Below are 71,681 nucleotides of genomic sequence, written 5' to 3'. Positions count from 1 at the left end.
TTGAAATCGAAAAGGAGGCGGCTACCTTATTGATTTGGTGGGGTCTGCCCTCTTTTGACAATTACTTGTTCATGTCCCTTGGCTTAAAGTAGATGAAGCTTCCATGAAATGGACACGCTATAATCACGTGGTGATGAAACAAATACACCAATAGAGCTCTTGAGCTAAAGAAATAAAAAAGAAGAAAATGAAAAGAATGGAAGCTCACGAATATATAGTTGTCTTTAACTTAGAACCAATCAATTGGATTACAAATTTGTTCAGATTAAGCGCTGTTAAGTTATACCTTTTTGATTGTTAGATTAAAGAAGTCCCACATTGGCAATTCCATGTAATGTAGAGCAATTAATTTATCCAAATCAGTTAATAACTCGTTAGCTTAAGCTTTTTAGCGAACTTAGATCTAACTAGATATGTTGAGCGCTTTTTTCCCTTCAAAAATTTGAAACAAGATTTAGCCATGGGAGGAATTAGAGGAGTTGCTATCATATACTATTAACATCATAAATGCACAAAATATTGGATTGAAATTCTTTGTCTTATTACTTACGTGTACTATCATTAGCGTCAATTTGTAGCACATTTAAGATATAGGAAATATTACAACGGGAGTCCAAATTCTTTTTCACAATAATGACCCATGTACTTGACTTCTAAAACTTTCTTTTGCTCATTTCAATCCTGAAACTTGCAACATTCATGCATTTAAATCCTTTAATGTGTTCCTTTAGTTTGAGGACGATGGAACATTTACATCACATTTTCTTTATTGATTTTTCATTTTCTTTTAGGTACATGGCATAGATGTGACGTCAAGTGGATGCCACATCAAAAAAAGACCAAAAGGTTAGGGTTGGTGCACAAACACAAAGAAATAGAGAGTAAAAGCGAAAAAGAAAAATCAAAATTCAAGATTTATCCTCATTCAGCCTTAAATGAGGGCTACAACCAGTAAATGATTCCACTATGATTAGCACTTCAAATCTCTTTGTTACGTCCTTCAATTACAAGAAAAATAGATTATATATAGGCAGCAATAGCTAACTAGCTATTTATGGGCTCAAACCCAAACTACCAATAAAATATGAGTCCAAACTATAAAAGCTCTCTAAGTTCACATGGGCGCTGCCCCCTACAACCCCCGTCGAGGCAGCCCCCCAAACTCCCGCACTTTGTTATTGATGGAGAGTATGAACCACACTCCAACACAAAAGTTAAAAAAAAATTAAAAACCAGAAGAGATGGAGAGTGATTGACAGAGGAGGGATGATCGATATGGGAAAAGGACAGCCCTAAGAGCAGCAGGGTGAAGGTTGGCGGGCCTTGCTGGGGGGTTAATGAACCATAACCGAGCCAAGAGAAGGGCCTCGCCACAAGTAGAGCAAGCAAGGGGCCTGCTGGCCCTCGCCTGTGCAATGATTATGTCTCACTCCCCACATCGAGAGGCGGTGGTCGCCGTCGCCTATATTTTGTCTGAATCTAACTTCACAATTCACTATCTTGATTTGGATTTAGGTTCATCCAATGTTATATATAATATTTTTCCTACAATAGATAAAATATAAGAAATGTAGGGAGTTTTTTAATCCCATATTAACCTATCTTTTCCTGATCATTGTCTTGTCGACCAAACGCAATCTTAATATATCTATGGAGTATAAGTAGAATTGGCATAATTATTTTCGGCTTGAAAAAGGGGCAGGAAGGACGACTAATGATGGCAACTTCACCTGGGCATTAACATAGGACTTTCACACTCGCAACGGAATATTTATTTAAGCCACATGGAATTCCACTGTTGTGCAAGCTCATTATCGTAGCCTCACTACTGAACAAGTTAAGTAAATTACATTGACTCATCGTAGTTTTTCAAATAATTATATTAGTGGCGTAGGAAAACATGTAGTTTTTCAAGCCTATCAACATGGCCAGCTAAAACTGTCCACGAACGATCAGGAGGAGTACATTGCGTAAATTGGTTCACAAATTGAATCATTTATATAAACGGTTTCACGGGTATCATGAATATCAATCCATCACCTTTTATCAATGACATTTGCACTGAATATGGATCAAAATTAGCTGAATATAAATCTTCATATACAAATGATGATCCCACAATCTATGAATTTGCTTTTATTACAACTGATATAAACTGAGGAAAACAGAATGCTTCTGAGAAGCGCACAAGAGATGAAAAAGACTAAACATCTAATCCAATTAGTCTGTCTGAGCAAGACCCATTTTCACTTGCTATTAGAGTGCAAGGAGAGGCTTCATCTAATCCTATACAGCTTGTGTGTAGATTCTTGACGAGATCCTCAATATTCATGCAGAAGTCAACGTCCATCTGCAAGGAAAAAAGGTTATGTTAATGAAAACGAACGATATTAAAGGTTTTCAGACAGAATTGCTGATTCGACATTTTAAACCGAAGTTCCACACTAATTTGAAAATTTCCCTTCCACTTCATCTAGACAAAGATCTCAAATTAATTTAATTGAAACTTTGAACATAGAGTAATTTCCTAATTATGTTGAAATATATGTTTGTATTAGTTTGTAAGTATGTGTTACTTTTGAAAACTTAACCAAAAGTACAAGCTTTCTTGTTTGTAACTCTTAAAAAGAAAAAGGGGGTAGTGACCCAGGTACTTGGATTTACCCGAGCTACGATTGTCATATCTATTATGGAACTCCCAAACGATAATACAATGCTATTGAGAATTGATAGATTCAACTTCTCTATTTCTCTCAGTATCTCAGTCATGCATCCCTTTCGTTTCTCGTAATGGATTCGGAAAAGAACATGTTTATCCAAGACTCTCACTTCGATCTCAGGGAGTTGTTGATCAAATTGGATGAAGGAGTTCTGTTCTAATGAGAACGTGTCATCGTCTGCTTACAATCACAAGTGATTCCATGGTCCTGATTGCAAGCTCTTCCTCAAGTTTCTTGACGCAATGTTGAAGCTGTTTCACGTACTTGATTGCATCACCGAGGATCGATGCTTTGTCCATCTGAAGAAAGACAACACACAAGAAAATTGATTTGAGTATATCATTGTCTGACAGCTACGCCTTTCAAATATGTCAATTTTGATGAACTTGAAACCATTATTCAATTTTGTTGATGATTTATCAAAGGTAAACAAACCTTGTTCATGCTAACTTTAATTTTTTCCTATGGGAGTGAAATGCCTGGTCATAAACCAAAAGATTCGCTCGGAGTGTGACATTGAAGTATAAGCTATTGTAAGCAGGTCAATAATGCATGTAGATTCACATCATTTTAACTTTAATCCTTACTGTAGGAAAGTGAGACTGCTAGCTAACACCTCTTTCCAGTGTAATGAATTGCGATTGGATGAGATGATCTTATGCATGAAATGAAGTGCTGTGCTATTGACTATTTCATTAGCTATGGGGAAAATTGTGTTGTATGATTAGAACTCTTAAATATGATTGTTGCAAATCAGACTTTAGGAAATTCACAACAATCACCGACATTGATATCTCGGACCAAACAATAAGTCACTGTGTGTAATGTCATCTCTATTTCCACAGTGCGATCGTCAGACTTCCTAAGATTGGCACATCTACATTCGATAATGCGACATGTACTCAATGTCAATATGCTTTTGTTTTGACAACTCTAACAGGATGACAAAGATATATATTATTAATAATAGGAGATATTTCCGAGGAAAAACAAAAAGTTTCTCGAAGATTCACCTTTTTAAGGCCAGGAATGATGGCAGAGAGAGCAATGAAGCTCTGGCTAAGCTTCTCACGCCTCTTCCACTCCGAAATCAGGTGTTCTTGTGTATGTATAGTTTGCCTACTCATTGCGCCAACTCTCTTCGTCTCCTTTCGACAATCTTGGATCTCATAAGCGCCTTCACAAATTAATTAAAAGAAAACTCTTACTATCACCATCATAAAGCATAATACCTCAGATCTTATTCTATTAACCTAAACATGTAACAACTTTCAAAGTAAGTACCATAAAACTGTTGCGATTCAGTCGGGAAAGAATCCAAGCCACCAAAAGATATCAACTGGGAACTAGACGATGGTGAGGATATCACCGTTGTCGGGGCTTTGTATATTTCTAGCGAGCAAGAGTTGCTCCATCTCTTGGTCTTTGGCTTCTTCATTGGCCTCTCCATGATTGTCGGAGCAACTTCGACCGGCAGAATCACGAGACCTCGCGTTGTTTCCGGAGCAAATTGTGCACAAGTGGAGTACATTTCTGAAGAGAAAAGGTTGAAGTCGAAATCGTCGAGAGGGAAATCGATGGTGTTCATTATTTGATGATGTTCGTACATATGATGAAGTGGATCTTCTGTTACCTGTGAAATAAAGTAAAAATTGTATCTTTACAAATGCATCCGGCCGACATAAGAACCGATGGGGCTTAAGGAAAATTGAATGCTTACTATCTCAGCGAACAACTCGGGTGATAAGATCTCCATTGAAGCACACTCTGGGGTTCCTAAAAAGTATGTTATTTTTCCTTCTTTTCTTTTTGGAAAATTTTCAATTTGAGGCCTAAAGTGAGCCCATTTTCTCAAAATGGGGTCCCAAGTGCAATCAGTCTCAAAATGGGGTCTCAAGTGCCCAATCAGTCTCAATTTGGTACCTGGATTCGCCGGCCGGCCAAATAGTCACCGGCGGCGAGTTTTTTTACTGTTCCGGTGGCCGGAACAGTAATTTTTTACTTTTTAATTTTTTTTTTGCTTTTTTTTTCTCTTCCCTCCGCCGGCCCCGGCTATGGCCGGCGGAGGCTGCCCTCGCCAGCGTCGGGGAGGGCCGCCCCGGCGAGGGCCGCCCAGCCTTCCCCGACGGCCCTCGCCCGACGCCGCAGGCGAGGGCCACCCTTGCCTCGGCTGGGCCGGCGAGGGCCGACCCTCGCCTGCCCAAGCGACGGTTGCCCTCGCCGACGTTGGGGAAGGCTGGGCGGCCCTCGCCCGACGCCGGCGAGGGCGACCCTCGCTAGATCCGGCGAGGGCACCGCGTCGGCCACACGATCGACACTAGTTAGAGCATGCCTGAGAACCCCGTCCCCAAGCCCGGCTCGGGCAGCTTCGTGGAGAGGTACGGCGAGCTGAGGCGAAAGGTGAGGAAAGAGAGGGAACTGGAGAGGGAGAGGAGGAGGTGGGAAGACAACGGGGCCGCGGCGCCCACGCTAGCGAAGCCGAGGTCAGCTCTGGAGGAGGAGCCGAGGAGGCCGAGTGGGATCTCGGCGAGGGTCGCCCTCGCGGCGTCGGGCGAGGGCCGCCCGCCTCTTCCCGACGTCCGGCGAGGGCAAGGGTCGCCCTCGCCCGCCCAGCCCGAGGCGAGGGCGGCCCTCGCCCGACGCCGGCGAGGGTCGCCCTTGCCCGCGCCAGGCGAGGGTTACCCTCGCCGGCGTCGAGCGAGGGTTACCCTCGCCAGCGTCGGGCGAGGGCCGCCCAGCCTTCCCCGACGTCGGCGAGGGCAACCCTCGCCTGCGGCGTCGGGCGAGGGTCGTCGGGGAAGGCTGGGCGGCCCTCGCCGGGGCGGCCATCCCCGACGCTGGCAAGGGCAGCCTCCGCCGGCCATAGCCGGGGCCGGCGGAGGGAAGAGAAAAAAAAAGCAAAAGAAAAAAGCAAAAAAAAAAAATTAAAAAGTAAAAAATTACTGTTCCGGCCACCGGAACGGTAAAAAAACTCGCTGCCGATGACTATTTGGCCGGCCGGCGAACCCAGGTACCAAATTGAGACTGATTGGGCACTTGGGACCCCATTTTGAGAAAATGAGCTCACTTTGAGCCCCAAATTGAAAATTTCCCTTTCTTTTTATATGATAGGGTTGATGCAAAACCTCAGGAATATGGTTCAAAAAGTCCTAAACTTATTATATTTTTGCTAATTCAGTCATAAACCTTTTAATTTTGTCAATTGAGTCCTAAACATTTTGCATTTGAGCCAATTCAGTCCATCCGGCCAATTTTGGCTAGCCGGCGCTGATGTGGACGTCCAGTGTCGATCATCTAACTAACGTCGACGTGGTTATTTTTTAATATTTTAATTTTTTTCCGAATTTTTTTAATTTTTTTCTGCCCTTCTTCCCTCTAGCCGGCCAGAGGTGAGGACCGGCGATCACCCTCGCCAACCACTAGTGAGGGTGAGCCTCGCCCACCTAAGGTGAGGTCGGCCTTGCCACTGGTCGGCGGGGGCGAACGACAAAAAAGAAAAAGAAAAAGAAAAAGAAAAAGAAAGAAAGAAATATAAAAAATTTAGAAAAAAATGAAAACATTAAACAATTCCCATGTCAGTGTCGGCCAGTATCCACGTCAGCGCCGGCCTGTCAAAACTAGCCGGATGGACTGAATTGGCATTAATACAAAAGGTTTAGGACTGAATTGATAAAATTGAAAGGTTTAGGACTGAATTGGCAACAATGCAATAGGTTTAGGATTTTTAGACAATTTTCCTGCAAAACCTCACACGTGATTTAGAACCCTAGACAGAATGCAAAAACTTCATCAGGAAGATAAGGTTGATTTATCACATATGAAAAACAATTCACGGAAACTTCTTTTTTTGTGCTTTTTTGTCCTTTTCGTTGTTGATGAACAATGAATTCAAACATGTCTGAAGAATCAAAGACCGAAGGGACATGAGAAGAAACATAAGTCAGAATTGTCACCTTGAGCATAGGAATACATGAGGTCTTTGCCTTTCCAATACGTGATCAGGCGTGCTATCCTCTCTCTCTCTCTCTCTTTCGAATTTAATATATTGCTATAATCCTCGGATGGTAGACCCTTATTAACATTCCGAGGAAAACAACAAAAAATATAAAGGAAAAGAAACCCTTATATAACGTCTAATTGGTGCGTTGATGTCATGTTTGCTTTACCACCTTTAAAACTATTATGCAAAGAAAATTTCCTCACTTGCTAGTGTCGTATTCGAGACATTCATTTACCTTTTTTTTTGGCGTAAAACATAATTTCAAAGAGCTTCAACCGGTTTCTTGGGCCGGGAAAGAGACACTCTTTTGACTTGGGACCACTATCTCAAGAAATTACAAGTTATTAATCTTCGACTATTTAAAAGGGGTTTATATTTAAATATATTGTACTAAAGAAAGACAAGTGGACCAGCTAGTCCAATACCATTAAGACAATAATTGGAGTGTCGCTCGATCTTCGAAATGACCTGTCCGAACATTAGGGTATTGCTAAAAAAACAGGCAGCTTGTCATATGGATAGGAGATGTAACATTACATGTATCAACTGTCACGCCTATCTTTATGTTCCACGTCTTGGACCTTTTAGTTTTAGGGGATATCGAGTTTTTTTTTTCCTTGAATATTCTTAATTATATTACAAATATTGGGGAAATTACCAAAAAATTCCTCAACCTATTGCACTTATGCTAATTTAGTCTTAAATTTTTTAATTTGGCCAATTTAGTCCTAAACCTTTTGACAATTTGCTAATTGAGTGTTTCCGATCAATTTTAGTTGGAAATCGCTGACGTGTACGCCGGTCATCGTACGTGGCACAGCCGGTGCTGACGTGGATAATTTTTATAATCTTTTAAAAAATTAAATTTATTCTAATTTTTTTTTAATTTTTTTTCTTTTGTTATTTCTCTTTGCTTTCTTTTTATTGTGCTGGCAAGGCCGCGAAAGCCCTCTCCAGATCCGAGCAAAGGCCGCCTAGCCTACGACTGGTGTGGCAACAAAGGCCCTCGCCCATATTGTGGCTGCAGGTGAGGGCCTTCGCGGCCCTGTCAATCGTGGGTGAGCACAATGCAAACAATAAAAGCAAAGAAAATCAAAAATCAAAAATCAAAAAATCAATTTTCTTAGAAAATTTATAAAAATTATTCACATTAGGACTAACCGTGCCACGTTGGACAATCGACATCTGCATCAGCGATTTATGCCCAAAATTGGCAAGAATGACTTAATTAGCAAATTGTTAAAGGATTTAGGATTATATTGGCCAAATGGAAAGGTTAACGACTGAATTGGTACAAGTGCAATTTATGACATTTTTGGTAATTTTTCCCACGAATATTGTCCATAGAAACATGAGTAAGTAAATTATTATATTTTATCTATCACATATTTTAATATTAAAAATCGATACTTTCTATCTTAAAAAAACATTAGCAAAAATATTCAAATCATGAAATATATTTCTCTTTCCATGTATATTTATCTAAATTCTATGTATCATTTTATGAAACAATTTTTTCCATTATTTAGTTATTAGGATGTTTCGTAAAAAAAAGTGATTTTGCTCAATTTTCAAATGTCAATTTCTTGTGTGGACGCAACACTTGGGTACATTTACTAATATAGCAAAGAGGACCTCATATTTTTAAAGGATCTCATTCATTTTTTCCTTTATATCCTCAATTACTTAACATACAAATATATATTTACACAATTTCATTGTATTGTGTATCTTAATCATTCATTTCCATTAGGGATTGAATTCGGCCAATATCGACGAATTCAATCCCCAAAATTAAAAAATATGACAAAGTACCTTTTGAACAACAAACTCTGATGTCAATAGGTGCCACTTTCTGAAGGTATCTCAAAGAGGTTCACTTCTAAGATAAGTGATACATGAATCCATCCCAACAGTCTATCAAAGAAGTAGATGCTAATGTGGTAAATTTAGTCATGATTGAAATGCCATCATTTGCCAGACTGAACTTTGTCAATAATAGATTTAGGACTTGTTGTGTAATTTTTCTAATACGGAGATATCGACGATTGTGCAAAACTAGTGAGTTATCAATTTCTTATGATAGATATCGATTTTCATTAAAAGTGACGGCCTTGAAAAGGTCATGCTTACTTTATGAAACAAAATTTCTACCTCTATATATATGTTTTTTTTTTCCTTCACCTGGCTCTGATAAAGTTTTTTTCTGGTGCCCTCAACAGTTTTTTTTCTTTTAATGAGATATTTTAACTCGAGATGGATGCTTGAAATGGAAAAGCCAGCTGCCTACCTTGTTGATTTGATGGGCTCTACCCTCTTTTGACAATCAACAGGTTTGTGTACATTGACTTAAAGTAGATGAAGTTTCCATGGAATGGACGTCTGATAGGGACGTGGTCATGAAACAGGTGCACCCATAAAGGTTTTGAGCTAAAGAATCAAAAAGGAAAAATGAAAGCAATTGAAGCTTTGGAGCCAAAAAATTAAACACGTGCACCCATCAATTGGATTGCGAAACCGTTCAGAGCTTTATCTTAAAGTAGATGAAGCTTCTATGAAATAGATGCCTTATACTCGTGAGACAATATAAACACGAATAGTAATAGAGCTTAAAAAGGATTTGAAATGCCCTCATTTTATCAAATAAGAATCTGAAATGGTTATAACAATTTCAAATAAGAGCCTAGCCCCGCCGGTCGATCAAATTTTCCCGCCAATCAAGGGCATTTTCATCCAAAAATAATTTTAACAAAAATTTTAGTTCAGTTAGATTAACGGTTATAAAAATAAAATTTTTTTTAAAAAAGAAAAATACAAGCTCCCTCTTGCTTGTGGTTTCAGTTTTTACTAACTTTAGCTTTTTTTTCTTTTTTTATGGAAAGAAAAAAAAAGAAAAGGAAAAAAGATAGAAAAAAAGGAAAAAAATAAAAAAAAATATAAATAAAAAATTGCCCTTGACCCTGGTGAAGTCAGACCCTTCTTTGAAATTGACATGGCCATTTTAGACTGTTATTTGAAGCAAGATTCATTTCATAATATTATTTGAGAAAATGAGGGCACTTTAGGCCTTTATTTGAAATTTTTCCTAAAAAATATTAAAAGAGAAATTGAAAAGAATTTAAGCTTTTGAAAATATAGTTGTCTTTAACTTAGAAACAGTCAAATGGATTAGAAAACTGCACAAATTAAGCTCTGTCAAGGTGCTTGTATGCGGGTGTAAGACGAAATAAGTCTCGAATCAGGAATGTCTTGTTAAGTAGAGTAGTTTATACATCATAATTAATTCATAACTTATTTACTTAAATTCTTTTATTGAAGTTGGATTCAACAAGATATATTGATGAATTCGGACTTGAGCCTTAGTAATCTTCCCAGATTAAGGTATTGTACTTTAACCGCATGTCCTGACAAGCTCCAAATGCAGGAGACTTCAAATGAGGATTTTTGGCCCTGAAAGAAAATTTGAAATTAGATTCTGTCATGGGAGGAATCAGAGAAATTACTATCCTATACAATTAACATCATAAATGTGCAAAATATTGAATTGAAATTCTTTTTCTTGTTACTTACGTGTACTATATTATTCACTTTACTGCGTCAATTTGCACGGCATTTAAGAAATAGGGATGAATACGGCCGGGGTCCTACAACTTCTCATGATAATGTGCATGCAATGACTCCTAAAACTTTCATTTTGTTCATATGATTCCTAAAACTTGTAAAATTCACGTACTTAAGACATTCTATTTTTTCGTTAGTTTTAAGTGGATAGAACATTTACATGGCTATTGATTTTTCCTTTTTTTTTTTTTAGACACATGGCGTGACATGACATTAAGTGGACACTCACATCATAGAAAGACAACAAATGAAAAAAAAAAACAAAACAAAAGAGACTGAGAGAGTGAGAGGTCGAGAGAGATCATTGAGATAGGGGAAGAGGGTGGCAAGCAAGGGTTGTTGAGCCTTGCCCGGGCCATGGTGAGTGTCATCGAGCCTCGTCTAGGCCCAGGCATGGGCCTTGCCACGATTAGAGCAGGCGAGGGATGGTGCCTCGATCACCTAAAACAAGCGGTGGTGGCTAACCCTTGCCCTTGTCGGCAAAGAGTCGGGACCTCACCAATGCAATCACGTCAGTCGACCATCATAGCGGTGATTGTCATCGTCAGTGGTGACTACCGTCGCCGGGATGGCTTTGGTGGTTTTTCTTGAATGTTAAACTTTTCTTTCTTTCTTTTAAGAATTTGCTTACTTGATAATTTATTGTTTTTATTAAATCAAAACCTAACTTCACCGGACACTATCTTGAATTAAATATAGCTTCATCGATTGTTACGTCTGATATTTTTTCTTCAGAATATGACATATAAGAAATGTAGGGGAATATTTTAATCACAACTTAACCAATCTTTTCCTAAATGTCCTAGCGACCATATGCAGCTTTAGTATATCTATGGAGTATAATATAGAATTGGCATAATTCTTTTGGCTCAAAAAAGGAGCTGTAAGAGGTGACAAATGATGACAACTGCTCTTAGGCTTTAACATAGGAGTTTCTCACTTGCAATGGAATGTTGAATTTGTGCTACATAGGATTCCTCGGGCGCACAATGTCTAGCTGGCAAGGGCGTGCAACGTCCAGATGGCGAGCCCATCACCACAGCTTTACCACAATGCAAGTTAAATAAATTACACCAACCCATTGTAACATTAGTTCGATTTACAAATTTCAATAGTGTAGATATACTAGACCTCTTCATCTTATTTGGGGAATAGTCTATCTCGAAGGTAAAATTAGACGAAATATATACGAGATCTATTAAAATGATTATATGAATGGTGTACACAACACATAGTTTTTCAAGTCCATCAGCACGACATGCTCAATACTTTTTGACCCTTAAGATCCTTCCAGTCTTTCAAGTTCTTTCACTTAGCATCAAGGAAAGTTTCAATGGTGTTAAGTGATCGATAGTTACCTGAATATAAACAACATCACATCTATCAAACCATAAATTGCAAGAAATAGTTTTTTCCATTATTAAAGACATCGGAGGTTTTCTCAACAGCTTAAAAATTACATCATGTAGATAAGTACAATCGATCATTACATCTCATGTATTGTATATAGTTTAATTCTTATATAAAAAAAACCAAAAAAATTAGCTTTGCATCATTAAGTCATGTTTAGGTGTCCTAAAGTATAGGTTATTTATAAGAAGAAAACTCAAAAAAATAGTCTCATGTCATTAGAATTACATATGGGTTGCAATCAATATGATTATGACATAGCTTACATGTTACTAGATTTCAAGTTAGTTCACCAATGCATGTTAATTTAGAATTCATAGAGTCATAACATTTAGATTAAATCATGTCTATTTTATAAATAAGAAAAACCAAAAAAAGCTAATTGCCATTGCATTTAGAAACCATGTACAGGTCATTCATGCATTACATTGTCGTTTGCTTTTAGTTAACATTTTGCGGAACCTTTGTTGCATTGGACGATAACAAAGTTGCGCTTTGGATTTGCTTAGCCCATTAGGGTTCTTATTCCTTCAAATAATCTATTTTTTCTTTGATTTGTTGAGTGTTAAATTATTATTTGCGCACCCATATGCTCACTCATCACATGTTAGTGGTTTAAGATTAAAATTGATTAAAACTACTAACAAAATATTTTTGAAATATAGAGAAAACATACCGAAGGGCATTAGATTTATCTAACGTAATCAAATCCCTGTATCCATGAAAGTTTTTGTTTGTAGAAATAGAGTATTTTCCCATATTTTACTTGGGTTTCTAGTCAACCCGTAATAAATTAGTGGTGATTCCTAAATGAATTGAATTACATATTTCTAAATGATTAAATCGAAACCCTAGTTGTGATTGGTATGGGCTTAAAATAGTCCGCGCTAAGCGATGACACGTCTCTTTTATGAGTAATCATTCGTGCCGGCTTAGTAATTTATTAGCTTTCCATTGGTGGTCTACCTCTGGAATTGTCGCAACAACTACTCCACACCACGTCAATTATCCGATGTAAGATTTCTTTAACACACCTCACCTGTGAGCTTAGCATTAGGTCTATGCTTTCCCTTAATTCAAGTTTCCTTCTACACCAACATATCTAAACTTGAATCTCCATGAACATCCACCTTCAACCCTGGTCTCTTTTTCTCCGAAGCGAATCATGAAGTCATCGGAGCCTATGTTGCTATTCCATAATGCCCACCTTCAACCCCGGTCCCTTTCACTAGATTGAACCATGAAGGCTCCCCATGAAAACCGCGTTAGCAACAAGATTCTTTCCTTAAGATATTCACCAAACACTGAAATAGATGAAGGGTGGAGCACTAATCAATCATCAGCTTTGATACCATTTATTGAAAGCGCTAAGGAGTAGCCCGATATCTTCATCTATGATGCTTCATGGACAGTTTGAGCACGTCATGTTGATTGACATCTTGAGGAGTTTATTCATATTAAAACGGTTTCACGAGTATTGGGAATATCAATCCATCACACATTTTGTCAGTCACATTTGCACCGAATATGGATCAAAATCAGCTGAATTTAAACCTCCATATAGAACAAGAAGATGATCTCACAACCGTTCGATTTACTTTAATTACAACAAATATGAACTGATGAATACAGAATGTTTCTGAACAAGACTGAAAAAGACTGAACATCTAATCCAACCGGGAGAGAGAAAAGTTCCAATTCGTCTATCTGAGCCAGACCCCTTTCCACTTGCAATTAGAGTGCAAGGAAGAGGCTTCGTTGAAAAGTCAAACCTCTAAAAAAAAGAAGCTTACAAAAATATACTAAAAGTTTCCTACGCAGCTCGTGGGTAAGATTTCAACATGGCCAAACATGTCGACCATGGAAAAAAACAGAAGGAAAAAACCCACTAGCAAAAAAGAAACTCTTAGACAAAACAAGACATTTCGTGCCGCAAGCTGGAGGTCTGGTCAAGAGAGATTCAAAGGTTGTCCCTCACAAGGTCCGAAATCATTCTATTTGGGGGTAAAAAAGAGTAGCTAACTTCCGAATGACGAAAGGAAAAATTAGAAGAGGCTTTTGAAAACAAAAGAACGAAGATGATGTTGATTATTCAATATTGAGAAGAGACTGGCGTAGATTCCTGACGAGATCCTCAGCTTTCATACAGAATCCAACGTCCATCTGAAAGGAAAAAAAGGCTATGTTAATGAAAATCAACAATAAAAAAGGTTATGGAGAATGTTTCTGATTAACTGATTTTCAGACAGAATTGCTTATTCGACATTTTCCCATTGAACCGAAATTCCACACTAATTTGCAAATTCCCCTTCCACTTCTTCACCTAGACAAACACTAAATTGATTTAATTGAAACTTCTAACGTACAGTAATTTCGTTGATATTGGATACATATGTTTGTACTAGTTTCTAAGTATGTGCTAGTTTCTAACTTTACCCATAAAAGAAAAGGAGAGGAATGACGCAAGTACTTGAATTTACCTGAGCTACGATTGTCATATCTAGCATGGAACTTCCAAACGGTAATACACTACTGTTGAGAACAGATAGATTCATCTTCTCGATTTCGCTGAGTATCTCTGTCATATATCCCTTCCTTTTCTCATGATGGATTCGGAAAAGAACATATTTATCTGATACTCTCGCTTCGATCTCCGGGAGTTGTTGCTTGAAGTCATCCAACGACATATTATTGTCTGCCGAGACCTGAGACTTCTTTACAATCACAACTGATTCCTCATTCCTGACTGCCACCTCTTCCTCAAGTTTCTTGATGCGTTCTTGAAGCTGCTTCATGTACTTGATTGCATCTCCAAGGATCGATGCTTTGTCTATCTGGAAAAAACACAACACATGAGAAAATTGATTTGAGTATGTTGTTGTCCAGTAGCCACCCCGTTCAAATTTATCAATTTTGATGAACTTAAAGGAAAACAAGCATTCAATCTTTTTGATGATTTGTCAAAGGTAAGCAAATTCTTTTCAAGCTAACTTAAATTGTTTCCGATGGGAGTAAAATACCCGGTTTTGAACCAGAAGATTTGCCCGACAGTGTGACATGAAACTTTAAGCTATTGTAAGCAGGTCAATAATGCACGTAGATACATATGATTTCAATGTTAATCCATACTTTAGGAAAGTGAGACTTCTAGCCAACACCTCTTTCCAGTGTAAATTTGTGAAGTGTAATTGGATTAGATGATTTCATGTATGAAACAAACCGAACTTTACGAGATTCACAACAATCACCCATAGTGATTAATCGGAGCAAACAATAAGTTACCGTTTCTAATATCATCTCTATTTCCAGAGTGCAATCGTTGGGTATCCTACCATGGGCGTGTCAACATTTCGATCTCCAACATATACTCATTGTCGATATGCTTTTGTTTTGACAACTCTAATGTCAAGAGGAAGATATGTATTCTTAGCAATAGAGAATATTTCCAAAGAAAAATGCAAAGGAAAAAGGAAAAAAAGTTTGTTGAAGAAGATTTACCTTTTTAAGGCCAGGGATGATGGCAGAGAGAGCAATGAAGCTCTGGCTAAGCTTCTGGCGCCGCTTCCTCTCTGCAATCACGTGTTCTTGTGAATGTAAAGTTGGTCTACTCATTGCCCCAGCTCTCTTCATCTCTTTTTGACAATCTTGGATCTCATAAGAACCTTCACAAATTAATTAAAAGAAGACAGCTTTAAGCACCTTCACAAATTAATTAAAAGAGAGCTTTTCGTGTTAACATCATCAGCATACTATCTCAGATCTTAATCGTTAGTCTAAATAAACAAAAATGTCCGAAGTAGGTACCGTAAAACTGTTGCGATTCGGTTGGGGACAGATCCAAGCTCCCAAAAGATATCAACTGGGGACTACCTGATGGCGAGGTCGTCACTGTTCTTGAGGCTTTGTATGTTTCGGGTGAGCAAGTGTTGCTCCAGATCTCGGTCTTTGGCTTCTTCATTGGCCTCTCCATGATTGTCGAAGCAGCTTGGACCCGCGGATCCATGAGAGCTCGCATCGTTTCCGGATCCAACGGTGCACAAGGGGAGTGCATCTCTGAAGAGAAAAGGTTGAAGTCGAAATCGTCGAGAGGGCAATCGAAGGAGTTCATCATTTGATGATGGTGATACATATGATGAAGTGGATCTTCTGTTACCTGTGAAATCAAGTATACATTAGATCTTGAAAAATTCATCAAGTCAGACATGAAAATCGATAGGGGGCTTGCAAGGAAAATCAAATGCTTACTATCTCAGGGAACAATCTGGGTGATAAGATCTCCATTGAAGCACTCTCTGGGGTTTTTAAGAAGTATGAATGTTTTTTCCCTTCTTTTTCTTTAGATTTGGGTTGATACGAAACCTCACAAGTGTGATTTAGAACCCTAATAGAATGCAAACATTTTATCAGAAAAGTATGGTTGATTATGACAGATAAAAGTCAAACATGGAGAGTTCTCTCCTGTGCCCTTTTTCTTTTCCTCGTTGATGAACAATACATTCAAACATGTGTGGAGGAGCCAAGACCAGAGGGACATGAGAAGAAACACACAAGTCAGAAATCTCACCTGGGGAGAGGAGTGCTTGAGAAACTTTGCCTTTTCAAAGGTGTCCGTGAGGAAAAGTAATGCTGCCTTCATATTTATAGAGGAAGCAAACGCGGTCTCCACTCTGCCGTGTGAAGCAAAGCATTCGCACGTGCCGAGCGTGTCAGCCTCCCTCTCTCTCTGCCTCTCTTTGTTCAACCATCACTGCAATGCGCCTACGGCTTCTTCATCTTTTCCTTGGGTCAACTTTAGCCCTCTCTCTCTCTCTCTCTCTCTCTCTCTCTCTCTCTCTCTACAATTATAATATTTGGATATAATCCTTCAATGACACCCATTTCTACGTTCTCAGAAAAATAATAAAAGAAAACCTTATCTAACGTCTGAAAGGAGGGACATTCATGTCCCATTTGCTTGCTTTTTTCCACTAAAATATTATGCAAAAGAAAACTTCATCTTTACTACTGTCATATTCGAAACATTCATTTACTTGCGTAAAAATTTCAATTCAAAGCTCTTGAACCTTTTTTTTTTTGGACCGTGCAAGTGACTATTGTTAGAATTTTTAAAATTATTTCGACGAATTACGAATAATCAATTTTCGAGGATTTAAAAGGGGTTTATATCAAAAGAATTGTATTAAAAAAACAATGGAGCCAGCTTGTCCTAGATAATTGAGACAATAATTGGAGAGTGGATAACCTGTCGCTAGATCTTCGAAATGATCTGCCCGATCATTAGTTTTATGCTCAAAACACAAGCAACTTGTCATATAGCTAGGAGATGTAACATTTATATGGATATATGTATCTACTTTCTTGCCTATCTTTATGTCAACATCTATATTAGTTATTCTGTTGTATAAAATAAAGAGGACCTTCCATCTTTATGGGATAACTATTATAATTCTACAGGCCTTGAAAACAGGGTATTACCAAGTTTCCCAAATATTCTTAGTTACTTATTTTACAATTAATTTTTTCATAGCAAAATGCGTAAGTAAATTATTATATATTATCTTTCACATGTTTCTCTATTAAAATCGGATATTTTCTATCCTAAGACCAGATTCCTAACAAAATCAAATATCGAAATATCTTTCTTTTTCCAATTATATTTATAAAATTCCTATGTTTAATTTTTCAAATGTCAATTTTCTTGCATCGACCTAATGTTTGTTTACATTTACTAATATATATAAAGCAAAGATGACTTCATAATTTTAAAGGATCTCAATCTTTTTTTTTCCTAAATGTCCTCAATTACTTATCGTATGAATATATATTTTACACAATACTGTTGTATTATTGTGTTACTTTATGAATAATTTCTTTCCACTATTTGACAATTCAATTTTTTTTTTGAATAAAACGGTTTTGCTTAAATATCTAAAGTGCCAATTTTATGTGTGCATCGCGAGTACCCATCTGTTAGTACGTACCAATATATATTTTAAATATACATATGTTTGGTCAACTAATAATCCCTCCATATTTGGCCGGTGAAATTCCTTCAATGATTCTCTCGTTAGAAAGTGCTTCGCAAATCGAAAAGATTTGCACATGATGAAATGACGAAGGTTCTTGGAATGCGCCTCTAAACCCAACGTTTTTTCTATTTCCCTCCGTAATTATTAATTAATTGACTGAATATAATCCTGTCGAGAAATATATAATTAATAATGGATTAATTAATGATTTGAGCACGATGAAAATATGGACTCAAACCCCGAAGGTTCTGCTCCATCTCTTGTAGTTGGTTTGATTGGACTCGGACAGATGGAACAGGATGCATCTGCAGGCCACTGAGCCGTTCGTGGTCTCTGATCTCACGCTTACGTTGTCTTGCGCCACTGAAATATTTAACATTTAGATTAATCCTCAATCTACTAAAGATTCATAGGTGGTCGTACCAAAAAAATTGATTTATACTCGACACCCAATAGCCACGTGCTGGATCACTATGCATATCATTTTTATAGAAGAATTTATTATACCGACTTGTACGTATTATAGCGCGTTTGGTACGGTGGAATCAAATGAAATGATAATTTCAATTTTCTTTTATGGACAAGTGTGGGAACGGAGTGAAATGAAAATTTATGTGTTGGATTGTAAGAAAAGATTTGTTGGAATGGAATGGAATGGAATGGAATGAGATATTGCAATACATTTAATACTAGTAATATAAACATAAAACAATATATTGTTATTTTTTTAATAACCAACTTTTAAGTTAATTATTCATAAATAACTTAAGGGAAAATGACACAAATAGTCTCTGAACTTTGGCCCAATGTGCAATGTGGTCTCTGAATTTTTAATTTGTCAATGTGGTCTCTAAATTTAGCTCAATGTGCAATATAGTTCCTGAATTTTTAATTTTTTCAATATAGTCTCCGAACTTTTGATACATGCTCAATTTAGTCTATTGACTATATGAAAAAGTTCAATGTTGTCCCCGATATTAAATTAATGGAATGATTATATTGAACATTTTTATATAGTTCGAGGACTATATTGAACATTTTTATATAGTTCGAGGACTATATTGAACATGTATCAAAAGTCTAGGGACCACATTGAACAAATTAAAAGTTTACGGATTACATTGAACAATAAGCTAAAGTTCAAGGAGCACGTTAATAAATTAAAAGTTTAGAGATCACATTATACATTGGGCCAAAGTTCAAGGACTATTTGTGTCATTATCCCTTAACTTAATCAAGTATAAATAATAATGAATATTTTGTTAACTAAATAAGTTATTGTAGTTTGGGATTAATTAGCCTCCGTTCATTTGGCGGAAAATGTTTTCCAGGAAAATATTTTCTGGATTTTCCAGTGTTCGGGGGGCGGAAAATAACTTCCCACGGAAAATATTTTCCCTCCCATGGGCAATTTTGCCCCACCGCCCGTCGCCGGCCGCCGCCGCGGTCGCCGCCGCCGGTCGTCGGTCGCCGGTCCCCTTCGGTCGTCGGCTGCCGCCGGCCGTTGTTCGCCGGTCACCGCCACCGCTGTCCCCGGCCGCCGCCGGTCGTCGGTCGCTAGTCAACGTCGGTCATCGGTCGCCGCCGGCCGTCGGTCGTCGCCGGCCGTCGATCGCCGCCCGTCGCCACCAACCGCCGCCGGTTGCCAATTGCCGCCCGCCGCCGCCGACCGCCGCCGGTTGCCGGTCGCCGCCGCCGGTCGCCAGACACCGCCGGATCGGCGGTTGCCGATCGCCGCCGCCAGTCGCCAGACACCGCCGGATCGGCGGTCGCCGAACACCAGAAATTGTGTTTCAAGAAAATATTTTTCAGGAAAATGACTTCCGGGAAAATATTTTCCAAAAGGAGAATATTTTCCGCCAAACGAACAAAGCCTTAATATCCATAATTGATATAATTTATTATGTTATTTCATCTTTTTATCTATTTCACGAGAGATCAATGGGATAACATAGTTTTGTCGACGACCGATTAAATTTGTCATTTTGCATGTTTTGTGGTAATATGCAGTTTTCATTTATCTTATATAGCAACCATGGACTATTCATGAAACTTTTTGACGAAATTTTTATGTTGAATGTTGCCTTTGTATCTGCTTTATTCAATAGAGACATTTATTTTTCCAAATTGAGGAGTATTAAATTATACCTGAAGTTCAAGAGAGGTTTATGGAATAAACATGATTGTTCTGTCAACCAATGTGAATTACCATTACCTATTCTTGGCTAACAGTCAATATTTGTCTCATTAAAAGTATGGAATCTTTATGAAATTTTGTACGAAATTTAATATGTCACTTTTGAATTTACTTTATATTATAGAAATTGTTTCAATCGAAGCACGCTATTGAATGGGAATTGTGTCATTTCCATTTCGTTGCTTTCATTCTCCATCACCGAACGACGAAACCAATCGGAGATCTGAAAATATGAGATTAAATTGAAAAAGCACACTGTCTTATCATGTGTCAGCTGTTGGTCAACCAATAGAAAGAACATTCTGCCACGATGGGACACATGTCAGGCTCCATGTCAGAGCGCTAAAGGACCGACCAAGCATTACATGCATTCACAGGGCTCCATGCTTCTTTGAATACGTGTAGGTAAAAATAAAATAAAAGTGTTTTATTTTTTTCTAATAATTTGTTGCAGGATAACTACTAAAAGAACAGCATCGAAAATATGAATGCAAAGTTTCGTCAAAGCTTGTTTTAGTATAATAAAATACACACGAGACACGCACGCAGGTAAACCGTGAAGAAACAAATTGTGATCACAACTCTAACTAAAGATACTAGATACTTAGTACCATATCAATTATGACTTTGTTGAGTGGTGGCCGCCATGAGAGCTCGAGCTTCATGAGCTCCTCTAATGTCGGCAGTGGATGCAGAAGAAAATGTAGATCGGTAAGGATCAAAGAGAAAGGGGAGTGCTCACCAAGGACGGAGATTGGAGGATGGAATCGAAGAGTGAGAGGCAGGGGACAGGAGCAAAGGCAGGGTACAGGAGCAAAGATCATGGAAAATGTTTCATATTTGGAAAATATTTTCAAAGAAGTCATTTTCTAAAAAAATGATAATATTTACTTATGTTTGGCAGGTAATTTGAAAGGGAATCGCAAAATATATTCCATCATTTGTAAAGAAGAATCTTATTGATTTTTCTAAATACATATACACTATTCAAGCACTAGTGACTTGCGCACGAGTAGCCGGAGAACGAGAGACCAGTACCGAGATTCCGATTTTGATGGAACCCAACCTTGGCATGGTCACTTGGGTCCTAAGCAAAAGCATAAGCACCAGTCCCATGTCCATTAAGGTCGGAACCAAGAACTTGGTGCTAGTGTATGGCTTCCTAGCGCCTCGCCCTATGTCCACATAGGCCAAGCCCAAGGCCTAGGTGTCTGTGGCCGAATCCCCTATGCCCCGAGATAGGGTCCATTGAGGCTATGGCTTGGTTGCTTGTGCCTGGGTCTATTGAGGGTGGGGCACCGACCTCTATGCCCATGCTTAGGTCTCCAATGCCTGAGCTCAAGTCCATCGAGGCCGAGGCCCGAGACCTGGACTCCAGGAATTCAAGCATTGGAACTAAGGTCTCAACCCCCGCCTCAGTGGACCTGGGCACGGGCATTGTGGTCCCGGACCTTGGCCTCGATGGACGCGTTGTAGATCTGGGCATAGGCACTAGGGTCTCAAGCTCTTGTTGGGCACCCAAACACAAGCATCAGGGTCCTAGGCTTGGATTCGATGGACCAGGGCCTCAGGCTTAGTTACAAGGAATTCGAGCACGATCAATGGGGTACCAGACTTGGCCTCTATGGACCCTGGCCCAAGCATCGAGAACCCAGGCATAGACACTGAGGTCCCGGGCTTGGGTGTGGGAGATCCGAGCCCAAGTGCCAAGGACTAGGGCATGATCTTTGTGGGCCTGGGACCTGCTGCTAGGGCATGGGCACCGAGGCCTTGGGCTTCACTTCAATGGATGCGGACCTGAGTATTGGCACTTTAATCCCAAGCCCGACCTCAATGGACTAGGGCATGGACGCATGGGACTTGTCCTTGGCCCGACCTTGATGACCCGAGCATGGGCACTAGGGACCCGAGCACGGGTACTAAGGTCCCAGGCTAGCCTTGATGGACTAGGGCTTGAGCAACAAGGTCCCGGGAGTGTTATGGTTCCTGTGCTGAAGCGCATAGTTTTTGGTCCAAATACTCATATCTAGTCATATTTTGGAAAATATTTTTCGATTTTTTAAAGAGAAAATTATTTTTCTTGAATTTAAACATAGGTTTTCTATTGACTCATTTTCCTAAGCAATCAAAACGCTGAAAAGTGAGAAAAATGTTTTTCGCAAAACAAAATGAGCCCATAAATGAGGACTTTTTTCCCATGAAAAATTTGAAACTAGATTCAGTCATGGGAGGAACCGAAAAAATTACTATCTTACCCTATTAACCTTATAGATGTGCAAACTATTGGATTGAAATTCTTTTTCTTATTACTTACGACTGCTATTATTAGCTTTGGACTGCGTCAATTAGCACAACTTTAAGAAATAGGGATAATTACAGCCGAAGTCATAAATGTTTCACAATAATACACATGCACTTAAATCCTAAAACTTTCGTTATGTTCATTTAAATCCTAAAATTTACAAAATCTGTGCTCTTAAGTCCTTCTATCTGTTTTTTTAGTTTTAAGTGGATGGAACATTTACATGGCTTTTTTTGGTTGATTTTCCCTTTTTTTTAGACAGGTGGCACAATATGACGATGAGTGGATGCCACATCACAAAAAGGAGGAGGAGGTTTGACGTGCCTTGTCTGGGCAAGGCGAGGGCCTCACCACAGGTAGAGCAGGTGAGGGGCCTGCTTGCCCTAAATTTCGCAATGATGGTGCCTCGATAACCCAAAAAGAGCGGTGGTGTCTAACGCTCACCCTCGCTCAGATCGGCTGAGGGCAAGTAGTCCGGTAAGGGGCCGGGATCTCGCTACCACAATCACATCAGGCGACCAACATGGTGGTGATCATCGTTAACATTGGTGCTACTATGATCGGGATGGCTTTAGTGGTTATTCTTCAACCTTAGATTATGTTTTTCATTCATTCTTTCTTTCTCTTTATTTAAAGTTTGTTACTTGATAATTTGTTACTTTTATTAAATCAGTATCTAACTTCACCAAACACTATCTTGAATTGGATATAGCTTCATCCATTGAAACATGTGATATTTTTTCTACAAATATATAACATACAACAAAATATCACATACAAGTGACCAAAAAAGAATATCACATACAAGAAATGTAGGGTTTTTTTTTTATTCCTTCTTAACCTATCTTCTATAATAATTGTCCTAGCAACCAAACGCAACCTTAATATATCTATGGAGTATGTGTAGAATTGGCGTAATTCTTTTGGCTCGAAAAAGGAGCGGTAAGAGGCGACTAATGATGGCAACTCCTACTAGGCTTTAAATAGGAGTTTCCCACTTGTAACCTAATACTCAATTTATGCTGCATAGAATTCTCTGGCACGTAACATCAAGATGGCAAGCCTGTCACCGCAGCCTCACCACAGTGCAAGTTAAATAAATTACATCAACCAATCGTAACATTAGTTCGATTTACATATTTCAATTGTGCAGATACACTAGACCTCTTCGTCTTATTCAGGGAGTACTCTACCTCCAAGGTAAGATTCGACAAAAGATATACGAGACCTGTCAAAATAATCATATTAATGGCTTCCACAATGTGTAGTTTTTGAAGTCTATGGACATGACATGCTCATTGGCTGCGTTTGATTACCTAAATTTCTACCCAGGATAGGATAGGATATGAAATACAAGGAATTTGTTATATCCCATCCATTGTTCGGTGAATAATAATAAAATCGGATATTTTTATATTCCCATCATATCCACTGTTTGACATGAATGGTATATCAATGTAAATAAACTTGAAAATACACAAACGGAGATGATAAGAGTCTCTCACGATCCACTGTTAAAGAATTACAAATAAACTTGCGAAGATAACCTCTAGTAATAAATCCATGATTATTGTATGATATAAATCTTAAATAGTAAAAGAGGTCACTGTAGCATTCCAGAGCTATAGGTTTGACCGTGACAAGAAACGTAAATGGGCCACCGCAACATCAACGAGATAGATCAACTAGCGAATACTGAATCTAGTAAGAGAGAGAAAGGTTGATCTTTCACCTTCGTGATTCCGAAAAGTATAATGCTTAAATTTTCTGGCCTACTTCATTTTTGTTTACTTATTATTTTTTTATTTTTCCTTCTTTTTTATTTTTTATTCTTTTATTCCCTTCCATCATTCCTAAATATAAATTTATTAAATAATAAACTATACTAATATATCTAAAATATGTAAATGATATGAATATTAAACACAAGACATGACAAACTTACTCTTATCCTAAATTTTATCTTCTCTAGCAAACGTAGTCAAACTGTCCATGAAGGATCATGAGGAGATCACAACATAAATTGGTTCACAAATTCAACCATTCTTATGAAAATGGTTTCACGAGTATCATGAATATCAATCCATCACCTTTTGTCAATCACATTTGCATCGAATATGGATCAAAATCAATAAGAAGATGATCCCACAATCGTTCAACTTACTTTGATTACAGCAGATATAAACTGATGAATACATAATGCAACCTGGGGAGAGAGAAGTTCCAATTTGTTTCTCTGAGGAAGGCCCATTTCCACTTTCAATTAGAGTGCAAGGAAGAGCCTTCATTGAAAAGTCAAACCTCCAAAAGAAAGACCCTTAAAAAAAATATACTTAAAGTTTCCTATACAGCTTGTGGGTAAAATTTCAACATGGCCAAAAAAGCCGACCATGCAAAAAAGAAGAAGGAAAAAACCCACTAGCAAAATAGAAACTCTTAGTCAAAACAAGACAATTCGTGCGCAAAGTGGTGGTCTGGTCAAGAAAGACTCCAAGGTTTTCCCTCACAAGGTCCAAAAGACACTCTAAAGGGGGAAAGAATATAGCTAACTTTTGAATGACCAAAGGAAAAATTAGAAGAAACTTTTGAAACTAAAACGAACGAACATGATGTTGATTGATCATGCTATCTTGAGAAGAGCTTGGCGTAAATTCTTGACGAGATCCTCAACTTTCATGCAGAATCCAACGTTCATCTGAAAGGAAAAAAGGTTTCCGTTAATGAAAATGAAGATAATTTAGCCCGAACTTAATTCTCAAGGACAAAAGGTTATGTTAAAGTAAATGAACGACCATAAAGGAGATGCAGAGTTCTTTCAATTAACTAATTTGCAAAATTCCCCTTCTACTTCACCTAGACAAAGACTAGATTGATTTGAACTACTCCAACCAATTTAATTCGAACGAACAGTAATTTCGTTAATATGTTGAAAAATATGTTTGTATTAGCTTGTAAGTATATACTGTTTTTAAAACTTAACCAAAAGTGCAAGTTTATCTTTTTTGTAATTATACCCTTGAAAGAAAAAAGAGAGGAATGATGCAAGTACTTGAACTTACCTGAGCTACGATTGTCATATCGAGTATGGAACTCCCAAAAGGTAACACATTGCTGTTGAGAACAAACAAATTCAACTTCTCTATTTCGCTAAGTATCTCTGTTGTAAATCCCTTTCGCTTCTTGTGATTGATTCGGAAAAGGACATACTTATCTGAGACTCTCGCTTCAATCTCAGGGAGTTGTTGCTCAAATTGACTATAGAAGTTCTCGTCCAATGACTCATCATCGTTTGCCGAGACTTGAGACTTCTTTACAATCACAACTGATTCCACAGTCCTGTTTGCTACCTCTGCCTCCAGTTTCTTGACTTGTTCTTGAAGCTGCTTCATGTACTTGATCGCGTCACCAAGGATCGATGCTTTGTCCATCTGAAAAGCACAACAACACACAAGAAAATTGCTGAGTATTGTGGTCGAGTAGCTACACCCTTCAAATTTGTCAATTTTGAGGTACTTGAAGGAAAACTAGTATTCAATCTTGTTCATGATTTGTCAAAGGTAAACAAAACTTGTTCATTCTAGCTTTAATTGTGTCCTATGGGATGAAATACCTGGTAATGAACCTGAAGATCCACTCGACAGTATGACATGGAAGTTTAAGCTATTGTAAGCAAGTCAAAAATAGATAGAGATATATATGATTTGAATGCTAATCCATACTTTTGGGAAAGTGAGACTTCGAGCTGACACCTCTTTCCTGTGTAAACTTGTGAAGGGTGATTGGATGAGATGATCTTATGCATAAAATGAAGTACTGTGCTATTGACTGTTTCATTAGTTGGGTGATTGCAAACCCGACTATAGGGAATTCACAACAATGGCAAGTAACAATGACTCGGAGCAAACAATGAGTTACTGTTTCTAATATCATCTCATTTTTCTGCAGTGCGGTAGTCGGATTTCCTAACTTGGTGCCTCAACATTTCGATCACTAACATATATTCAATGTTGATAAGTATTAGTTATGGCACCTTTAATGTTATGACAAAGTTATATACTCTTAGCAATAGAATATTTTTCCAAAAAATAAAGAAAAAGGAAAAGGAAAAGAAGTTTCTTGAAGAAGATTTACCTTTTTAAGGCCAGGAATGATGGCAGAGAGAGCAATGAAGCTTTGGCTAAGCTTCTGGCGCCGCTTCCTCTCTGCAATCACGTGTTCTTGTGTATGTAAAGTAGGTCTATTCATTGCCCCAACTCTCTTCATCTCTTTTTGACAATCTTGGATCTCATAAGAACCTTCACAAATTAATCAAAAGTAGACAGCTTTAAGCACCTTCAATAAATCAATCAAAAGAAGGCTTTTCGTGTAAACATCATACAGCATACTACCTCAGATCTTAATCTTTAGACTAAATAAACAAAAATGTTCTATGTAAGTACCATAACACTGTTGTGATTCGGTCGGGGACAGATCTGAGTTCCCAAAAGATATCAACTGGGGACTAGACGACAGAGAGGACATGACCGTTCTTGGGGCTTTGTATGTTTCGGGCGAGCAAGTGCTGCTCCAGATCTCGGTCTTTGGCTTCTTCTTTAGCCTCTCCATGATTGTCGGAGCAGCTTGTACCCGCGGATCCATGAGAGCTCGCATCATTTCCGGATCCAACGGTGCACGGAAGGAAGGCATCTCTGAAGAGAAAAGGTTGAAGTCGAAATCGTCGAGAGGGAAATCGAAGGGGTTCATCATTTGATGATGCCGATACATACGATGAAGTGGATCTTCTGTTACCTGTGAAATCAAGTACAACTGAGATCTTGAAAAATTCGTCAAGTCGACATGACAATTGATAGGGCTTGCAAGGAAAATCAAATGCTTAATATCTCAGGGAACAATTTGGGTGATGAGGTCTCCATTGAAGCAATCTCTGGGGTTCCTAAGAAGTATGAATTTTTTTTTTCCTTATTTTTTCTATAGATTTGGGTTGATGCAAAACCTCACAAGTGTGATTTAGAACCCTAGATAGAACGCAAAAATTTCATCTGAAAAGTACGGTTGATTTATGACAGATGAAAGTCAAACATGGAAAGTTCTCTTTTGTGCCCTTTTTCTTTCCCTTGTTGATGAACAATGAATTCAAACATGTTTGAAAAACTAAAGACCAGAGAGGGACATGAGAAGAAACACAAGTCAGAAATCTCACCCGGAGCAGTGGAATGTGTGAGAAACTTTGCCTTTTCAAAACTGGGCACGAGGAGGAAATGATGCCTTTACTTATAGAGTAACCAAACGCGTTCTCCACTCTCCTGTGTGAAACAAAGCATTCGCACGTGCCAAGCGTGTTAGCCTCCCTCTCTCTCTGCCTCTCTTTGTTCAGCCATCACTGTTTTAGTTTTTCAAGTCTTCCCACATAAAGCGCCTAGGGCTTTGCCTTTTCCTTCGGTCAACTTTAGCCCCTCTCTCTCTCTCTCTCTCTCTCTCTCTCTCCCTCTCTACGATTTAATATTTGGTTATAATCTTTGGATGATACCCAAATCTACATTTGGAGACAAAAACAAAAGAAAAAAGGAAAAGAAACCCTTATCTAACGTCTAAAACGGTAGGTCATGGCATATTTGCTTTTTCCCCACTAAAATATTATGCAAAGAAAATTTCGTCATTTGCTAGTGTCATAATCGAAACATCCATTTGCTTTTTTTTGCGTAAAAGACTGTTTCAAAGAGCTTGAACCCTTTTCTTGGTCCGTGAAAGAGACTCCAGAAAGAGACACTTTATTTAGACTTGTTACCATTATTTCAAGAAATTATAAGTAACTTCCTTTCGACGATTTAAAAGGGGTTGTTTTTTTGGTCGAGATTTAAAAGGGGTTTATATTCAAATAAATTATATGAAAAATAATCGAGCCAGCTAGTCCAATACCATCAAGACAATATTTGGAGAGATGATAATCTGTAACTAAAATATATATATATATATATATATATATATATATATATATGTATCTACTTTCATGCCTATCTTTATGTTCAACATCTATGACTATTTATACTATTATCTTTATATCCAACATCTGTATTGTCATATAATTAATTAAAAAGCAACTCCTATTTTTAAGGAATATCCATTATTTTTCCCAAATATTTTTAATTACTAATATTACCAATATTGTGTCCATAGAAAAATGCATATATAAATTATTATATCCTATCTCCCACGTATGTCAATATTATAATTGGATATCTATCATCCTAAAACAACGTTTTGAAAAAAAATTTAATCTTGAAATGTCTGTCTCTTACAATTATATCTATAGAATTTTTATATATTATGATTTTTATCAATAATATTTGCTAGGGAAAATTACTAAAAAAGTCTTAAGCATATTGCAATTATATCAATTCAGTCTTAGTTGTCAATTGAGTCATAAACTTTTTACATTTGTATCAATTCAGCCCATCTGGTCAATTTTGACCGGAAATTACTAGTATGGACGCCGACCGTCCTACGTGGCATGACCGGCGCTGACATGCACATATATTTAATAATTTATTGAATTTTTGTAATTTTTTGTTTTATTTTCCATTTTCTTCTCTTTCTCTTTACTTTTTCTTTAGGCTAAGGGCCAGCAAAGGTTGCCGGCCGACCCTCATTGGCACTAGGCGAGGGCTTTGTGGGCCCTCGTCCAAAGTCGATAAGGGCCGCGACGCCCTCACTTGGCCCAGATCTGGCGAGGGCCGCAACGCCTGCCCAGATCTGGCAAGGGGACGCGAGCCCTCCCTTAGTGGTCGACGAAGGTGCGGCGGCCCTCGTCCAGAGTTGGTGAGAGCCGCAACGCCCTCACCTATAGCCGATGAGGGGTCGGCCGGCGTTTATGTCAGCAATTTCCTACCAAAATTGGCCAGATGGATTGAATTGACACGAATGCAAAAGTTTATGACTAAATTGGCCAAAAAAAGGTTTAAATTTGAATTTTCATAATTGCAATAGATTTGATAACTCAAATATTTCCTAAAAAGGTGGATTTGTTTAATTTTTCAAATGCCAACTGACATTTCTTGCATTGACACAACGCTGTGTACCTTTGCTAATATTTTAGCTAGGATTACTTCATAATTGTAAAGTATATTATCATTGTTTTTTCTAAATATCCTCAATACTTATTTACAGATATATATATTTACATAATTTCGTTGTATTTTGTACCTTTACGAACAATTTCTTTCCCATTATTTGTTGATTCATAATTTTCTAAGAAATAGGTTTTACTCAACCTTTCCAATGTCAATTTTGTGCATGCACGCAATGCGTATACGTATTTGCTAGTATGTATACTTGTATATACCTAATGTACATATGAATTTTGGTCAACTACTAATCCCTCCATATTTGGCCCGAGAAAATCCCTCATTGATTCTCTCGTTAAAAAGTACTTCGCAAACCGAAAAGATTGCAGATGTTGAAGGACGAAGATTCTTGGAGCGCGCCTCTAAGCCAATGTTTTTTCTGTTTCCCTTCGTATTTAATAATAAATTGACTGATGATCATCCTATCGGGAAAATATAATAAACAATGGATAAATTAATGATTTGAGCACGAGGAAATTGTGGACTCAAAACCCCAAAGAGGTTCTGTCCCATTTCTTGTGCAGACAGGACAGGATGCAGCTGCAGCCCACTAAGCCGTTCGTGGACTCTGATCTTACGCTTACGTTGTCTTGCGCCACTGAATTTTTAAATATTTAGATTAATACCCAATGTACTAAGGTTCTTGTTAAAGATTTATAGGTGGTCGTACCAAGAAAATGATCCATAATTAACACCCAATAAGAACTTATTCTTATCACTAAATATGTCATTTTTATAAATAGATTTATACACCTTGAACGTATTATGTCGTGTTTGATACGATAGAATGGAAGGAAATGATAATTTCAATAATTTTGTTTGGAGAAATGTAGTAATGAATTGAAATGAACATTTTTGTATTTGATTGTGAAAAGACATTTGCGGGAATGGTCTAGGATGGGAGTTTTCTAATAAATTTAATGTTGTTTTACTTGCATTAGAATTTATTAATGTAATTAATATTTAGATTATAATACAAAAAAATATAGTTATAACTTTTTATTAATAAACTTATTAAACTAAATACATATAATTAACTTAATGAAGTATACATAATTATCATTTATTCTTAAGTTCTATAAACTGTTATAGTTTGTGATTAATTAGTAGATGTAATTAATATAATTTTATATGTTATTTCATCCTTTAATTATAAATAAATGTGTATAAATAATTGAAATATAAACATAGTTAAAATAATCTTTAATTATACTTTGTCAATAGGTAAAAATCATTTTATAAATAATTAACTATAGTCTATATGAACTAATAGTAATCTAAACAATCATTTGTTGTGAAAAGCAGGCGGCAATCATGATTTCACCGCTAACTGTGTCTATTTATCTCATAAATACTATGGACTATTTAGGAGATTTTTGGACGAAAGCTTGAGATTCAATATGTCACTTTGAAATTTTACTTTAAATTATAGAAGTTGTTCCCATCATGTCCATCCATTTCCCTGCTTTCATTCCCGATAAACAAACCATGAAATCAATAGGAGATCTGAAAAATACGAGGTTGAATTGAAAAGCAGTCTATCTTAAGCTGTTGGTCAAGCAATTGGAAAGAACATATGCCGCGAAGGTTTTCTTGCACTAAAGTACCTTTTTACGGTGACCAAGGTTTTCTTGCATTCACAAAGTGCTCCTCCACGCTTCTTTGAATACATGTGGTCGAGAAAGAAACAATTGAAAGTGCTTTATTCTTTTAATAATTTGTTGCAGGTTGACTACCAAAAGAACAGCATCTAAAATGTGAATGCATACTTTTGTTAAACAATGTCTAGTATGAATAATACACACGAGATACGCACGCAAGTAACCAGTGGAGAAAAACAAATTGTTATGACTTTATATGAAATGATTGAATTGCATAAAAAGGGAGAGAAACAGTGTAAAGGAGAGCATAAATCGATCAGAGGAATATTTTACTTAAGATCAGGGGTGAGCATCTTAGTCGAGATACGATAGAGAGACCATGTTATTGTCCTCGAAAAACTCTTATCGATTCATAAGATGTGCAATCCCAGGTATGATGGGAAAATTACCAAAAAAGTCCTAAACATTTTGCAATTGTGCCAATTCAGTCCTAAACCTTTTTTTTTTGCCAATTCAGTCCTAAACCTTTTGCAATTGTGCCAATTCAGTCCATCCGACCACTTTTGGCCGGCCGGCGCTGACGTGGCCGCTGGTCGGCGTCCACGTGGCAATTTTTAATAATTTTTTATTATTTTTCGAATTTTTTTTTCTCTTTTTTTTTTTTTCGCCTATCTTCTTCCCTGGTCGCCGGTCCGGCGACCGGCGAGAGGCTGAGGCCGGCGAGGTGGACCTCGCCGGCCATGGGCGAGGTCAACCTCGCCCGGCGATGGCGAGGTGGACCTCGCCGGCCATGGGCGAGGTCAACCTCGCCCGGCGACGGCGAGGCCGCCCACGCCAGATCTGGGCGAGGCCTCGCTCGGCGACGGCGAGGCCGACCTCGCCCGGCCATGGCGAGGTCGACCTCTCCCGAAGAACGGCGAGGCTGGCCGGCGATGGCGAGGTCTCGCCGGATCTGGGCAGCCTTGCCGTCGCCGGGCGAGGCCTCGCACGGCCATGGCGAGGTCGGCCTCGCCCGTGATCTGCGAGGCTGGCCCGGCGACGGCGAGGTCTCGCCGGATCCGGGCGGCCTCGTCGTCGCCGGCAAGGTCAGCCTCGCCGTCGCGGCGAGGCCTCGCCCAGTTTGGCGAGGTCGACCTCGCCGTCGCCTGGCAAGGTCGACCTCGCCATGGCCGGGCGAGGTCGACCTCGCCCAGCGACGGCGAGGGCCAGCCTCGCCCATGGCCGGCGAGGTGGACCTCGCCAGCCTCAGCCTCTCGCCAGTCGCCGGTCGCCGGACCGGCGACCGGGGAAGAAGATAGGGGAAAAAAAAAAAAAAGAGAAAAAAAAAATTTCGAAAAATAATAAAAAAATTATTAAAAATTGCCACGTGGACGCCGGCCGGCGCCACGTCAGCCGACCGGCGGCCACGTTAGCGACGGCCGGCCAAAAGTGGCCGGATGGACTGAATTGGCACAATTGCAAAAAGTTTAGGACTGAATTGGCTAAAAAATAAGATTTAGGACTGAATTGGCACAATTGCAAAAGGTTTAGGACATTTTGGTAATTTTCCCCAGGTATGATATGTGAGTAATAATGGGTGGAAAATCCTAATGAAACCTTTCATGCCACTATCTCGCCATGACCATGCCTTATCAGAGGCATTTGTATGAGGTTGTCACAGCTTCTATTCTCAAAATTTGAGTAGTGACACAACTGTTAAGCATAAGGTTTTACTTTCAAAACTTTCAAAACTTATCAAACAACCTTAGTGGAGAAGCTCGCCCAAAGCAAAAAAATTATGGTTGTCTGCTGTACTGCGGTAGCTCGCGTGTCAAACTTAAATGGTTCCTTTGAACTCTATCCATCTCTGTTTTCAGTGGGTCTAGAGTCCTTGGAAAATTAAGTAGACATACTTAATAGGCAAACTCGCCTCCGATCCAAAAGATGGCTAGAGATAGGCAAAAACCAGCGCCAAACACAGTAGTTTGAATATGATTTTAAGAGTGCGCAACAAATTTTTATAATGTCACATTGGTCAAACCGTAACCCCAAGTCAACTTTCATAAAATCTCATAATTTCACGACACCCTAAAGTTTCTTTAAAATATGAGTTCATAGCTCAATAACCTCAAGAATCAATCCAACAACCTAAAAGCTGAACCGCATTGAAATTACAGCTTAACCAATTAAAATTCTTCAATTAGATGAATTAATGATTAAAATTTTTGCCGAGCACTTCGAAATGACATTAATCCAACGCCTTGAGTTGTCCTCGCGATGATCATGATATGAAAGAAAAATACAACAATGACCAATGAATATATACGGTTCCTTTGAACTTTCCAAAATGCAAAGAATCACGGTCAAGTCCATAAAATAAGAAAACCAAAAAGGAATTCCGTTGCCGGGACTTGAACCCGGGTCTCTCGGGTGAGAGCCGAGTATCCTAACCAACTAGACTACAACGGATTCGTTGTTTATGCTGCAATTGGTTTTATATTTAACTAGTTTGTATATAATTTCGCTCAACCTTCACAGCAAGCTTCTCCGAATTAATCGAGAGAGAGAGACTGGTTGACAAAGCACCCAGCTTGTTAGCCATCTTTTTTCACCTGTAAAGAATTTTTCTATCTCGCCTTTGAGCTAGATCTCTGCATTTGTCACCATAGAAGAGAGCAAGAGTTACTGTAGAAGATGCAAAGAAGATGCCCATCTGGTGCTACAAGTTACAACCACAAGTTGTAACTTGAGCCCATAATCTTGCATTGTGTTTAGTTTCACTTGATGAATCTCTTGCTAGTAGAATGGTCTTGATATCTACAAGACACAACACGCGAGAGAGAAAAGAGGAGTTAAAATGAAGACCCAGAAGTTCACTGCATTCACTGTTCTTCTACAAGGTTGGGTCTAATTTCGAGCAAGTTCTATTCGCTCTTAGTTGCACTTAATTTGTAACCTGTAGTTTGTGGCGCAGTGACTTATACGTAGAAGGGGGAGACGGTGTCCATGTGTAGTTCTTGGTGTGGCTAGAGCTGTTCGTACTCTTGATTGAAGTTCATCAGTAATACAGTCGCCCCGTGGTTTTTCCCATTTCGCTTGCAAATGGTTGCTCACTTAAATATCGATGTAGTTACCCCCTTTGAACACTCTCTTAATTCACTCCCATTGTCATGATAATTCGGGTTATGGGTAGTTGCCTCTGGTTGGTTTACTTTATAAATGGCCGAGCTGTGGAAGGTGCACACAATGATGAAGATATGTGGTTAGATCGACTAGACAATTCAAGATACTCCTCAAAATAAAGAATCCCGTTGGTAAAAGAAATTTCAAGAAAGGTGAGCGGTCTACCATGCGTCAAGCAAGAATAGATGAGCTTAATTATAGATATAGGAAAATAACCAAAATCAATGGCCAAATTAGAGTCTCAAAGCAAGATTTAACCACGGGTCAAACAAGATGAGCGGTCTACCAACTGCAATAACAAGGATAAAGAAAGATAATATTTTATAAGCTGCAAGCAGAGTTCAAGAAAGGTGACAAGGGCAATAGAAGCAAGACCAAAAGAGAAAGGAAAGCCATGAGGGCAAGAGCATAGACAACAAAAGCTTTGGTGAGGATGACCCAGAAACTCACAAATAATTACCACAAGTAAGAAAAGACAATCCACATAATTATACAATGACCCACAACTCTTGCACTAACACGTAATTAAGAACATCTCTCAGACACAAACATAAAACAAATTCATTGCCTAACAAGCCGACCGTCTTGAAGATGATCCGAGGAACGTCGTTACAGCATGGCGTAGTTTTTCGATGATCTCCTCAGTTTTCGGGCAGCTCTCATTTTCTTTCTGTGAGTAATGTAGACAAAACAAGGATTTTTTCTATATCAATGAAGACTAAATACCAGAGCTTTTTCTCCCATCTCAACTCAACGCGAAATAAGGAGAAAACAAAATATACAGCAACAAGTTAATGTTAGAAATTAAACCAAATTTGTTAGTACTTGTTTCCTTTTTTAATCTGTTCGTATTTCCATATTTTGATAGATATTGTGAGATATTGTTTCTAGTTATATTTTAGGAAAGTTTCCTAAGTCAATTAGATTTCTTAATTAGAATAGGTTTCCTAGAAAGAGGTTTTCTATTTCGAATCAAACTATGGTCTATATATAGTCTATTTCTCTTGTAATTGAGACATGCAATAGAAAGGCGCGAATTGCGATTGTTTCACCTTCAAAAATTCCTTTCATCAAATCAATATTGTTGCCGCGACTCTGACGCTCAACAAATTGGTATCAGAGCTTACGGTTCGTGATCATGGCCTCAACGAACAATCAGCTTCCTCTTCAGTACCCTCGTCTTACCAAAGAAAATTATGGTAACTGGGCTGTTAGAATGAAAGCTCTACTCGGCGCCTACGGTGTGTGGGAATTTGTTAACACTGGCTATGATGAGCCAAAGGATGAAGCCACGTTGAACCAGAATCAGAGGAATGCCTTGGAGAAGGCTCGAACGAAACATCAATATTCCCTGTCGATCATCTATTAAGCGTTAGATGATTCCATGTTCGAAAAAGTTTCGAACGCCACTACCGCTAAAGAGGCATGGGAGATTCTTCAAAACACACATCAAGGAGTTCAGAAAGTTCAGAAGATTCGCCTTCAAACCTTGAGAGGCGAATTCGAGGTAATTCGTATGAAAGAATCTGAATCGATTGCTGATTATTTCACGAGAATTTTGACAATTGTTAATCAGATGAAAAGAAACGGAGAAGAAGTTTTCGATGTTCGTGTTGTTGAGAAAATACTTCGGTCCTTAGACAAGAAGTATGATTATATTGCGGTTGCAATCGAAGAATCCAAAGACTTGGATGCCATGACGGTCGATGAACTTATGGGTTCATTACAAGCCCATGAAGAAAGGTTTAGAAAGAAAAAGATTGAATCGGTGGAGGAAGTTCTCCAAACGCAGTTGACCATACGAGATGAAAAGGAGCAAAGAAGAGATCCCGTACAAAATCGCGGGACAAATCAAGATCGTGATCGAGGTCGTGGCCGAGGTCACTTTCGAGGAAGAGGTCGCGGACGAAGCAGAGGAGATCCTGCTCGAAGTGATGGAGGATACCGGTACCAAAGAGGTGTTCGTGGAAGAGGAAAGAACTCGACAAGCCAATGGTATGATAAATCTAAAATCCGATGTTATCATTGCAATAAACTTGGCCATTATGCTTCTAACTACTGGAATAAAGAAAGTAGCAGACCAGACGAAAAGGCGAACTTGGTAAATAATGATGGTCAAGTTCTCTTATTGGCATTCAAAGAAGATGAAGAAGGTCAAAGCGATACGTGGTATTTGGATACCGGCGCAAGTAATCACATGTGTGGGAGAAAGGAGATGTTTGCCGAGTTAGATGAGATAATTAAAGGGAATGTCTCATTCGGTGATAACTCTAAAATTCTTGTTGAAGGGAAAGGTACAATTTTGATTCGCTTAAAGAATGGTGTACGTCAGTTTATTACCAATGTTTATTATGCTCCAAAAATGTCAAGTAATATCTTGAGTTTGGGACAACTTCTGGAGAAAGGTTATACTGTTTATATGAGAGATCTTAATCTTATGTTGAGAGATCGGAATAATAAATTGATTGCAAAGGTGAAGATGTCGAAGAACAGGATGTTTATTCTTAATATAAAGAGTGAGATGTCTCGATGTCTAAAGACGTGCGTAGATGATCCTTCATGGTTGTGGCATTTGAGGTTTGGCCATCTCAATTTTGGCGGACTCAATTTGCTTTCTCGCAAGAAGATGGTTTATGGCTTGCCACATATTGATCATCCCGATCAATTATGTGAAGGGTGTGTTATCGGCAAGCATTCCAGAACTAGCTTTCCGAAGGAGGCGACTTATCGAGCGAAGAAGCCGCTTGAGTTGATTCATTCTGATTTGTGTGGCCCGATCAATCCTCACTCATATGGTAATCATCGATATTTTGTTACTTTTATTGATGATTTTACTCGGAAAACTTGGGTGTATTTTTTGAAAGAAAAGACAGAAGTGTTTGATATTTTCAAACAATTCAAGAACCTGGCTGAAAAGAAAAGCGGCTATTTTATCAAGGCTTTGAGGACTAATCGTGGTGGAGAATTCACCTCAGCCATATTCAACAAATTCTGTGAAAATCATGGGATTCGGCGTTTCTTAACGGCCCCGTATTCTCCTCAACAAAACGGTGTGGCTGAACGGAAATATAGAACCATTCTTGATATGGTTCGAAGCATGTTGAAGAGCAAAAATTTGTCCAAGGAACTTTGGGCAGAAGCTGTTTCGTGTGCCGTCTATCTTCAAAATAGATGTCCAACATATGGACTTGAAGGCGTAACTCCACAAGAGGCATGGACCGGGAGAACACCAAGTGTTTCGCACTTGAGAATTTTCGGGAGCATTGCCTATGCTCATGTCCCGGATCAAAAAAGATCGAAACTTGAAGACAAGAGCAAAAAGCTCATCTTTATCGGGTATGACTCATCATCCAAAGCCTATCGATTATTTGACCCTAACACTTTGAAAGTGTATGTAAGTAGAGATGTCAAGTTCGATGAAAATGGAATGTGGGAAGAAAATCCAAAAGAAGAAGCGAATGTTCGTGGTGATTCCAATCAAACGGAGTTGAAAGATCAACCTTCACCTTCTTCTCCAACATCTTATTCAAGTTCATCAACACCATCCTCTTCAAATAGTGTCGATGAACCGCTAGTACCAAGATCGAGAAGATTGTCTGAAATTTACGAAGCTACCGAAGAGCTTCATCTTATATGTCTTCTTGCAGATTATGAACCACTTGCTTATGATGATGCGGCCAAAGAAGAAAAGTGGAGGAAAGCCATGAACGAAGAAATTGAAGACATCGAGAAAAATCAAACATGGGAGCTTGCTAATCTTCCGAAGGACAAGAAATCAATTGGTGTTAAATGGGTGTACAAGACCAAGAAGAATGAGAAAGGTGAAGTAACAAGGTACAAAGCTAGATTAGTCGCGAAGGGGTACAAGCAAAAAGCCGGAATCGACTATGATGAAGTTTTTGCCCCTGTCATCCGCATGGAAACGATTAGATTGATTATTTCCATTGCTGCTCAAAATAATTGGCGGATTTATCAAATGGATGTCAAATCAGCATTCTTGAATGACATCCTTGAAGAAGAAATTTATGTCGAACAACCCGAGGGGTTTGTTGTGAAAGGTCATGAAGACAAAGTGCTAAGGTTGAAGAAAGCTCTATATGGGCTTAAACAAGCACCAAGAGCATGGAATTCCAGAATTGATGCATATTTCAAGGCGAATGGATTCTCTCAATGTCCATACGAGCATGCACTCTATTTGAAGCAAGAAAAATGTGATATTCTACTTGCCTGTTTATATGTTGATGATCTTGTTTTTACAGGAAATAATTCGGCGATGATTGATGCTTTTAAGGCATCGATGGTGAAAGAATTTGAAATGACCGATAATGGTCTCATGAATTATTTCCTTGGTATCGAAGTGAAGCAAAGTGCCGATGGGATTTTTATTTCCCAAAAAGGATATGCAGAAAATATCCTTGAAAAATTCAACATGAAGAACTGTATGCCGGTCAATACACCAATGGAGTGTGGAACCAAGCTTTCGAAGTTTGATGATGGTGCCGATGTTGATTCGACATATTATAGAAGCTTGATTGGAAGTTTGAGATACTTGACATGCACAAGACCGGATATTATGTATAGTGTTGGAATTGTTAGTCGATACATGGAGAAGCCGAAATCATCTCATCTTAAAGCTGCAAAGAGAATACTTCGGTACATCAAAGGTACTATTTCTCATGGTTTACACTATTATTGCTCTGAATCTTAGTGATTATGGTGGAGATATCGACGATCGAAAAAGCACCACGGGATTTGTATTTTTCTTGTGCGACACTGCTTTCACGTGGTCATCAAAGAAGCAATCAAGTGTTACTCTGTCGACATGTGAAGCTGAATATGTAGCTGCATCTTCATGCGTTTGTCATGCAATATGGTTGAGAAGACTACTCAAAAATATTCTTATGGAGCAGAAGAAAGCAACGGAGATTTTTGTTGATAATGTTTCTGCTATTGCTTTGGCGAAAAATCCAGTTTTTCATGAACGAAGTAAACATATCGATGTTCGATATCACTTCATCCGAGAACAGGTTAAAGAGAATGAAGTTGAAGTATTGCATGTGAAGACCGGAGATCAAGTAGCAGATATTTTTACTAAACCTCTCAAGATCGATGCTTTTCGAAAGTTCAAGAGCCTGCTTGGAATGATCGATGGAAGAGAATTTGGTTTAGGGGGGAGTGTTAGAAATTAAACCAAATTTGTTAGTTCTTGTTTCCTTTTTGAGTCTATTCGTATTTCTATATTTTGATAGATATTGTGAGATATTGTTTCTAGTTATATTTTAGGAAAGTTTCCTAAGTCAATTAGATTTCCTAATTAGAATAGGTTTCCTAGAAAAAGGTTTCCTATTTCGAATCAAACTATGGTCTATATATAGTCTATTTCTCTTGTAATTAAGACATGCAATAGAAAGGCGCGAATTGCGATTGTTTCACCTTCAAAAATTCCTTTCATCAAATCAATATTGTTGCCGCGCCTCTGACGCTCAACAGTTAATAAGTCTAACATAAGTGCAACTAAAAGTGGATAGAACATAGTCGGAGAATTCATGTGCACACAAGATATGTGATTTTTGACAGACGACTTTTTTGGGATGTGAAAGTAGTAATCTTCACTTGTTTATTAATAATTAGAAAACGAAATTTCAAAGCTTTTTTGGTATGATGAAAAGTGATGATGTTGAAATTCAAATATTATCGAGGAACCGTATACTTTCAAAACATATCTAACCAACCATAGTCTCTCAAGAAAAGTTCAGAATGCAAAATCGTCTGCTGTAATTTAGTTTTAGTAGAAAATTAGAAGCTAGTTGAAGTTTTAAAAGAATCCGCTTTTCACAGTTTGGAGAAGTTGACACAAATTACCTGGGCCGCTATTGTTACATCCAACAGAACTCCCAAACGCAAGGGCACTGCTATTTAGGGTTGTCAAGTTCATGACCTTCATATGTTTCATCACTTCCATGATGCAACCCTCGTACTTCTCACACACGACTTTGATCAGAACGTTCTTCCCCCACGCCGGTGCTTCGACCTCGGGTGGTTGCTAATCGATGATTGGGTCATACAAGTTTTTCACGAAGATTACCAGTTCCATAGTTCTCGTAGCCGCCTCTTCCTCAAGAACCTTCATGCGTTCCTTGAGTCGTTTGAAGTACTTTGTCGCACCTCCAACGACAGAAGCCTTGTCCATCCACGCAACCAGAACATTAGTAATTTTTTTTAGCATGAGCAACGGAGGCTATTATGTGACAAATTGGAGGACAATACTGTTGAGAAAACATCCTAACATATTTTGAAGTTGAAAAAATTATCCATGTTTTATATCGATCTTAATAAATGCAAGAAGTGTTTATCTTTCAGGTAATATTTATGCTGAAATGATCCTTTATGACTGAAAAACTTACATGAACAAGTCTAGAAGAATGGAGAGTTCAGATTGACTTGGAAATATCAAGGTTTTATGCCTACAGTATCGACATAACTATCGTTGTCTAAGTATATTAGTTAGAACAGTTGATCATATTCAAGAAGCCAAAAATAACGAACTGCGTGGATATCAGCAAGGCAAAGGCTGGATATCAGCAAGGCAAACAACGCTAATATCCAGCAGGGCAAACGCTGAATATCGACAAGGTAATCAACAAGGCACTGAATATCATCAAAGTACTATGATAGCTGAATATTAGCAGGATATCAATACTACTTGCGACGAAGTTCTTATCATGACTTACAAGATTAAAACTTTGAGATATTTCATCTTATTATCGACATCTTATGATCTAATATGGATTCCCTCTTTAGAAGATCTTGATTGTTTGTCAATCTTAAAGACTATCTTTGCAGAACATTAACTCGCGCAAAATATCTTAGTTGATTGACAATCATATTGAAGGCAAGATTCTTTCCTTAGCTTAAGCACTCCATTCTTGGGAACCAAGGTTTGATTGTATGGGCGATAAAATTTACGACAATTCTGCTTGATTGACTTCGACGACCACAAGATCTACTTCAACAATTATCCAACGGGTAGATAGGAGATTAATCCTCAAAGATTGTCCAACGGGAAGCTTGGAAGTCAAGGAGTATAAAAGGAGATCAAGAAGCCGAAGAAAGAGAGAAATCAAGAGTTTACAATTCCAAATCTCAAGAGAGCTTCACATATTTTCATTTGTCTTCTGTGAATATACAATTGTAATCTTTTGAAAGGTGTTGGTAGTGTTTTAAGTATGTGCTTAGGTTGAGATAGCTTGAGTATAAATAGCACCTACTTTGTGAAGAAGCACTTGGGTATAAGCAAACATATACGACTGTAACTTCTCAATAATTGACTGGTAGAATCTAACCAGTAAGCTGTTAGTATGGAAGAGTGGACGTAGGCTTACACTAAAACCGAACCACTGTAAGCTCTATGTATATTGTCTTCTATCTCTCTATTCTTACTCAATCACTACTTGATAGATATATTGCACGACAGTACTTGAATATTACTAGAACTTGCTTATTTTCATATTCTGTTTTACCCGGTTACTTTGTTATCAAATTTGGCGCTATTAATTCTGCACTACTTTGCCAACTCTAGATAATGTTGTTAGCCAACATTAAATGGTATCAAAGTAAAGTGCTCATAATTATAAAGTGTATTACTTCTTAGTTAACGATATGTTATGGTTAGAAATCTTGGACCAGGTATTATTGAGGGACTAAGCAACACAAACGTCCCTACTTTGATAGAAAATATTATGATGTCTTGAAGAACAGAATGAAAACTTTCATTAGATCCTCTTATGTGTGAAGTTGTGCAAAATATAGTCAATCCTACACCTAGAGCAACTGCAACACCTGCAGCCTCCAACACAGGAGAAACAAATGAGAACAAAACTCCAGCACCTACAATTACTTCTACGGAGTTGGCCAAAAGAGACACGCTAGATGCTAAAGCCCTTCACTCTCTTTATTGCGCTTTATTTCCCACTGAGTATAAACATGTATCTTCATATGAAACAACAAAAGATATATGGGACAGGCTCCATGTAACCTTCCAAGGAACTGACAGAGTCAAGAAACAAAGACAAATATCCTCCTTGGCAAATATAAATCCTCCAAGATGAAACCGAATGAATCAGTTTTTGACATGTTCAAGAGATTCACTAATATCATCAATGGACTTGCATATCAAGGCAAACCAATCTTAGCTGAGAGAAAGTAAACAAGCTTCTGCACGGACTCTCAAGAGAATGGAATGATATCAAAACATCCATTCAATAAACACAAAGGGCCCCTTAGTGTCGACGAACTCATTGGAACTTTCATGTCCTATGAAGCTAAATGTATTAATGATTAAGATAACTCCAAAGGTAAAGTTGAGACTACTCTCTTAATAAGCAAGGAAGGTAAGGACATTGTTCTCATCCAAATATATGTTGATGATATTATATTCGGTTCATCTAATGAACTTTTGGTGCAAGAAATTTTCTAAGACTGTGCAGAATGAGTTCGAGTTGAACATGATGCGAGAATTGAATTTCTTTCTTGGACTCCAAGTGAAGCAAACCAAAGATGACACATTTATTTGCCAAGAGAAATATGCATAAGAGCTTGTGAAGAAATATCGAATGGAGAATTGCAAGAAAATCGAGACACCTATGTCTTACTCCTCCAAACTTGACAAAGATGAGTTGGGTAAATCGGTAGATCAGAAGCTTTATTGAAGCATGATAGGATCTCTGTTATATCTCACTGCTTCTAGACCTGATATTGTCTTCAGTGTATGCATGTGTACCAAATTTCAATCGAATCCTAAGGAATCATATCTTACTGCTGTTAAAAGAATCATTAAGTGTGTTGGTACTTATCCTAAGCTATGATTATGGTATTCAAAGAAATATAAATTTATGCTTGTTGGATATTCAGATGTTGATGACTTTACTGATGTTGAATTGATAGAAAAATCTATTTAGGAACATGTCAATTGATGGGTTGCATGTTGGTATCATGGTTTTCCAAAATGCAAAACACAGTTGCACTTTCAACAGCCGAAGTAGAGTATGTAGCTCTTGGAAGTTGTTATACTCAAATTCTATAAATGAAGAAGTAGCTTAGTGACTTTGGAGTTACAGAATCCAATGTTGCAATCAAGTGTGACAACACCAATGCTATCAACATGTCAATTGAAATCAAGCATCCTTTTATTCGCGATCATGTGCATAATAGTGATATTAACAACCAGTTTGTTAATTCAAAACATCCATTAGCTGATATAATCACAAAACCTTTAGAAAATAATGCATTTGAATATATTCAAAGTGAATTGGGTATTACTAAACCATTTGCTTAAGCTGAATATGAGCAGACAAGTGGTCATATCCAAGTATTGACTAGTGATGATATCCAAGAAGAAACTGCAGACTAATGATCATATCCAAAGTCAACTTGCAGACAGGTGATTATATTTGATACCAAGTAACTATATCCTTAATGTCAAATGAGTTTCTATTTCTTTCTAGTTTTGCTAAAAAAAAAAAAGAAAATATCAAATCAAATACAAAATAACAATAAAAATCCAAACCAAAAATAAATAAAAAATAAAAAAATCAATCAAGAATCAAAAATCGAAAATTGAAAAAAAAGGAAGGAAAAAAAGAAAGGAAGTCCAAAAGCGAGAGAGAAAAATAATTAGAAATATTTCATATGGTTTTGAGACGCAAGGCTTGTCATCAAAATTTAGGCATCATCTTTAGTCTTTGAAAAGAAACTCTCCAAGCTCCCTTTTAAAAAGGGATAGCTGTTGGCATCTGAATTTTCTCAACTGGTATCCCGAAGAATCTTGTTAAATATGAAAAATTGCAAAGATTTGGGTCAGCCCAGTTTAGCTAGAACTAACCCGGCCTCTTAGGCCTGACTGGATAAAGCTCGGCCCGATTCGACCCTCAATCGTGTTTTTTTTCTCTATAGCAGAAAATTTTCGTGCCATGTGGTGCCTCCTCGTTGGCTCGAATCCTCACCATTGTGAGCTCGCCACTTGTCGTCGTGTTACTAAAACCCTAAATAAATTTTAGGTTATTCCACTTTTGGTAGAGGTGGCTAGCAGCTGCAGGGCATAAAAGGACGAAAGGTAGCTCCATATGAAATGAAAAGTTTTGGGCATTCGAAATGGGGGCTCTATGGAAAAAAAAAAAAAGAATGGCATGTTGTTTTCCTTTTGCTCTCGGCCAGACAAACCCCTCACTCCTCGGTCGCGCCGAACCAGCCGACTCCACCGCCGTCACTTGATGACCTCCATCCGGCATCGTCAACCTCACAACATCGCTTTCCCGATCCCCGCATCATCGGTGAGTTTCTTTTTTGGTTTGAGCTTCCCTTGCCCCAAGGATCTCGGCTCTGAGACATTGAGACGATCGGCCATATCTAAATTCGTTTCAAGCTTACTGTCTAGCCACCGCCTCCAAGCCAAGTAGGGACCCCCCACGTTTGAACACTTGTTCCGCGAGCCTGTTTCGCCTTGCCCTGTTTTCGTTGAGTTGGAAGCCAATGTTCATTCTTTCCGGTCCGTGCTTGTGTTGGGTTTTAATGAGCTAATGTTTTCAATCTCATGCATCCCTTACTAATTTTTTTTGAGTTTAGGTGAGGGTTCGAGCTCTCAATAGGTCGATACCCCTTTTTGATCCGCCCCCGCCACTCGTTCGACAATGTCTCAACCAAATCTGTGTTTTTTCTTCTCTAGTCATGGTTTCGTTTCCTTGTGTGTTTTTTGGTGGAGATAGGATGTTGACAAGCGGCAACCAGCGGTTGTTGCTAACAAGAAGGAGGGCGGACGAGGAGGCTAGTTGCTTGGCCGAGCCAAGCTCTCAACCAAGTGTAGGGCTGGCCGAACTATGTCTCGGTCGAGCATAAGTCTGGTTGAGCCGGGTCTCAGCCAAATGGACGGCTAGTCGAAGTCCAGGCCTGCCGGATCAACCCTAACCAAAGCTAAACTAGGTCTCAGTTTGGACCAGCCTTAGTCAAGGCTTGGTGTGGGCTTAGATTAGGAAATAGGAACTAGGCTAGGGTGTTACTTTTGGGCTTGGTAGGACCGGGCCTTGATTAGATCAGGATCATGCATTGAGCCTAGTCCGAGCGAAGGCCTAGGTCAGTGGGACCAGAGTCCGGCCCTTACCCGGACCAGGCCTAAGGGCCTGACTCGGGTCCGGCCTTAACAAAAAATATATATTAACATATTAAAATATTTTTTTATTATATTTTAAAAATATGTATTAATTTTTTAAAAAAATAAATATTCAAAAAATAGCTTAGAAATAGGTCTTGACCAAGTTGTGTGATTTTAGCATTAGATTTAGCTTAGTTTTTTAAGTCAACGCAACATTTAGTTTATGGGTTTTTGTGTTTTCCTTTAATAAGTTTAGACTTAGTTCAGGTAAGAAAGTGAACTTGTTCCAAATTCAGCTCATGGGGACCATGTCCTAGGGTTTATAACATGGCCATGTATATTCTTTGCTCGACTTGTATCGAGTTTTCTTTTCCGCATTTACTTTAAAGTCTTTTTAATGCTTGAGTGTTTCTTCATCGCACCGCATTTAAATAAATTGCTTGTTAATTTCTCTTCTAGAAGGTTAGGCCTAGTTTAGAATCATAATGAACCCTACGAAAACATTTGCATGCTCATTTAGAAACTTTGATACCCTTAGGGGCTTGTGACCACTTAGATGAACAACCTTCAAGTTAGTGGTACCGAAAAGGCATAATAGAAATATTAGCATAATCAAGTTCCCGTGCTTAGAATCTTTGGTTGCGTAGAAAATTAGGCGAACCTCCCATGTCTCGTTTTCTTTTTAGCCGACCCCAAATGGCTAGTGGCAACTCTTAGAAATACATAGCTTGTTAAAGAACCGTAAAATATCTAACATTGTGTGAGGTATAGGCTTGGGAGAGCTCGCGTCTAATCGAGGGCTGTCAGCTTGACTTAGGCAATTCCCCTAAACCTCATTTCTTTTTCCCCCGATGGAAAAAGAGGGTCGCGACAGTCACTCTTTCGACATGTGAAGCTGAATATGTAGCAACATCTTCATGTGTTTCTCAAGCAATATGGTTGAGAAAACTACTCACATAAATTTATATGAAACAAAAGAAAGCAGCAGAGATTTTTGTTGATAATAATTATAATATTGCTTTGGCAAAAAATTCAATTTTTCCGTGAATGAACCAAACATTTCGATGTTCGATATCACTTCATTCGAGAACAAGTGAGAGAGAAGGAAATGAAATTTCACATGTGAAGACGGGAGATCAAGTAGCAGATATTTTTACTAAACCTCTCAAGATTGAAACCTTTTGGAAGTTAAGAGTTTGCTTGGAATGATTGATCGGATAGAATTTGGTATAAGGGAGAGTGTTAGTAATTAAACCAAATTCATTGGAAGTTGCCGATCAAGCGAAGAGGTTATCGATTTACTAACAAGTTGTTGATTGGTCACCTGGTTGTCGATTTGCAATATTGACGTCGATGTCTGTTCGGCTTCCAAACTGGTGCACAAATTAAGAAAAGTCTTTTATTGTAATGTTAGTTTCAAAAGTCTGATCGTATTTTTATGCCTAGTTTAATGTTTTGTAAATTTTCAGGAATCTATCTCCTTGAAATACTAGATATAATTATCAGTCATTCAAGAGTCATGTAACAAGCTTCTATAAAGGTAAGTCTTGTGATCCATTTGATAAGGTGAAAAAAATGCGAAATAAAAAATAAAAATAAGTGAAGAGCTTATTCGCCTCCTTCTCTTCTTTGAGTTGTGAGTGTTTTCACATAAAAATTTTCCTATCAAAGAGGAGTGAAATTAACCACAATTCTTTCACTAACCCGTGCTATATCTTGCACTAACAGATAATTATCACAATAAGTGAGAAAATGCAATGCACATCATAGTACAAATTACCCACAAACTCTTGCGCTAACACGTAATCAAGAACATCTCTAAGACACAGACCACAGCAGAAAACCAATTTATTGCCTAGCAAGCTGACCATCTTGAAGATGATCCGATGAACGCCGTCATAACACAGCGTAGTTTTTCGACGATCTCCTCAATTGTCGGGCAGTTCTCATTTTCTAGCTGCAAGTAATGTAGATGCAACAAGTAAGATTTATATGTTGCTGAAGATTAAATACCCTGACTCAACTCTAAATAAGAAGAGAATAATTTATACAGCAACATGTCAATGAATCTTACATAAATGCAACTAAAAGTGGATAGAACATACTCTAAGAATTCGTGCACATCTGATATGTGATTTTTTTACAATCGTTTCCTTTGGCATGTGGAAGTAGTTATCTTCATTTGTTCATTGTTATTTTAGATGTTAAAAGCGAAATGTAAAAGCTTTTGAGGTATGACTTCGACTTCTAGTAAAGTAGTCTGGTCAAGGTTAAGGGTATCCCCGATCCCTTCTTTCAACAAAAACGCGAAAGTAGGGGCTATTCCGGCGCTCCCTCTCAAGATTGTTAAAGATCTCATGGAGACAGTCCAATGAATGGTTTTTGCCGTTCCGGGTCTTGATAAATTTGGCCCCATTCACAAGCCATCCCCGATCGGGATCAAGCTCATCCATCGGTAAGAGTATATTTCTTTTACTCTCAAAGATGGATGAGCTTTTCGATGAAAGTAATCAAAAGGAGAAAAGTGACGCTAAAGCTCAAATAATTTATCAAGGAACCGTATTACCTGGGCCACAATTGTGACATCCAAGAGTGAACTCCCAAATGCTAGGACGCTGATATTTAGAGTTGTCAATTTCATAACCTCCATTTGCTTCATCACTTCCTTGATGCAACCCTCATGCTTCTCGCACTGGACTTTGATCAAAACGTGCTTGCCCGACACCCGTGCTTCGATCTCGGGTAGTTGTTGATCGATAACTGGGTCATACGACTTCTCTTCGGATGAAAAAGATACAATGCCATCACCACGTTGGAGTGATGGCTTCTTCGTGAAGATCGCCGATTCCACAGTTCTCGCGGTTGCCTCTTCCTCGAGGATCTTCACACGTTCCTCGAGATGTTTCAAGTACTTTATTGTGTCTCCAAGGACAGAAGCCTTGTCTAGCTACGTAACCAGAACATTTATTTATTTTTTAGCAGGAACAATGAAGACTTATAATGTGATAAATTAGAAGACAACACTACGGTTTTGGTCCCTAACTTTTATGGCGATTCATAAAGGTCCTTGTAGATGGAAGCTTTGTTATGATGACTATTTCAATAACAGGTTAGTCTCAACTTCTAAACAATCCTCAAACAAGTACCTGTTGAATTCAGACGATTCTACCTAGAGGTCGAATTTAAGTTGTTTTGTTGATCTTTCTACCTCTTAAAAGGTTTTTGTTTTCCTCCATCGTTAGTAGGGACTGGCTTTCTGATTGACGAGACTACTGTGAGAAGAATGAAGAGAATGCTACAAGTACTCTAATGATCTCATATCACAAGCTAGCATTTACCAAATGTTATGAATGAAATATAAATTACGTGATTGATTGTCCTTCGATAGTCATAACAGTGAAAATTAAACAGTAGACACAAAATTCAAATTTGCTTTTAATTCATGAAGCAAAACTAATAACCTAAACGAGTTAAGCGACTAAAAAAAAGGGTTTTGACACTCCTCTGGACAAGTTTATAGCACAATATCTTTTAACATGTAAAAGATATTGACTTATGCAGATTATACCCATCTAAACCATTTGACGAAAGATGCACATAATCATATCAAATTTAAATGCATGAATAGTTTCCAACCCTAATTTATTATGAGAAAGAATATTCAATCACCAGCATGGTGCAAACATGTATCAGAACAATCTAAATCAACTCAATCATCATCGAGCTTGATTAATTGAGTGATTTTTCAGAATGAATTCCACCTGAATAATACTTGACATTAGCCCTTTGCCTATATGTAGTTGGGTATTAATCTAGAATGATAATCATGATTCACTTAAATTATCTATCACTAATTTACAATTTTCTCATTTTATGGGCAAATTGTGTTAGTTTAACTTTACTCCTTAAGAGAACACACACAATTTCTCATGCATTTGATGGTTCAAACCTAATTTAATTCATTAAGCATAAAAAATCCCCCAATCGCAAGAACAGAAAAGCTCTTTTCCTCAAATTATCAATCTCTCTGGTTCTCTAATCTCGGTCTTTGGTCTTGCTCCCTCATGGAGTCCTCTCTCATTATTTGAAGTCAACAACTGCTTTCTACTTGTTATCTGAGGTGTATATGGCATATAATCTCCAATCCGTAATTCTAAAAGTTAGGTAGACTTTTGAGACTTGTACGCTATCCTCGATAAAAATATACTAAAAAGTAATTAACTTTTTAGAGTATTTCATAAGCCCGGGGTTTACCTATCTAAGGTGGGTTTTCTTAACATAAATAGAAAGTAATTAACTTTTTTCATTACTCATTATGCAAAGTCAAGAAATAAGCAACGAGCGCCTTCTTGTTCAATTGTGAGGAAGATAAATGTCTATGCTATTGTTTGTCCTTCAAATAGTTAGTATAGCATAAGTGGTATAACCCTTTCGTTTCTGTAGATATATATCCTGTCAAGACGGTCCTAATTTTTTTTTTCCAATTATCAAAAATACAAATATTAGCGTTGAAAAGTTTATATACTACTTACCTTACAAAAAAAAATATATTAGCTTAATGTAACTTATTAATATTTGCCTATTTGGTTCGAGTTTGGACATAAAATTCTTCGAAACCCAATTGTATTTTCTCAAATGAAACCAAGATTGCGAACACCCCCATTAAAGATATATGACGAAGGTGGAAAATGAACAGATATCAATCCTTCAGAAATTTTCACACAACAATAATTGATTTGGAGTACCTTTGTAAGGCCAGGAATGATAGCTGAAAGAGCAATGAAGCGCTGGCTCAGCCTCTCCCGGCGCTCCCTCTCTGCAATGACATGTTCTTGTGCATGCAAAGTTGTTCTACTAAACGTACCACCACCTTTTCTCTTCATCTTCATCCCTTCCCCATCTTGCAACTCATAGGTAATAATGACAATAATAAGCAAAGAGAGAAATTTTTCATTTCCATCACAACACAAAATCACAGTTTCAGCTTTCAACGATTTGTCTGTTCACATGCGTCGCTTACCAGGATACTGCTGAGAGATGTCTGCGGATAGATCTGAGTTCTGAAATGATATAACATGAGAATTAGAAGGTGGAGATGGTTTCCCTTGGGGGTTTTTGCGCTTGGTTTCGAAAGGGACATCGGACGAGTGGCCAGCGTTTTGGATTCCATGTGATGAGTAGGTCAATGCCGGAGAAAATGAAGTAAATTGATTGAAGCCAGACTCGGTGGGAGAGTAACCAAAGGGGTTCATCTGTTATTGATCCGCAAAGGCCGGATTTTCTGTTGCCCTGAGAAAAATTCAATGAATGTTTTGAGCAATCAATCGGCCTAAAACTTCAAGATTCTGCTGAAAAACACTGTGCACTACCATATAGCAAAATTGAAGAAACTTAATAAATCGTAAATACTTAATCATCAGAACAAAAATCTTCAAGGTTAAAACTTCTATCGTCTTTCTATTGTCCTCGGTCTTCAGGATCTCTTCCTCAAAAAAGATAAACAGAAATGCTGACATAAAATCGATAGATCCAAACCATTACCAGCCTAAACTAGCCAAAAAATGGGGAAAAAGAAAAGAAGTGGGGAAAGAGAGACGGACGGACGGAGAGAGAGAGGGAGACATTTCTTCATAGGACCTCGAGAACAATGCAAGACAATGTAATGTCATCAAGAAAACAGCCCACGAGTAAAAAGATTGAAAGGGGTCATCTGTAAGGGAAGCGAAGCTCACCAACGAAGGAGGAGGAGGAGGTCGGCGAGGGTTTTTGTATTTTCTTGAAAAGCGGCGACTTCCTGAAGTTGCTGAGCTCTGTGTACCTTGTTTTGTTTAAAGTGCACGCAGTGTGTCTGCTATAAACAACTCACCAAGAGGGGAAACGCTCTCGCCAACCTTTCAAGGACTAAAACTAATTTCTGTACTTATCCCCACGCGTTCATTGAATTTCAATTCCATTTCTTCTACTTTCAGTCTCGTTGGCGCATTTTGACCGGATTCCGCTTTGTTCACGTGCACTCTATTTCTGTCTTGGTAGAGTATTAACCAAACTGGAAGATGTTCATGGATTGGACTTAACAACTACTTTTCATCTTCTTTTTTTCTTTGGATCATCAGTCTAAATAAATATTATCTTTCGATGCAAAGAGAACATGAGGCCCTAAGGTAAGTTTATCGACCGTCTTGTCATTAATATTCATTCCATTCTTTTGATTCCATCTTAATAGACACTTTTCAAGTAATTTTTATGACGAATTGAGTTTTCTTGAACCAAGAATAAGGAAAAATATAGCGCTTTTTTCAAAATCCGCATTCATGTGTCACCAAATAAATGATTACACCAAGTATTCGATACGTTTATCCTACGTGACAATGTTTATCCTTGATGGAGTGAGCTTCCATGTGTGCACGAAGCTACACTATTTGCCACTAACACTACATCAACCGTGTGGCCAATTATTTTCTCAGTCTCCTTGGCCCCATGATTTATGGCTAACGTTTGTTAAAAACAAATTCACTATTTATGGATTTGGGGGACTTCTATGATCCATCGAAGAACTGATCCCTTCATCGTAATCGGATATAATCGTGCGTACTTTTTCGCAACTCCTATATAAAATGATCGGAACACACAAAAACTTAAAAAGAAACCCCACGTGGATTGATGTGGTGCATCGTTGGGAGCTCCATTGGCTTTTATCGCCGGTGTATAAAGAGACCCCCGGTTTGATTGCTCCTCTGAGAGAAGCACTCCAATTCTTTCTTTTGGGCTAAAGAGAGACTCCACTTCATTATTAATAAAATGACTGGATTCAAAGGCCATCCAAACGCAAGAAGATTATACTGTTATAGAACCCTTTTGATCCCAAGAAAAAAGAGATATTCAATGATCCCTAGACCATAACTTATCGTAATTATGTACATGTATCATAATTTTTATAATAAAGTGTCATGACAAACAAAGACTTCAAAAGTTTACAATTGAAACCGGTGAATTTTCATCTCTTTTGATCTGACAATTAATACATTCTGAAACAACCGATCCTTGGATATTTATGAAACCCTCTATTGAATCAAAGACAACAATCAGTGATAAGAGATGGACGACACTTTTTTTTTCTATTGAGTACTATATCTCAATATGTCTCTAAATAATTTTGTACACTATATTATTTCTGCTTCTAGTAGTTTTGTTTAAAAGGGGTGCTTCCAATAAAAATTGCCTAGTTACCCTACCACCCGGATCTGGTTTAGATGGAGACAGCTTAAATATTCTAATGCAGGAGAAATCTGAAGCTTCCATGAGACCTACAAGACCCCATCACATGGAGCACGAGCAGATTTCTTTATGCTTTCTTTGAAAGTGCATGAGGAGGAATTGGCAAAAATTAAAATAAAAAAGAAAGGAAAGTAGAGAAAAAATCAATGGCAAAGAGAGAAGGATGGAGGAGATAATTGATTTGATTTTCTTTTTTTTTATATGTAAAATGTAAAGAGAAAGATATTGAAAGGAGGATCCAAAAAGAATGAGAAATGAAATTTTCCCTTAAGCAGGAACAGATTTTATTAAGTACCTACTGTAACTAAATGAAGAAAATTTATAATTTTCAATTAATTGACTTTTTTAACAAAAAATCCACTTACTATTCTCTCGATATATTTAATTGATAATCTTAAAATAGAACTTTTCAACTAATTTCATATTTAGGTTACCCACTCAGATTTTGATTCGCATCTTACCTACTTCATAACAGGCCCAGAATCTATTTGCTTAAGGTGGTTTTTTCGTCATCAACCAATAGTGTTACCATACACCAATTTATAACTACAATGAAATGGGAATAGGAAGTGCAGGGTAAGCCCAACCTGAGATGAACAATCCAACGGGTAGGTCAATTTCAAATTATGTCAATGCCAAAATATAATATTTGGGAGAGATTTTTATTCCTTTGATGTGAGAGAAAATTGCCCAAAACTCCTAAACCTATTATAGAGTAGCCAATACAAGTTGGCCAAATTGGTCCTAAAATTTTTGACGAGTTTTCAATATAATAATTCTAGTCAATTTTAGCAAGAAATGACACTATCCGCGGCCCGCGCTGACGTAGAAGATTTTTAAAGGTTTTTCTTCTTTTTTCCTTTTCTTTTCTTTCTTTTCTTTTTACTATTTTTTTAGCATTTCTGTTCCTTTTTGCCTGTGGCTGGTCTTGACAATGACCGATGATCGACCATAGGCGAGGGTCTAGCCACAAGCGAGGGTCGAGATGGGCGAGGACGTTGCGGCCCTTGCTAGAGGTTAGCGAGGGTAACTGTCATCTGTAGCAAGCCATTGTCGAGGCTTGGCCACAGGCAGAGGAAGAAGGAAAAAAAAAGAGAAAAAAGAAAAAAATTACAAAAATCATCTAAGTCACAGGCCATGCCATGTAAACGGCCGTTACTGACTGGATTGTCACGTTAGTGATTTCCAGCCAAAGATATGCAATGATAATCTTAAAGGAAATTAGATATTCTAAGACATGCAAATAATTAAAACATGCAATAGATGGACATGTAATCTGATAAATCATGCAATCTAAAAATCAATGCAATCTAAAAATCAAGTCAAACTATTCAAAGAAACACTGTCCTGCATTGATTTGAATTACCAGCAATCGCGGACCTAGAGGGGATCATGGCCAACGGCGACGTCAAGACCGGCGGCGACTGGATGGCAAAAGGATGGCGGCGACTGTGGTGGCTGTGTGCTGGAGTACGGGCTGAGGGAAAGACCGCTGGTGGTGAGGGACGACGGGACGAAGAGTTGGCCGTCGTTTGTGACGGATCAAACTCTGGTGCGGGAAATGCTGACCTTCACGATCTGCTTTTTTTTTAAACTTTCTTTTTGCTTGCATCAAGCAGGACCACAAAACCCACGATGGATGCTGCTTTGTTTCATCAAGTCTGGACAAAGACCAAAAGAAAACAAATCCACTGTTTTCCCGCAAGCTCCCGGGTATTGCTCCACTTATGGGCTCTCCTTTGAAGTATTCAACGAACGCCTATCATCACCTCTTCACTCTCCTTTTCCATTACCGAGTCTCCACCGTTTCCTTTTCTTTTGTCTTCCACTTGGGTAACTTCTCGCCTCGTATGGAATGTGTAATGTGTGGACGCGTGACTTGATTAAGGCGCGGAGAGTGATTGATCAATGCATGCATGCGATCATGAATGTGAGGTTCGTGTTGTAATATGGTGGTCGGGGAAGGTAGTGCTCACGGATGGCGTCGCTAGTGGATGGTGGACCGCTGCGGTGAACCCTGCCGAAGTGGATATCCAGGATGCGATTCGCTGCGCCGGGGTTCTTGCTCTTTCGCATGCCAGGTACACGGCTTGGTCTAGCTCGGTTGCTGCCCCGGCGAGGCCTTGGTCACGCCTGGATGCGCTTCGGTCTTGGTCTCGGTCACGTCTGGATGTGAGGCCTGGTGGTCACCAAGAGTTGGTAGGAGATTTTCAAAACGATGGAGGCCAAAGTGTGAAACGCCAAGACAGAGAGCTCCGAGGGTAAGAACTTTTTAATGCATAAGTGCTGTGCGATCAATCCCACGCATGCACGACAAATCCTCCACTGAAAGAGCTCCTCTTCTCTCTCTCTCTCTCTCTCTCTCTCTCTCTCTCTCTTCAATTCAAGCGTGTGAATATTTTGGCTTCATCATGTTCTGCTCTTCGCCGAATATAGGTGCCCAGAATACTCCTTCCTCGTTCCTTTTGTGGCCGAATTCTCAAGATCTTTACGTAATACTTCTCTCCAAGTTCTATCTCATTATCACTTCTCTCCAAAGTGCCTAAATGCATTGCGAAACTTGTTGTTGATATTTTGTTTAGGTGTGGACGTGATGCTCCCAAAGGTCAGGATATTACACAGAAAACACGGCCAAGAGAGTGCCCAAGTCCGAACCTATCATCGACACATCTTGTTGAACCCAGCTTTATTAAAAAGCTTAAACTAATGAGTTATAGACCAACTAGAATATATTAATTACTCCACACCACATCAATTATCCGATATGAGACCTTTATAACACAACTCACATATATATATCAACAATATCAAGTTCAAACTTCACAAACACATGCATCTATGCATACAGATAAATCAATATGCATATGCAAAAGGGTTTTGCTAGCATTATAGTCTTTAGGTCACTGCGAGAGTAACGGCATATTGTGAACTACAAATTCTTGAAGGATTGGTTTTTGGTGGCTCATAATAGGCCGTTAATCTCACGGTGGATTAAGAATAGTCACATAAGCATTTCTCTATGAAGAAACTTCAAAAACTACATAACATAGACAACAGATGAATTAAACTAGATTTTTATTCTTTTTCCTTTTGATTGGTTATGATATGAAGCCTCGCCAAAAAAAGGAGAGAGACAGGATGTGATGAGGCTTCATTCTCAACAAAAACAGATAAAGGTAGTCGAAGATAATTTTTCGGTAAGATCGGCAAAGAATGTACTAGAGGAAATTATGGAATTGAGTTACATTTGAATGTCTGTCCATCTCTAATCCAAGCAATGGATTTGATCAATAGATGAGACACACACGTGTTGATTACAGGTATACACGAACTATGTACAACTAACTGCATCCACAATCTGCAAACTGAAAAGCCAAAAACATATAACTCGCCACCCCTCCTGAAGATCTGGGTCTTCTCTCCTAAAGAAAGACTAAACTTTGCAATGCAACAACTTGAAGCGTCGCAATACTACCTGTATGTAAAATTGCCGGAACGACAAGAAGGAAAGAATGATGAAGGAGGTAATATTTGTGAAGGTGGGGCCATAAGAAAACAAGACTTGAAAAGCTTCAGAGGCAATGATTTAGAATCAGGGCTAGTTGAATCAAAACCAGCAAATTTTAGACTGAGATACGAAGATAACATGGGAGATTTATCGCAATTTGGGGTCCTTATCTCGATAAAGGTCATCTCTTCTTTCCATGTGAGAGGACCTGTGCCAATGAACTACAAGGAAGGAAAACTTGGTTTCCGCTGGATTGGTTCATTACAGTGGACTCTTGCTTGCTTCTATTTCCATCATGATCCTCATAAATATGCTGCCGTGAACCACTTGAAAAGCTTAACTGTAGATGTAAGAAAATAGTAATAATAGATGACGAAATTAGAGTCTTAAAGCAAGATTTAACCACAGGTCAAGCAAGATGAGAGATCTACCACAAAGGAAACTGCAATAACAAGGATAAATAAGATAACCTCGTACTACCTGCAAGCAGTTCAAAAAAGGTGACAAGGGCAATAGAAGCAAGACCAATAGAGGAAAAAAGCCATGAGGGCAAGAGTGACAATTGCCCACAATTCTTGCACTAACACTTGGTTGAATCTTGCAATAACAGATAATTACCACAGTAAGAAAGAAAATACAATGCACATAATAGTACAATTACCCACTACTCTTGCACTAACACGTAATCATGAACATCTTTAAGACAGACCATCGCAGAAAACCAATTTATTGCCTAACAAGCTGACCGTCTTGACGATGATCCGATGAATGTCGTCAGAGCATGGCATAGTTTTTCGACAATCTCCTCAATTGTCGGGCAATTCTCATTTTCTATCTGCAAGTAATGTAGACGAAACAAGTAAGATTTCTATATAACTGAAAATAAAATGCCATGACTCGACTCCAAATAAGAAGAAAGGGAGAAATCTGGATAGCAGTTCGTTTCCAAGAATATCAAAACAGACAATATGCTCTCAAGAAAGGATCAGAATGTAAAATCGTCCGCAGTAGTAGGAAATTAGAAACTAGTTGAAGTTTTAGAAGACTACTTTTCATTAAAACAATTTGAAGAAATTGACAATAATTACCTGGGCCACAATTGTGACATCCAAGAGTGAACTCCCAAATGCTAGGACGCTGATATTTAGAGTTGTCAAGTTCATGTCCTCCATTTGTTTCATCACTTCCTTGATGCAACCCTCACGCTTCTCGCACTGGACTTTGATCAAAACGTTCTTCCCCGACACCCGTGCTTCGACCTCAGGTAGTTGCTGATCGATAACTGGGTCATACGACTCCTCTTCGGATGAAAAAGAGACAATGCCATCACCACGTTGGAGTGATGGCTTGTTCATGAAGATCGCCGATTCCACGGTTCTCGTGGTTGCCTCTTCCTCGAGGATCTTCACACGTTCCTCGAGTTGTTTCAAGTACTTTATCGTGTCTCCAAGGACAGAAGCCTTGTCCAGCTACTCAACCAGAACATATATTAATTTTTTTAGCAGGAACAATGAAGACTGATTATGTAATAAATTAGAACACTACGTTTTTGGTCCCTAAGTTTTCTGGTCCTTGTAGGTGGAACCTTTGTTATGGTGACTATTTCAATAAGAGGTTAGTCTCAATTTCTAAACAATCCTCAAGCAAGTACCTGTATAGATCAGACTATTCTACCTAGAAGTCGAATTTAAGTTGTTTTTTCGAGCTTTTTACCTCTTAAAAGGTTTCTGTTTTCCTCCATCGTTAGTAGGGACTGGTTTTCTGATTAATGAGATTACTGTGAATAGAATAAAAAGAATGATACAAGTACTGTAATGATCTCAAATCACTAGCTAGCATTTACTAAATGTTATGAATGACATATAACTTACGTGATTGATTGTCCTTCGATAGTCATGACAGTGAAAATTAAACAGTAGACACAAAATTCAAGTTTGCTTTTAATTCATGAAGACAAAACTAATAACCTAAACAAGTTAAGCAACTAAAAAAAGGGTTTCGACACTCCTCTAGACAAGTTCAGAGCACAATATCTTTCTACATGTCAAAGATATTGACTTATGCAGATTAAACCCATCTAAATCATTTGACGATGGATGCATATAATCTTATCAAATTTTAAATGCGTGAATAGTATCCAGTACTATTTTATTATGAGAAATTATATCCAATCACCAACATGGTGCAAACATGTATCAGACCAATCTAAATCAACTCAATCATCATCGAGCTTGAGTAATTGAGTGATTTTTCAGAATGAATTCCAGCTTAATAATACTTGACATAAGCAACCCCTTTGCCCATATGTAGTTGGGTATTAATCTAGAATGATAATCACGATTCACTTAAATTAGCTATCACTGATTTACAATTTTCTCATTTTACGAGCAAATTGTGTTAGTTTAACTTTACTCCTTAAGAGAACACACACAATTTCTCATGAATTTGATGGTTCAAACCTAATTTAATTCATTAACCACAAGAAACCCCTAATCGCAAGAACAGAAATGTCTTTTCCTCAAATTATCAATCTCTCTGGTTCTCTAATCTCGGTCTTTGGTCTTGCTCTCAAGGAGTCTCCTCTCATTATCTGAGGTGTATTGGCATATGATCTCCAATCCGCAATTCTAAAAGTTAGGTAGACTTTTGAGACCGGTATGCTACCCTCGATAAACATACACTAAAAAGTAATTAACTTTTTAGAGTATTTCATAAGCCCAGGGTTTACCTTTCTAAGGTGGGTTGTCTTAACACAAATAGAAAGTAATTAACTTTTTCATTACTCATTATGCAAAGTCAAGCAATAAGCAACGAGCTCCTTATTATTCAATAGTGAGGAAGATAAATGTCGATGCTATTGTTTGTCCAAATAGTTAGTATGGCATAAGTGGTATAACCCTTTCGTTTCTGTAGGTATATATCCTGTCAAGAGGGTCCTCATTTTTTTTTCCGTTTATCAAAAACACAAATATTAGCTTAATGTAACTTATTATATTTGGTTCAAGTTTGGACATATAATTCTTCGAAAACTGATTATAATTTCTCAAATGAAACCAAGATTGCGAACATCCCCAATAAAGAGATATGATGAAGGTGGAAAAAGAACAGATATGAATCGTTCAGGAATTTTCACACTATAGGAATTCATTTGGAGTACCTTTGTAAGGCCAGGAATGATGGCTGAAAGAGCAATGAAGCGCTGGCTCAGCTTCTCCCGGCGCTTCCTCTCTGCAATAGTGTGTTCTTGTGCATGCAAAGTTGTTCTACTATATGTATCACCACCACTTCTCTTCATATTCATACCTTCCCCATCTTGCAACTCATAGGTGCCTAAAAAATAATAATAAGAATAACACAAAGCAAAGGGAGAAATTTTTCATTTCCATCACACAACCAAATAACCGTTTCAGCCTTCAACAATTAGTCTGGCCACAAGCCTCACTTACCCGGATATCGCTGAGACATGTTTGTGGATAGATCTGAGTTCTGAAAGGATATAATTTGAGAATTTGACGGTGGAGATGGTTTCATTTGGGGGTTTTTGCACTCAGTTGCGAAAGGGACATCGCGCGATTGGCCAACGTTTTGGATTCGTTTTGACGAGTGGGTCGATGCCGAAGAAACTGAAGTAAATTGATTAAAGCCAGACTCCGTGGGAGAGTAACCAAAGGGACTCATTTGACATTGATCCGCGAAGGCCGGATTTTCCGTTTCCCTGAGAAAAATTCAATGAATGTTTTGAGCACTCAATCAGCCTAAAACTTCGAGATTCTGCTAAAAAACACTGTGCACTACTATATAGCAAAATTGAAGAAACTCAACATATCATAAAATACTTAATTATGAGAAAAATAATATCATCCAAACCACACACTTCTGTGGCCAAAAGAAAACGAAAGAAATCCCAAGCCAATGAAGATGGACCCCATTATGAAGTTTCGTTCCAACAGAAAGCTTCAAGGTTGAAACTTCTATTGTTCTCTGTTTTCTGGATTTCTTCCTTAAAAAGGAAAAAGAGAAATGCTAACATAAAATCGATAGATCCAAACCATTACCAACCTAATTTATCACAAGAATGGGAGAGAGAGAGAGAGAGAGAGAGAGAGAGAGAGAGAGAGAGAGAAAGAGAGAGAGAGAGAACATTTCCTTTATAGGACCTCAAGAATAATGAGCACAATGTAATGTCATCAAGAAAACAGCCCACGAGTAAAAAGATGTGAAGGGGTCATTTGTAAGTGAAGCGAAGCTCACCAACGAAGAAGGAGGAGGTCGGCGAGGGTTTTTGTATGTTCTTGAAACGCTGCGACTCATGAAGTTGCTGAGCAATGTGTACCTTGTTTTGTTTAAAGGGCACGCAGGAACCTTGTCTGCAATAAACAACTCACCACGAGGGGAACGCTCTCGCCAACCTTTCAAGGACTAAAATTAATTTCTGTACTTTATCCCCACGCGTTCATTGAATTTTAATTCCATTTACTCCTTTTTCAGATTCGTTGGCGCATTTCGACTGGATTCCGCTTAGGGTTTCACACGCACTCTATTTCTGGCTTGGTAAAATATGAACCAAACTGGAAGATGTTCATGGATTGGACCTAACAAGTACTTGTATCTTTCTTTTATTTTATTTTATTTTATTTTATTTTATTTTATTTTTTTCGGGGGGGTGGGGGGAAGGGTGGGGGGTAATCAGTTTAAATAAATAGTATCTTTAATATACACTTTTCAAGCAATTTCTATGCCAAATTGAGTTTTCTTCAACCAAGAAGGAGGGAAAATGTAGCGCTTTTCAAAATCCGCATTCATGTATCGCCAAATAAATTATTACACTAGGTAGTCGATAGCAGATGTCGAATGTAGAAATATGTTTATCTTACATGGCAGTGCTTGTCCTTGGTGGAGTGAGCTTCTATGAGTGCATGAAGTTGCACTATTTGCCATTGACACTACATCGACCGTGTGACCGACACATCATATATTTTCTCATGTCATTGGCCTCACGAACTATGGTTCGTGATTGAATGAGAGCAGTGATTGCATGTCCAGATGATGGCAATAGTAAAAAAATTGTTGTTGGTGGATTTGGAGGGTTTCTGTGATCTATCGAAGAGCTGATCCCTTAATCATAATTGATTATAATCACGTGCATATTTTTGTTACCCTCATATAAAGCGATCGTAACACACAAAAACTTGAAAAGAATACAATCGATGAGCGAGATTTCCCATCATTTAATTGGATGGTCACCACAATCTCAAGCAGCCAATCCTTGGTCCTTGGTGTAGTGCATTGTTGTGAACTCCGTTGGGTTTGATTGCGAGGTGTATGAAAAAACTCCTCTGAGAAACACTCCATGTAACAGCCCGAATTTCGACGTAATTCCGGGATCAATAAAATTGACAATATTTCGCATTTCATTTTAGTAAGTCTCGCCCAGAGCTGATCACTCTCGGGATACTAACCAATGGGGTATGGCTAACTAGGAAACGGTACGTGGACCAGGGACTCGACAGTGAACGGGACACCGATCTCGAGATACGATGAGTGAATATTTTGGGCCAACGTGGGCCGATCTTAGGAAAGGTGATGGATTTCGTTTGGCCAAGGCCAACGATGTACAATCAGATCGCAGGTGATTCTGCAAGACCGAAAGTGCACGTGGCCAACCAGTCCTGAACCTAAACCGAACGATCGTGACCTTTGGAACTAACGATAATTTCTCATTCTCTCAATAATCGGGACCGTCGTAATTCGAATAACCCTAGGTCGATACGCGTATGTCCTAAACAACCGCCTGTTAGCCAGAGACCCTGAAATTGAAACTCCAGCGAGTTTTGATCACGAAATTGGGCCCATATTTCGATGTCGATTTTCGAAGGCTTAAGAGACTATTTTTGGGAATCTGACGTCATATTATGCTGGCCACACACGTTTGGAGTTAGTACGAGTAAAAATTGGAATTTCGGTCCGGGGGTGAAAAATTACGATTTTGCCCCTCGGGACGTCAGCGTTGCTTTTCGAGGCCAAATGAGGTTATTTTTCGAGGCCGGCGCCATTTTTGGGTGGCCACGCATACCAGGAGTCGTTATGGCCAAAAATTGGAATTTCGACAAAAATTGGAAAAATAATATTATTTTATTCCCGGAACTTCGCAGTCGATTTTCGAGGGTTTAGAAAGTGAATCTCGCGATTCCGACGCCACATTATGTTGGCCACGCTCATGGAGGGTTGGTACGTGCGAAAATTGGAATTTCGCCCCGGGACCGGAAAAATGACGGTTTTGCCCCTGGGCCGTTTTCAGTTTCGAATTATTTTGGGAAAATTTCAGGATATTTATGGAGGGTTATCAGCTCAATTATTGGCCCTATTGACCCTTTTGCCCCTCATTTTTGGATAAGACTAAATTAGAACCGTTAGATTAGGGGTATTTTGGTCAAAACCGTCGGATTTGCGACACGTGTCGCCCCTAGGCTGCCATGTTTGACCAGATAAGACTCTCTCTCTCTCTCTCCTCTCACCCTCACTCACGGCCAGAACACCCCCAGCAGCCCCTCTTCAGTTTTCTCCCCCATTTTTCTCTCTTTTCTTCTCTTATTTGGCTCGCCGGAGCTCGTCGCCGGCCACCGGAGCACCGCCGCCGACCACCGTGCCCTGCCGTGGACCACCTCAGCCCCCTCAGCCTCAGCCTTGCCTTGGCCGACCCTTTCTCTCTCCCTTTCTCTCTCTTTCTCCCTCTTTTTCTCTTTCCCGTCCGGCAAAAAGGGCCGCCGGAGCTTCGCCGGAGCTCGGATCGCTGTTCCGTCACCACCCAGCTGTCCAGCCTCGCCGCACGACACCGGCCGTACCTGTCCGTACAGTGTCCCCGTACGGAAGTTGCTGTAGCAGTCCCCCGTACGGGGGAGTACTGTTCATCCCGTCCGTACTGGTCACTGTTCACGCCGTCGTCGGGAATTCCACCGCCGGTTTCACTGTTCACCAGTGATCGGCCGCCGTTCCCCGTCGTCGTGACCTCGGATTAAGTGAGTAAAATTCCTAAACCCAGATTAGGACTGTTAGTGCGTTTTTCTGGACTGGTTTAGGTATTATCGGTACATTTTGGACTGGCTTAGATAGTATCAGTGTGTATTTCAGACTGGATTGAGGACTGATTAGTGGAAATAAAATCCGAGGAATTTAGTGGGATTGTTATGGACAATTATTAGGCCCGGATTGAGGAAATAATGGCTGTCCATGTTTTTGAGGAATGTACCGGATTATAATGGACAGCAAGAATTATTAGCTGAATGGCCGGGATTACCCAGAATGATTGGCTATTGATTGATTGGTGATCAATTGTGTTTAATTACGAAATGCTATATTGCGTGCTTGTGTGGCTGAATCGTGTGGAGTGTGATTAGCCAATTGATGGCTTGAATTGTGTATTTGGAATTGGGCCGCAGGGTATTAATAGGCCAAGTAAGCACGTGACTTGTGAATTAGGCACTGTGGAATGACTTTAATTGAACTGTGTGCCTGTGCCTATGTTATGTGGATGCTCATGTTGCATTTCGTGGCACGCATTATGAATGCCGAGAATGAGGCTTGTGATGAAATTGTGTGAGACTGTGTGCCTGTTATGAGCATGTGATCACCTAAAATACCCCGATGCGTGTTACGCGGGGTTCAGATAATAATGGGTTGTGTGATCACCTAAGGGCCTTCGGGTCGTGACCTTCGGGTCGATGCCGTCCTCATGCACTTTGAAGCAGGACAATGCCCGGTACGTCCGGAAGACGACCATCCTCATGCACTTTGAAGCAGGCTCTGGTTCGTAAGGAGATCAGTGTTGCGCCTCATGCACTTTGAAGCAGGCTAGAGACACTGGGCCAGATCGGTTGCTGCGTCTCATCCACTTTGAAGCAGGCTAGACGCACCGGGCCGTGAATATTGTCGACTCGAGTCGTAATGAATACTAAATTGGGCGATTGCCAGTGTGCCAGGGTGGGCCAGTGGGCCGGAAAATGCACGTGACATGTCCACGACATTTGCATGCATGAACATGCATGGACTGGCATGCGAAAGTGTGAGAATCGGTGCATGAGCATGTGATTGGCGTACGTGTGATAATGTGTGCCACGTATGTGCCGTGATTGTTATATATATATATTGAATTGTCTAACCTGCAGGGTCAGAGAATCATTGATTGTTGTTGTGTTATGATTTCTAAGTATTTGTTTCCGGTCAGGAGATTGCATGTTAGCCTAACCTAGGTTTAGGGGTTGAACTCGCTGAGATTCGTCTCACGGTTGTGTAAACCGAAACTTTTCAGACCCCCAGCCGTAGGATGCCGAGGACATCACCTCTTTTTGGGATACCGCATTTTATCCAACGGTCGTCAAGCATGCACCCCGGTGGAGACGGAGCAGAAATGAGAAGTGGCTGTTTGGTTATTCCCAGCTGTTGGTGTTTCCTTTTTTGTTGTAGTGAACGCTGTAAAAAGAGTTTTAAAATAGTAATATAAGTATGTACATATTTTCTGCGTTGATCGTTGTTTATTGCTTGGCTATCCTTGGCTCGTATTTTATTATTGTCAGGATTTGTTTATTTCTTCCGCTTGTGCTTGATCTCTGGTGGGCGTTGGGTCGGCGACGTTTCCTGGGACATCGTAGTTTGTCGATCAAGGTAGGGATGTTGCGTGCCGTGGGGTACGGGGCATGACATCCCCGCTTGAATTGGTATCAGAGCAAGGTCAGCTCGGTCCAATCTGGTCGAAGCCTGGAGTGATAAGGAGCGATGAGACCTGGGTAGCCAGTAGGGTGACCTCGTGTGCTACATGCATCTCCTGACAGTTGTGTATTGATTGTGTGTTTACCAGTGTGACCCTTGCAGTGCAGGTGCGGCAGGACCTGAGGTGAGTATGCAAATCCCTTGGGTGACGTGTTGGATAAATGTTAGGCCGCATGCTGAGTGTTGATTGTTGTTTGATACCTGCCTAGGACTTAGACTGGGATAGATTGGTTTAACCTGCCTAGGACTTAGACTGGGATAGATTGGTTTAAGTCTTTAATTCCTTAATGGAATTATAGCAGGTAGTGGGGTAGCCGAGTGGTGAGAATGAATAGAAGAAAGGGTAAGAAACCCAGGGTCAGCCTAGTTCAGGAGGCCAGGAGGCCCGAGACCGTCGACTAGAGGACATTATTCAAGCTCCAAGTAGGAGAAGGGGGAAGGAGCCCCAAGCCCAGGCTAGCGAGATAGTTCGTGAGGCTAGAGATCCAAGGTTTGACGATGTGATGAATACCCTACGGGAGATAGGGCGTGTTATGGAATTGCAAGCTCGGGAAAGGGGCCGCTGTTATTGCCCAGGCTGCTGAGGTTGCAGTGATTACTGCTATGAATGGGAATGATGCCAGTTAGGCCAAGTGCAAGTAGTGGCCAATATACAAGTGTACCGATTGGTGGAATAATTTTTCGAGTTGAACTCTCTTAAGTTCAATGGTAAGGGTGACCCCGAGGCTACACCGAGATTAATAGCAGAATTTGAGAAAGCCTTTGAAACATCGGAGTGCACCGAGATTGAGAAAGTAAATTTGGCGGTGTATCAGTTACAGAATCATGCCAGTTATAGATGGCCTTCCACCAGGGATAAGATATCCCCAATGAGTATAGCCCAAATTTGAGCCATGATTGTTAAGAGTTCCTATGGGAAAATATTTCCCCGGAGAATGCCCAAAAAGGGAACTGACGGAGTTTATATGGCTTCGCCGAGGGTAGATGACTGTGGAACGATATGGAAAGGAGTCCTCTTGGCTGATTCATAATCCACAGGACAAGGTTTGAAAATTCTAAGACGGGCTGAAGTCGGATCTCCGAAACCTAATGATTTCATTGAACATCAGGGATGATGTGAAAATGCTTAAATGAGCTCAAGTGATAGAGCGAGATTAGTGAGAAGGGGGCAACCACTTCTGGATCGTGGTATGCTTAGAATAAGGATAATCGTCGCTTCGGGAAGAAGTAAATGGCGGGGAAACAGGCTGTCATCCCATCGGTTAAGGAGGATATCAGAAAGCCGAACCATTGAACGAGCCGTCCTGAGGCTTGCATCGAAAGTGAGAGTCGGAACAACTAGTTAAACTGGACAGGATTGAGTCTGTTGTACTTGAGTCACGTTTGGTGTGACGATTCCTTGAATGATAAAGTGATGGTGTCGTTGAGGTGTCCTAACTGTGAGACAGTAATTGATAGTAGAGAAAGGAGTGTCGACTTGGCAGTATTGGTCATGTACGATTTTGTCGTGGAAATTGATACGGAGTGATTTGTAAGGCAGAAAGCTATAATGAATTCTGACAATAGGGTAATCCAGTTTTGTCTGAATGGACGTCCTAGGTTTGGATTTCAGGAAAGTCGAGGAGGAATATCGATTCCTTGGATGCCCTTGCTTGAGGTGATTAGATGTCAAATGAAGGTTGAGAAGGACGCTTAGTGGGCGTGGTTAACCCGATCGTGACGGAACTAAAGTCGGAAAAATTAACGAGGTGTGTAACCTTCGAGATCTTTCCTTAGAAATTTTGGGATTGCCACTAGATCGAGAAGTGGAATCATGGCAGATTTGCCCAGGAGTTGAACTGATTTCGAGGGCGTTGTATTGAGTGTCCTTGCTGGAAATCAAAAGAATTGAAAGCTCAGATGTAAGAACTCATGGACAAAAATTTTATTCGCCCTAGTATATTTCTATGGGGAGCTCCTGTATTTGGTATGAGGAAAAGGACAGGACTTTGAGATGGCACGTAAATTACCGGCAATTGAACCAGGTGACAAAAAGGAATGAGTACCCATTACCGAGGATCGATAGCATGTTCGATCAATTGCAAGGAACTTTAGTGTCCTTTGAGGTTGAATTATGGACGGATGTCATTGGCAAAGAATTCATAACGAGAATGTTCCTAAGATTGTGTTACGGACTGGAAATTTTCTATTAAGGATGTGAAAAAGAGGATGTAATTACGACTGCTTAACAGACGAGGTATGGGCATTATGCATTCATAGTAATGCCCATTGGTCTAAGGGATGCCTCGCTGCTTTTATGGACCTAATGAACTGAGTGTTCCAAGAATTATGGGATTAGTTCGTAACGGTTTTCGTTGACGATGTATTGGGAGACTCGAGGAGCTTGGAAGCAAGAAGCAAGTCTGACTGAGGAGTTGCGAACCTTGAGAGAACACGTACTCCACGCCAAGTATGGCAAGTACGAATTTTGGCTCAATAGAATAACGTTCCTTGGACATATAATGTAAGGGAAATGGAATTACAGTGAACCCAACTAAGGTCGAGGTGATGACTAAGTGGCCAAGACTTATGCCAATAACGGAGGTTAGCAGCGTCTTAGATTTGACTGACGATTATCGACATTTTGTGGAAGATTCTTGTTGATAGCCGTGCTACGCGCACGACTGATTGGGAAGGAAATCCATTTGAATGGAATGATTACCGTGAATGGAGTTCCCAAGAGCTGAAGCGTAGGCTGATAATTGCCCCGGTATTGAATATTCAACCTGAACCGGGAGGATTCGAGGTCTATAGTGACGCTTTATTAAGAAGACTTGGGTGTGTGTTGATGCAACACGGTAGAGTAGCAAATTATGTGTCGTGCCAGTTGAGGCCACATGAAAAGAATTACCCGATGCATGTCGAAAAATTGACTGCAACACCCTGTATCGCCATGGAAAGACTAGATGAGTAATAGATACGCTAAGTCGTGAGTCGATTGGGACGTATGGGGTGATCAAGGAATGAACCTCGTTGGGAAGGCTCAGGAAGTTGGAAGTTAAATTTGAGGTGAACTGGATGTGGAATCTGTTGACCGCCTTGAGGATTAGTTGGAAATCTAGGCCCAGAACAAGGAATGGCATTATGTGGATCACGAGATTCAAAAAAGTTGTTGAGATGGATACCGATAAGCGGAAGTCGGATTTCCCTATATTCGGGGATAGAAATCTTGAGGTTCTAGGAATGATTGTGTGTACCTGATGAGGCGAAACTCAAGGAAAAAAAAAATTGAATGGAAATTTCCGCAGTAAGCATAAGGTTCACCCGAGTAGCACAAAGGTGTGTCCAACGACGTAGGGAGTAAGAAAGAAATCATATTGAGACCCATGAGAGTAATTATGATGTTCACACGGGCAGTACGAAATGTACTAGGATTTGTGATGACACTGCCGGAAAAATGGGGTGAAAGTAAATATGGCCAAGCATATGGCCAAGTGTTTGACGTGCCAACAAGTGAAGGCACAGCACTGCAAGCCAGGTGGCTTATTGAGACCGTTAGAGATTCCCGAGTGGAAATGGGAACATGTCACGATGGATTTCGTGTCGGGATTGCCGCGTAGTCAGAGAGGACATGATTCAATTTGGGTGATAGTAGATCGACTGACTAAGTCAGCGCACTTCTTGGCAGTGCGAAAGGACTTTGAGCTGGAAAGGTACGCAGAATTATATGTGCAGCAAATAGTGCGTATTCATGGAGTACCAGTGACGATCACCTCAGATCGTGATCCGAGATTTACGGCCAACTTTTGGAAAAGCTTGCAATTGGCCTTAAGAGCAAAGTTGCAGTTTAGTACTGCTTATCATCCCCAGACGGATGGCCAATCTGAAAGGATGATCCAGACCCTTGAGGACATGCTAAGAGCTTGCGTGTTGGATTTTCAAGGCAAATGGGAAGAACAGCTGCATTTAGTGGAATTTGCCTATAATAACAGCTATCAGCAGAGCATTCAGATGGCACCATTTGAGGCCTTATATAGTAGGGCGTGCAGGACGCCAGTGTGTTGGGATGAAGTGGGTGAACGGAGTATCACGGGTCCCGAGTTAATACAGCAGGCAGTTGAGGTCATTCGAGACAGACTCAGAACGGCGTAAAGTCGCCAGAAAAGTTATGCCAATCGCAGACAACGACCTTTAGAGTTTCAGGTTGGAGATCACGTGTTTCTTAAGGTGTCGCCTATGAAGGGATTATCTAGATTCAGCAAGAAGGGAAAACTGAGTCCTAGGTATGTCAGGCCATTTGAGATTTTGGAAAAGATTGGAGATATGGCTTACCGACTTGCCTTACCGCCCAATTTGTCCAGGTACATAGTGTTTTCCACGTGTCGATGTTAAGAAAGTATGAACCAGATCCGATTCACGTTTTAAGATATGAGGAGATAGACGTGGACGATAAAGTATCGTACGTGGAAAGACCAGTCAGGATCGAGGATAGAAAAGAGCGTGTGCTGAGAAACAAGACGATCCCAATGGTCAAAGTTGTCAGGGAGCACCACGGAACAGAAGGTGCCACGTGGGAAAGCGAAGAAGCAATGCGACGTCAACACCCCTAGTTATTTGAGTAGATAAGGATAGATTATAAATTTCGAGGACGAAATTTTTGTAAGGGGGAAAAGTTGTAACAGCCTGAATTTCGACGTAATTCTGGGATCAATAAAATTGACAATATTTCGCATTTCATTTTAGTAAGTCTCGCCCAGAGCTGATCACTCTCGGGATACTAACCAATGGGGTATGGCTAACTAGGAAACGGTACGTGGACCGGGGACTCGACAGTGAACGGGACACCGATCTCGAGATACGATGAGTGAATATTTTGGGCCAACGTGGGCCGATCTTAGGAAAGGTGATGGATTTGGTTTGGCCAAGGCCAACGATGTACAATCGGATCGCAGGTGATTCTGCAAGACCGAAAGTGCACGTGGCCAACCAGTCCTGAACCTAAACCGAACGATCGTGACCTTTGGAACTAACGATAATTTCTCATTCTCTCAATGATCGGGACTGTCCTATTTCGAATAACCCTAGGTCGATACGCGTATGTCCTAAACAACCGCCCGTTAGCCAGAGACCCTGAAATTGAAACTTCAGCGAGTTTTGATCACGAAATTGGGCCCGAATTTCGATGTCGATTTTCGAAGGCTTAAGAGACTATCTTTGGGAATTTGACGTCATATTATGCTGGCCACACACGTTTGGAGTTAGTACGAGTAAAAATTGGAATTTCGGTCCGGGGGTGAAAAATTACGATTTTGCCCCTCGGGACGCCAGCATTGCTTTTCGAGGCCAAATGAGGTTATTTTTCGAGGCCGGCGCCATTTTTGGGTGGCCACGCATACCAGGAGTCATTATGGCCAAAAATTGGAATTTCGACAAAAATTGGAAAAATAATATTATTTTATTCCCGGAACTTCGCAGTCGATTTTCGAGGGTTTAGAAAGTGAATTTCGCCATTCCGACGCCACATTATGTTGGCCACGCTCATGGAGGGTTGGTACGTGTGAAAATTGAAATTTTGCCCCGGGACCGGAAAAATGACGGTTTTGCCCCTGGGCCGTTTTCAGTTCCGAATTATTTTGGGAAAATTTCAGGATATTTATGGAGGGTTATCAGCTCAATTATTGGCCCTATTGACCCTTTTGCCTCTCATTTTTGGATAAGATTAAATTAGAACCGTTAGATTAGGGGTATTTTGGTCAAAACCGTCGGATTTGCGACACGTGTCGCCCCTAGGCTGCCATGTTTGACCAGATAAGACTCTCTCTCTCTCTCTCTCCTCTCACCCTCACTCACGGCCAGAACACCCCCAGCAGCCCCTCTTCAGTTTTCTCCCCCATTTTTCTCTCTTTTCTTCTCTTGTTTGGCTCGCCGGAGCTCGTCGCCGGCCGCCGGAGCTCGTCGCCGGCCACCGGAGCACCGCCGCCGACCACCGTGCCCCGCCGTGGACCACCTCAGCCCCCTCAGCCTCAGCCTTGCCCTGGCCGACCCTTTCTCTCCCTCTCTCTCTTTCTCCTCTTTTTCTCTTTCCCGTCCGGCAAAAAGGGCCGCCGGAGCTTCGCCGGAGCTCGGATCGCTGTTCCGTCACCACCCAGCTGTCCAGCCTCGCCGCACGACGCCGGCCGTACCTGTCCGTATAGTGTCTGTACGGAAGTTGCTGTAGCAGTCCGTACGGAAGTACTGTTCATACCGTCCGTATGGGGTCACTGTTCACGCCGTCGCCGGGAATTCCGCCGCCGGTTTCACTGTTCACCAGTGATCGGCCGCCGTTCCCCGTCGTCGTGACCTCGGATTAAGTGAGTAAAATTCCTAAACCCGGATTAGGACTGTTAGTGCGTTTTTCTGAACTGGTTTAGGTATTATCGGTACATTTTGGACTGGCTTAGATAGTATCAATGTGTATTTCAGACTGGATTGAGGACTGATTAGTGGAAATAAAATCCGAGAAATTTAGTGGGATTGTTATGGACAATTATTGGGCCTGAATTGAGGAAATAACGGCTATCCATGTTTTTGAGGAATGTACCGGATTATAATGGACAGCAAGAATTATTAGCTGAATGGCCGGGATTACCCAGAATGATTGGCTATTGATTGATTGGTGATCAATTGTGTTTAATTGCGAAATGCTATATTGCGTGCTTGTGTGGCTGAATCGTGCGGAGTGTGATTGACCAATTGATGGCTTGAATTGTGTATTTGGAATTGGGCCGCACAGTATTAATAGGCCAAGTAAGCACGTGGCTTGTGAATTAGGCACTGTGGAATGACTTTGATTGAACTGTGTGCCTGTGCC

At 39.5% G+C, this 71,681-nt stretch overlaps 4 protein-coding genes, 1 non-coding gene and 1 pseudogene across 5 annotated transcripts; all 6 read right to left on the bottom strand.

The window, feature by feature from the left end:
- Positions 1 to 2,203: 2,203 nt before the first annotated feature.
- Positions 2,204 to 4,476, bottom strand: LOC130137410 (transcription factor bHLH19-like; annotated as a pseudogene).
- Positions 4,477 to 13,325: 8,849 nt separating this feature from the next.
- Positions 13,326 to 16,151, bottom strand: LOC115685247 (transcription factor NAI1-like). The gene is made up of 5 exons (XM_030610280.2): positions 15,997 to 16,151; positions 15,556 to 15,904; positions 15,250 to 15,413; positions 14,232 to 14,585; positions 13,326 to 13,914 (listed from the first exon to the last, which is right to left on the bottom strand). Exons 1-5 carry the CDS (start codon positions 16,030 to 16,032, stop codon positions 13,840 to 13,842), a joined length of 978 nt encoding a protein of 325 aa, XP_030466140.1. The 5' UTR covers positions 16,033 to 16,151; the 3' UTR covers positions 13,326 to 13,839.
- An 8,155-nt stretch (positions 16,152 to 24,306) lies between these two features.
- On the bottom strand, positions 24,307 to 40,353 carry LOC115664589 (transcription factor NAI1-like). The gene is made up of 7 exons (XM_056308635.1): positions 40,249 to 40,353; positions 40,026 to 40,206; positions 27,480 to 27,643; positions 26,719 to 27,067; positions 26,411 to 26,574; positions 25,339 to 25,707; positions 24,307 to 24,974 (listed from the first exon to the last, which is right to left on the bottom strand). Exons 1-7 carry the CDS (start codon positions 40,351 to 40,353, stop codon positions 24,900 to 24,902), a joined length of 1,407 nt encoding a protein of 468 aa, XP_056164610.1. The 3' UTR covers positions 24,307 to 24,899.
- TRNAE-CUC (transfer RNA glutamic acid (anticodon CUC)) lies at positions 33,377 to 33,449 on the bottom strand. Its single transcript has one exon. It is a non-coding gene; the product is annotated as a tRNA-Glu (tRNA).
- A 6,808-nt stretch (positions 40,354 to 47,161) lies between the features above and the next one.
- On the bottom strand, positions 47,162 to 50,564 carry LOC115685248 (transcription factor bHLH25-like). Its single transcript, XM_056310717.1, has 4 exons — positions 50,326 to 50,564; positions 50,052 to 50,223; positions 47,873 to 48,253; positions 47,162 to 47,263 (listed from the first exon to the last, which is right to left on the bottom strand). Exons 1-4 carry the CDS (start codon positions 50,556 to 50,558, stop codon positions 47,162 to 47,164), a joined length of 888 nt encoding a protein of 295 aa, XP_056166692.1. The 5' UTR covers positions 50,559 to 50,564.
- A 5,982-nt stretch (positions 50,565 to 56,546) lies between these two features.
- On the bottom strand, positions 56,547 to 59,809 carry LOC115685230 (transcription factor bHLH25-like). The gene is made up of 4 exons (XM_056321577.1): positions 59,536 to 59,809; positions 59,247 to 59,419; positions 57,178 to 57,558; positions 56,547 to 56,924 (listed from the first exon to the last, which is right to left on the bottom strand). The coding sequence occupies exons 1-4, from the start codon at positions 59,765 to 59,767 to the stop codon at positions 56,823 to 56,825; spliced, it is 888 nt and encodes a 295-aa protein (XP_056177552.1). The 5' UTR covers positions 59,768 to 59,809; the 3' UTR covers positions 56,547 to 56,822.
- Positions 59,810 to 71,681: the final 11,872 nt, after the last annotated feature.

The sequence above is a fragment of the Syzygium oleosum genome, unplaced genomic scaffold (genome assembly GCF_021117445.2).
Source record: "Syzygium oleosum isolate NSW1041296 unplaced genomic scaffold, Sole_v2.1 Sole_v2.01, whole genome shotgun sequence".
Lineage (NCBI taxonomy): Eukaryota > Viridiplantae > Streptophyta > Magnoliopsida > Myrtales > Myrtaceae > Syzygium > Syzygium oleosum.
Note: the sequence above shows the minus strand (reverse complement) of the source record. Positions and strands in the feature narration are given on the sequence as shown.

Bases quoted from the DNA above. Each gene is read 5' to 3' on its own strand.
- LOC115685247 (XM_030610280.2), bottom strand. From the start codon at position 16,032: ATGGAGATCTTATCACCCAGATTGTTCCCTGAGATA. The intron at 14,586-15,249 runs GTAAATCTTCTT...TGTTTTTTCCAG, and splicing joins TCATCCCTGGCCTTAAAAAG to ATAGACAAAGCATCGATCCT. The intron at 13,915-14,231 runs GTAAATTCAAGT...TTTTCCTTTCAG, and splicing joins ATATGACAATCGTAGCTCAG to ATGGACGTTGGATTCTGTAT.
- LOC115664589 (XM_056308635.1), bottom strand. From the start codon at position 40,353: ATGGACAAGGCTTCTGTCGTTGGAGGTGCGACAAAGTACTTCAAACGA. The intron at 27,644-40,025 runs GTAATTTGTGTC...GGCTGAACAAAG, and splicing joins ATGTAACAATAGCGGCCCAG to AGAGGCAGAGAGAGAGGGAG. The intron at 26,575-26,718 runs GTACTTACATAG...TAATTTGTGAAG, and splicing joins CGAATCACAACAGTGTTATG to GTTCTTATGAGATCCAAGAT.
- LOC115685248 (XM_056310717.1), bottom strand. From the start codon at position 50,558: ATGAACCCCTTTGGTTACTCTCCCACCGAGTCTGGCTTCAATCAATTT. The intron at 50,224-50,325 runs TAAGCGACGCAT...TATTGTCATTAT, and splicing joins ATCTCTCAGCAGTATCCTGG to TACCTATGAGTTGCAAGATG. The intron at 47,264-47,872 runs GTAATACGGTTC...CATTACTTGCAG, and splicing joins ATGTCACAATTGTGGCCCAG to CTAGAAAATGAGAACTGCCC.
- LOC115685230 (XM_056321577.1), bottom strand. From the start codon at position 59,767: ATGAGTCCCTTTGGTTACTCTCCCACGGAGTCTGGCTTTAATCAATTT. The intron at 59,420-59,535 runs GTAAGTGAGGCT...ATTATTTTTTAG, and splicing joins CATGTCTCAGCGATATCCGG to GCACCTATGAGTTGCAAGAT. The intron at 56,925-57,177 runs GTAATTATTGTC...CATTACTTGCAG, and splicing joins ATGTCACAATTGTGGCCCAG to ATAGAAAATGAGAATTGCCC.